Consider the following 72,089-nt stretch of genomic DNA (forward strand, 5'->3'; position numbering starts at 1 on the left):
CACTGATCATGTTACATGGTTAAAATTGTGTCCTAAGTTGTACAAAATCTATAAAAATGTTATTAACTTATAATATTACATAATCTAGCTCTCTGGAATTTTTATAATCTTGTACTACTTAGAACCTTATTTTGATTCATATTACATAGGGAAAATGGTTTCTGTGGGAGAGCGTGGCCCTGTGCCCAAAAATTGAGGGGGCAAAATGATTGCTCCGGCCCCCATGAAAGGTGGAAATGCCTACCTTGATGATGCTTTTGTGCACTCATATTGGTCCTCATACAGGGCCCATGCTCTCCCACAGAGAACTCTTCCCCAATTATTTATTTGTATCAGGCTGAAAGTCCGAAAATTGACCAAGTCAGATTTGGGATACTCTATATGTGATTATCAAATGGAAAATTTTCTTTTTAACATGGAAAGAGAACTCGGTCGAAACCATCGAGATATCTCGATTTCGTAGGTTGTCAAGACGAGTTGGCCATGTACTTGAAAAAATGCATGGTTGTGACCAGTTTTGATTGATTTCGATCTAGATGTTGGTAATTTCGCAACTTTCAACCCTTATGCCCATCTAAACTTGGGAAAACCTGGCTCAAAACTAGTACAGATATTTATGTATGCTAGTAAGCATGTCAGAAACCAGGACAGACACTTATTTTTGCCAAATATCATTTAAGTAAATGTTTTTGTATTTATATTTCAATTATTTTGATAGAATATTTGTATTTCGTTTACTTAAGATATTATTCATAAATAAGTAAATAATCGCCTATTTTAATCCAATAAAAATAATTAAAAATCGAAAGAAAAAAAAAATCAACCCCCTAGTTCAAGAAAAAAAATTGAATTTTCGACGGTAAGTGCAATTTTTTAACTTTTTAATGCTAGGATTTTTTCTCAAATCTAAAAATTCTATAAATCATGTAACCGACTTTTTTTTGCCCCTCTATAATGACGTGGCATTGTAATAGGAAGTCTAATAATGTAATTTTACAACACAATCCAAATCTCACCATGGGAACCTCAACAACCATGGTCGAACCGGAGAGTTCATGGCTATTCCCACCGTCTGTAGGTCGTCATCTCCGATGCCGGCTCCACTGTTTTTTTTTTTTTTTTAAGGTCGGCTGTGTGAAATCAGTTAAAGGGGCTCCTTTGGTTCTTCCTCTTCCCAAATCCCCAAGCTTTTCTTTAATTGTGTCTTCTCCAGCTATGGCGACATCGGAAGGACTTTTGCAAGGTTTACGATCAGGGATGGCCCTTTAATGGGAAATCTGGAGAGCCGATATGTGCAGGTTTCTGCTTTCTATAATTATTGGTTAGGGTTTTTATACAGTGCTTGATTTTCATTCTTGCTTGTTCGAATCAAAAGTCGATTGAGGCTAATGGAAGAGCAGACCAGGTGGGATCCCTATTGTGACCCATGCGTGGGAAGGGAGGGTGAGGACGTGGGAGGGAGGTTCATACAGAGTCCTAAAAGAAATATGAAAAAAATTATAAGTACACAACTCAGGTTCTGGACCAAGCATGGACCAAAGCATATATGTAGGCTGAATTGGACATGGGTAAAGTAAGCATAATCAGTCCACAAGGTTGCTTGTTCGATTAGAGAATGAATTTATTTGCCCCTCTCAAAATGTCTTTATGTTATGTGTCGGTTCTTAATCATGGAAAATACAAAAGGTGGGATCCAACCAACTGCTAAGCTATACAATTCAACTTCACAATCTGGAACTTAAATTTCAGAAACTGGTTCTTCTCCTTCACTCACTTTCTCAGTGGGAGGAGCGATGTAAGGAGCAAGGTGGACTGATTGTGTTTTGGTGTTATCTAGCTTGTCGAGGGAGAGGGAGAAGGAGAGGGGAAGGGCGAACTCAAGGCGGCAAGGAGGAAGAGGGAGGGGCGACGAAGGAGACCCGGTGACGGAGAAGAAGGGTGGAAGGAGAGGGAGCGGAAAGGGTAATTACAAAGAGAAACAAATTAAATTAAAAGAACGAGAAATATAATCAGGGCAAAAAAGAAAATAAAAATATGGTTCCAACAATCAGTTACAAACAGATTAATCTAAAACAAAAAGTGTGGTAAAATATTCATTTGTTTTGATATCCAAAAAAACGTTTTTGACAATATTCGTACACATCAAATTAAGTTTGACCGGTACATAACTCCTTCAATATAAATCAAATTCAAGCCATCTTGGACATATTGGAAAGCTATCAAAACAATGCTTTCTAACAAATCCAAGATTGCTTAAATTTGATTTATATTGAAGGAGTTATGTTCCGATCGAAGTTAATATGGTGTGCACGAATACTGTCAAAATGGCTCTAAATAAAAATAATTTTTTAAACATCAAAACAAATGAATATTTTATCGCACTTTTAGTTTTTAGTAATGTTTTACCATATTAAGATTTATGGAATTTTTAGATTTGAGAAAAACTTCAGTATTAGAAAGTTGAAAATTTCACTTACTGTCGAAAATCTAGTTTTTTTTTTTGAACTGGGGGTTGACTTTTTATTATTTTGGAATTTAATTTTTTAACTATTTTTATTGGATTAAAATAGAGGGTGTTTGCTTATTTATGAATAATATCTTAATTAATTGTTTCATTTACCTAAATGATATTTGACATAAGTACTCCTTTGAATTTTTATTTTTTTTGTGAAAATAGTTCATGCACTGTGTTTAGAATGTCAAAAATAAATTGTATACAAAAAATCAAATTAAAAAAACATTTTTGGGCCTCAAAACCACCAATTCGAATTGACTGAAAAAAAATCATTAGTTTCGACTATATCTCGGTTTTTGACTGATCGAAACCCAAGATCCTGAACCTTGTTTTTAATTTGGGGGGGGGGGGAGGGAGGGGGGAGGGGTTTCCATTTTGAGTATCTTATTATTATTCAACATTTGTGGACGTTTTGTATGAATATTATCTTAGTAATAAGCTGACTTGCTTTAAAGACTTCACCATTTTTTGTAAATTAGATTTTCCATTAGTCAAAACTACCAAACCATGTTATGTAGATTTTGAAGAACAGCATCTTAGAATTTTTATTTTTTTTTAAAGAGGACATTAAAGCTTGAAAAGGATGTTCAACATGTTTGGCAGAAAAGTGTACTATCAGAAAATGAAACTGAAAGAGTGCGTGGTTCAATGTGATTATGTGTTACACTATGTTTTAAAAGAGAGCGAGGGTATTTTGGGTTGGAGACTTTAGTAGGACCTTCTGGATTTTATAGGGTTTCTCAACGGTTACAAAAGCACAAAATAAAGCTCCTTTCTCTTTTTTTGAGGCTTTTATGTCGAGGGGTGCTTTATAGGATGGGAAATGCTTAAGCCGGTGAATACGTGTCATGATGGCGCACTTTACAGTGAACCTATGAGCAATGCCACGTACTATTTAATTATTTCTTTTTGGAATTGGAAGTTTTATATATATATATTTTCTAGTATATATCAATCAAGATATTCGACCGCAAGACCTCCTGGAGAGCATGAACATGAAGCACACCACGGCTCACTAATTACGCGAAACAGAACCATAGGTCAAAAACTTGAATTTTTGTTAGGCCGAAATGACCAAATTTTCTACCAAAAATAACACAATTTCAACTGAAGAATTCTTTTTTTTTTCCTGTGCGCGGGGGAGAAATGGCCGAAATTTTCAACTGACATTATCGAAATTTTAACGAAACAACAAATTTTTTTTAAAAAAAATCGATCAAAATTATGCTACTTCTAGGTTTCGCCTCCTGTTTCGTCTCGTGGATGTTAATAACACAATTTTGAACAATGGGGACAACTAGACTAAGGAGACCGCTAACACTATATGCATAGTTGTGGCTCCTCATAAAGTGTCTTGAATCAGGAGTTTGGAGAGGGAGGTCCAGTGAGATCAGGGTTTGAATAGAACCCTAGAAATAAAAAAGATCCGTTTTTGAAAAAAAAAAAGAGGATCCTGATTCCAGCCGATCCGGATCAGATTGATCATATACAGAAACTAGGGTTTAGGGTTTTTTTTCCAATGTCCCTGAACCTGGTTTTTTACACTGAGTGAGATGAATAAGGAGCAGGAATCATCCAGTAGAACCTCACCCTCACATCCCCCTCTCCTCTCTCACTCAATTCTGAGGGGAGAGGATACTGAGATGCTTTTTGCCCAACAAGTTTTGCCCTAACAGCCTCAGTTACAGCCCCATCTCTTTGTAGTTTGTGCTCACGAACCATTCAAGGCTTTAGTCTTCACGCAATCAGTACCATCCAAGCAAAATTTGTCCCTTGCACTTAAAATTGTCATCTCCTCTCCGAATGCATCTCATCACCTTTTGCCTGACTCTTCATTATATATATCTGGTTGTACAAAGTATAATCCGCATCAAGTTTAGTTTGAGCCTTACCTGAAAAGGTTTCAAAACAGGTAAGAGTACATTTGTAGAAAAATATAGTGAAAAATAGTTCATTGATATTCCAAATGGGTCCAGGCTCTATTTCTGTGAGAAATGGATTTCTATATTACCATGAAAGTATCATAGAAAATAAAAATAAAGTCCCACTTGACCACTTCGGCTGTACTGCCCCAACATTGTTCCCTGTTCATGTATTAATGGTTGACATACCAACAAACCACATAAGGGAGCTGCAACTAGACAACAAAAATGAACCTAAACCACCAGAACTTCCAAGTCATGAACCTTGGTTGTTTAAAATTTTCAGGAAGATTAGGTGTAAGTGGTTTTTACCTGGAAACAGGCACCAAATGATAAAAAGATTCCACCATTGACAAAGTTTCTTTCACAACAGCTAGTTCTCAAACATATAGGCTGACTAGGTTAATTGGTAGTTGGCTAGACAGGTATCTTCTAGGCTGTGGAAGGGCCTTTAGCCAAATTTGGCGCCCATCTCACCCTATAGGCTAGCATGAAACAAACTTCTCTTGCATTTTTGGCGGTCCAGGTCTCCACAATTTACTCTATCCAAAAGGACCCTTTCAATTAAGAACAACTTCTCAACATTCTTCAAACCCTTGCTAAGGCACATGGCTAAATCGAATCGAGGAGGAAGTTGACACAGGAAAGCATAGACTTGTCCACAAAGTTTGAGTCAACTGCCAGACATTGCAAGCCCTGGAGGAAACCCAGCTGTTGTTTGCTCAAATCTAATCTGCATACCCACATGATATCAAACCATCAGCTGTTTGCTCAAATCTTGGATGGGAAAAGGATACAAAAACTGGTATACATCCATTGGTTTAGTTAACAAACCATTAAGATGAGGGCACATTAGAATATTAAACGGCAAGTCAAAGCGAATTGAGACTTCAATTATAGAAGATCATGTCCCCGAACAGTTCATCAGGTTGGCAGTGAGTACGGCATAGTAAGAACATAATTGATAAATTACCTCATATTTTCCAGATTATTAACAATTTGTCAAGATTAGTTTCGGTCAAACAATGGATACTTGCAGGGAATCTGCATGATGTAAGCATCTATGTGCAAAATACAAATGCATGGAGAAACTGAACCATACACACACAAACACATGTTAAACTTCAGTGGATCGGTTAAAAAATTATGCTGCAAATGTAATTTGAGCCTCAGTGCAAAGTTTTAATTAGTATTGGGATAAGATGAAATCCTAATGAATATATATACATACAAAACTATCTAATATATACAACTCAAACAACTCTCACTGTAGAGAATATAGAATAACACAGAAAGGATTGGAAAAGGGGTTGATTAATCAATTACCATAGGGAGATTAGAGCCAACAATGGTACTATGCCCGTCTCTGCCTCTTTATCCTCTCAAGTGCACCAAGTTTATCAGGTTCCTCCCCACTCGGCTCCTTATTACGTACCAAATCCCCAAAAACCTCATCTGGAACAGGTTTTTGGGCAATTTCAACTCCATCATCGTTCTCTGTGTCATTGTCCTCTGGCAATTCTATTTCCTCATTATTTGCTGTTACCTTCCTCCCTCCATCTGGAGTTCGGATCACGCCAGGTTGTGACTCCACACCGGCACTGACAAAGCCCACTTTTCTGCCACTATCCTTGGCAGATGCATTAGTTGCTGCAGGGGCCAACTGTCTTTCTAGAGCAGCCATTTCATCTTCAGGGACCCCAGCACGCTTCAGCGTGTCCACAGTTTCCTCAAGGTTCAACTTCTGATCTTTTTGCATTGAATATTCTGGGAGGATAAAGTGCATCTGCAAGTGGAAGAAGATTAGATGAGAAATATTTATCAAAAAAGACTAGAGGAGAAATAAGACATACAGAAACAGTTAATCTACCATCTAAACACTATGGGAAAAAATCTCTCTAAACAATATAACAGTACTAATGGCATGTAGGGATCAGAACAAAACCCATTGTTCTGACCCACCTAAGAGATCTTTCATGCTAAAATCAACAAGATGGAATGACTCTAAATGCCAGATCTATTTTTTGGGAGGAGAAAGAAAAATATAGCATTACGCTGCACGAAACATCTATGCATAAAATGGTATTCAATTGCATTAATTATTGATAAAGATGATTTTTATATTCTTTCCAAGTGATGGGTGTTCATTTCCTCAACTTACCTTTGTTAAGGGTTGGTCATTTCCTATCAAAATACAGGACCATTACTAAAAACCATATTCCTTTTAAAAGTGAAAGTGTGAAACTCACCTGGCTATAGCTGGCAGCAACACTGCGCTTGATGCGTAGCATTTCTCTGAAGGTGTCTTCATTTCCATGTTGAACCTCAAAGTCATGCCATCTTTTCCAGAAATCAGCATCAGATCGTGGATCTGCAAACTGGGATGAGAATTGGTATATTGCACGAGCACGATCAATTTCTCCTAGGCTCTTCTCTAATTCAGCGTACTTCATGCACATGGTCTTAACATCTTTGTCTGGGAGACCAGATTCTATGGCTTGCTGCATCAACAGAAGATCAGTGGATTAAACTAAACATAAGCATGTACAAATACATGCATAAAAAAAATACATCAAGAAGTAAAAGAGACAGAAAATAGAAGTTCCTCCATCTACTCCAGGTGAAGGAAAGGCTTCCAAAACAAATCTTGTTTTAAATTAGTCATACCAATATCATCCAAAAAAAAATTCAGCAAGATGTTAAAGGTTAATAAGAAACTTCATCATTTTTTGGTCTTTAAAAGAAAATTCTTGGGAAGGAGGAAGAGGAAAAACAAAAGGTACTCAGTAAAATATAAAAACCTAAAGTGGGCTTAGGGATTTGGCTACATGGCAACCCAATCTAACATTGCAAGGAATAATAATAAGGCTTTGAAAATTGGTTGAAATAGTCTATGTTTGAAAAATAGGGACCACTGAAAAGCCAAGGGAGGGAGAACCGCATACATGTGAGGCCATACCATTGAGATAGGCCACCAAAATTTAACATGTGATTAATCAAGATCCCCCATCAATCCAACTGTCAATATGACCAAATGAAGTTTGTTTTAATTTACTAGAGAAAATATGAGCATATAAAATCCAAGCAAGAAAATTAACAAAACATCTCTGATAAGGTACAAGAGAATTGAACTAACCTCATATATTTCCCTTGTTTGCGGAACACCAAAAATCTCGGCTGCACGAGCAATGTAAATTTCATACATGCCCATTTTCTCATTATCTGGCACAGCCTTCGCAGCTTGATCATAAACCCTCATTGCACGCTTTGCTAGACCATATTGCTCTTCCAATTTTGAATATTGTAGATACAGAGGCTTGACATATTCGGCAGGTGCCTGATGGGAGTTTTAATTAGAATGCAAAACATGATATCTAAAAACCATTTCAAATGAAGAGAAGGTAAGTGAAAAATTGACAATTAATATGAAAAACGGAGAGATTGCAAGAGAAATGCATCTTAACAAAAGAATCAAGCATAAAAGTGTAGTATTAAAGACAACAGAATAAAAGTTTGAACCCCTTCACTCACAACCCCCCCCCCCCCCAAAAAAAAATATTTGGTGATCATGTTTTAAACAGAAAAGGCCATTATATTTGTATTATATCTGCATAGCCACACAGGCATTAATCCATCTTCCAAATCACCCAAGTAGCTTCTATGCAGGCAAATTGTCAAGGTCCAAGCAGAGGTAAGCAAACAGTAAAAGACGAGCCTTTTTTAACCCTGACTGGAAAATCATGACCCATGGGGGAACAGGTTGCCCATCCTTTTATGGCTTGAAAACAACATATGGCACACAGGAAATGAGGAACCTGGGTGTCTTTTTACAGATTTTATTACACTCCCTGAACTCACTCAAAAAGGGAGGGCGTACAAGCGAATAAGAGAACATTTACACTACCCCAATTTAGGGTCCATGTTCAAGACAAAATCGAAGAGCAAAGATTGGAGTTACTCCATAAAATTGGATATGGTCCTGTGTACATATCCTGTGTATTTTACCCCATATTTGCGTAGGGAATCTGCAAAAGAGTAAGCCAATCTAAGTCACCAAGAAAATGTTACCTTGTTGAACTGATAAAACAGGTTTATCTGGCTCCCAAAATACATCTCATTATTTGACAAGTGGGAAGGTGAAATATAATTTGCCTTAACTTCCTGGCAAGTACCAAAAAATTAAAAAAATCCCAACCCACATGATCATAGTAAAACGGAAAATAAAGTTACTTGATTTGGTCAGCACATGAAGGTATTTCATTGGCATTTAATAATATGGAGAAGATTTCTCACACTTCCACGTTGCCAGGAACGCCAACTCCTTAACATTGCCCAAGCTCTGATGGAGGCCAATGTCAAGTTGATACCAGGTATAAAAATCTTATCAAATCTTTCCACATGGATTCTGGGTGTAATGTCACAATTATAGCTTTTTATGTCAAAACAATAGACCTTGAGCAGTTCATGCATTAACTGGGTGTTCTTAAACTCTGCCTATTGTTGGCCCCTTCCAACTCCTTTCCCATAACTTGGAAGCCAGATCTTGTATGCTCTTCCACCAACAATGAACTCTATAACTGAGTGTTTATAACCATTGGTTATCTGAGTGTTGCTGCAGGTAGTTAGTAAGCTGGTTGACTGCCATAGCTGTGTCCTACTGGGAGGGGTGTGTCACCACTGATGCTCAAGGATTGACTTTAGAGGTGATGTCTGTCTATCGTTACCCCTGTTTTCTTAAGAGGCAGATGGTTATGCAAGATACTTCAAAACAACAAAGGGGGCAATTATTTTTGGACTAGGAGTTCATGCAGAACATAATAAAACATTGGATAATGGCAATCATGGATTTACCAATTGGTGATAGTAAAACAATTCCTCAATAAAAGAACAAAAGCAATCCAAAAATGGCTTTGAGCTGATGCTAAACTTTAACAAGCAACCATTAAAGTGAGTGGTTACAACTTGCAACAAACAAGAAAAAAACACAAGACAATGAGGACTGTCAAATACCTTTTCAATAGCATGTTCAAACAACTCTCTTGCCCGTTCCAACTTCTTTTCTTTATACCGGCTGACAAATTTAGTGAGATACGTGACCCAAATATCCTTGACATGCGGATACTTAAAGATCTGAACGCCTCTTTCATATACCTTGAATGCATCCTCAAAGTATTTATGCTCCTGCAGAAGTGAAAATGTATAATGAGTAACCCATCTGGAAAAATGAAACAAAGAGGTACGTACAAGGTACAACACCAGCCAAACACAGTAAAAAGGACCAACCTCCAAAAGCAAAGCGTAATTTATTATAATCTGTGGAGTGGCTATCCTCAGATCAAGTATCCGCTCATATATAGCACGAGTGGACTCCAAAGTTCCAAGGCTCTCCTCCAAATCAACATAAAAGGCCCATAACCTCAAGGATTTGTGAAGCTTCATCTGCACTGGTTCATTCCCATCAGCAGCGACTGTACATAATAAAACATATAAAAAAATTTACAACATTGGTAACAGCTCCAGTAACATTCTACAATGATTATGAGAGAAACCTATAGCTGTGCCAATGTCTTATTGGGTACTCGGCGCAATAAGAAAAGTGGTGCAGCCTTTTGACAAACAACACAAAGACATTCACATTGCAGGTTACCCTTTTCAATCAACTTTGCTGTGGCCCATAAATTGCAACTTTTCTTTGTTAGATTGACTTCTTTAATTTACAGAATTGCCATTCCCTCACTGTTTGAATTGTTTAGTATTCGGGTGGCCTCATAAGCGATCCGAACCGGGTTATTGGAACACCGGATTGCATTATAGTTTAGCCTTGAGCTTGTGAGTTCTGTGAGAGACGATTAATGGTTTGTGGGCTTTAAAATTGCTCTACTATGGAATGCAGTAGGGAAACCTTAGTGGATGCCTTCTCTACAGTAGGTGAGATACCTACATATCTTTCTCCCTCAACTGGGTTTCTATTTTCTTAACATAGATTCTGCAGGTTTCCAAATTCAGTTTCTGATTTGGGAAATTTCTAAATTGGCTTCTATTTCTGCAATCTGTTCCTATTTTCGGTTTAGTTTCTAATTTCATCAGTTGCTATTTTCTGTCAAGCTTTAGTTTCTAATTCCAGCATGAGTTTCTATTCTTTGAAAGTTTCTATTTGTTTAGTATCTGATTTCTGAGATCTATTGCTAATTTCAACTGCTTTCTAAATCTGATTTTTGGAAACTTTCTATTTTCAGTAGTCTCCTGCTTTCTATTTCTGGAACTTCCAAATCTGGTTTCTAATTTCAGCAACTGCTAAATCTGAATTACGATTTTGAAAGTTCCAATTTCTGTTAGTTGTAAATTCTGGTTTCTATTTTAGTGCCTAATCTCTGCGATCCTGGATTTACATGAGGTTTCCAACCCTAATCCCTTAGGTGATTAGAATACCACATTAAATTGAATTCGAAAACTATAATTCAATGGGGAAAATAGGAATTTTTTTGGGTTTTTGAATTTAGACTGAAATAGAAAAGATATGTTTTAGAATCACCAATTGATCTGCAGGGCTGGAATCACTACCAGTACCCCAGCCTAGGAATTATCACCAAGGGTTTCCAGAATCATTACAGCAGAGAGCATTCTGAATCACCAAAGAACCAAAGGCGACAAGCAAAATTCATGTACAAGTTTGTAGCCCTTTACAAACTTATATAGAAGATTTAAAAACAGATGCAAACTCAAAAGAGGAAAGACCTAAACCAAACCTGAACTGATAAGGTAACTTGCACTAACTAGAAAACTGATATAATAAAGGACAGAGATTAAAATAAGGCTGGACTCTTAGAGACTTATTCCAGCCTAACTAAAACATTAAACACTTAATTACAAATAAAATACAGAAATAGGACTGTAACTAGACTGACTAAAATGTAAATCCAGTATTCAATCCTCCTATTCATATTTTAGGTCCATTAAAGTGGCTTATTATAATAAAAATCCATTGGACCAAAGGCCTAACATGTATAGAACCCAACTCAAGGCTTATTTCCACTAAAATAAGTCCACTCTTGCTGATTTATCTGCATCAGGAAGTCTCTTACAGTAATGTAGAAGAAGTTCAACTAAGAACCAATTTACAGTAGGATCGTTATAGAACCATATCAGTCGATTATGGCAGTGATTCCAGCAACAAATACCGACTATATAAGGGAGAAAATTGACCAGAAAAAAAAAAGTCACTAAATTAGTAACTCAAGTTCTCAGATGGGGACAATATTTGGGTCGAGGGTAGGTAGTATGGGAATGAAGCAGCCTTCAAAATCTCAGCCAAAGTTACTGGCTAGATGCTGATATGTGAAGATGTCTCAGAAATAGAAAGTAAACTCCAAAAATAGTAACTCACAGTTGTAGCAGCATCAGACCATTGGATGAACATGAAATTACCATCATAGGAAAGCTATATGGAGTATATTATACTGTCAAAACTTGGGCTCAGGTTGATGGACAGATCTGGGAATCCAGGGGGTTGAAGGTTGCTGCAATAGGGCACCACCTAGAAGAATTGCCAGGTTGTGTTTTGAATCTGCAGTCTGAAGTCTGATCTCATGGAATAACCTTCAATGGTTCAAACAGTAGCTTCAGCAGTATAGAACAGTACTTTGGATCTCCTCAGAAACGAGATGTTGCAGAACAATAAAAATAGTAACAAAGGATTGTAGGGGGAGAAGAAGAGGAAGAATAGATAGAAGGAGGAGGGGGGGTTAGCTCTCTCAGCCTTGGGTCTCTCACCCACAGCCATCCCAGCTGTTGAATAATCTTTCTCAGATTCAGGGGTTGCAAGCAAGCTTCAAATTTCATTGATTAAAACTCTAGAACACTACAACTGATGGCCCCTTTATATAGCTTGGCCAGGCTTCTCAAAATAGAAAGTTGAAAATTAGAAAGGTGAAAATTAAAAACTTACAACCAAAAAGGAAAGAATACAGAATTATAAGGTGCTCAAAATCATGGTTCAAAATCTCACGATATTTCGGCGAAATATCGCTTAATTTCGTATATCTCGAGCTTACCGAGATGCGAAATCAGGTCGAAATGAAAAAATACCATATTTCGTCCATATCTCGTGAGATATCGACGATATCTCGATATCTCATGAGATATCGACGAAATATGGTATTTTGGCTTAAAGTGTCACGTGAAGGGGGGTTTTAATACAATATTTCGCAGATTTCGGTCCATATTTCGACCGAGAGCTACATTTGCTAAGGAATTTCAGTCTTTTGCCTATTCTTCCACTCTTCCAAGCTCTCATCCAACACTCTAGCCATTGTTCAAGCACATTGTTGTCGGATTTTCGCCGGTAAACTCATCGGAGGGTCATCTAAGCTCATCATCCAAGCCTTTTTCCACTATTTAAGGTAAATTCTATTCCTCTAAAACTATTTTTTTGAAAAGACTATGTACAAATTTTGTTGGATGGTGATGATATTAATATATGTTAGACACCGGAGGCCGATCTATAGCCTCACGGTGTCGAAATTTTTTTCCATATGTATTTTTTTTTTTTTTTAATTTTTTGGTTTTAAAAATTCATTTTCCTACAATTAAAATAGGAAATAATTAGGGGTAATATGACTTAGATGGTAATGAATTAAATATATGTTAGACACCAATGGCCGATCTACGGCTTCACGGTGTCGGATTTATTTTTCTGCTCTTAAATAATTATTTTAATTTTCGCACATACCACTCCATTGGCATCGGATTATGGTGCATCACAACCTTACGGTGGATATGGATATGGATCATCATCATATGGGCAGTTTAGTGGGGTAGGGGACTATGACTACCAGTCCCAGTCCCAAGGACATACTGGATCATCTTTTGTAGATAACATCTTTGCATACCCTAGCGGACCTAGCTACCAACCTCACCAGCCATACATGCAGCCAATGCCATCGCCTCTTGCGCTGGCGCCAACATCATATCACAGTGGATCATCTTCTTCACGGACTGGATCGATTGGTAACCCTAGTTTATATCCTAGGATAGGTTACCTACAGTATGTTGATGATTCCATTTACGTGACACTAGTGGATGACTACACTCGTTTCTTCTCCGATTCTATATCGTGGTCCACATATGTCCTTCAAACAGAGAGCAATGGACGTCGACTCCAGCGAGGCATGAGTGGGATTGATCCAGGGAGGCACAGCAACTACTATTAGCAGTTTAGCACTTGAAATTTGTAACTTAAGTTGTGATTTCATTGATCTATGAACTTGTGAGTTGTGACCTGCGAGTTGCGAGTCTTGTGACTTACTAACTTTGACACTTAGTGTATTGCCTTTAAGGCTTTAAGCGAGTTATTGAATATTATGGAGTTTATGAGAATCATGGCACTCATCAATGTGTATTGGCTTTAACTTGATATGTGATGAAGTTAAATACTATTATTAAATATTAACTGCCTAATCTATGTGTATTTAACTATTTATACATTAGGGTCGGCGACCGTATGTCAATCAAGGGTGCAAGCCCAAAACACCAATTTGAATTCACATTTTTACAATTTTATGGTTTAAATGTGTTTATTAAGCTTAAATAAGGCTGTCCATGAAGTTTCAGGCCTAGATATGGCCAAATACCCCCTGAAATATTGCAGAAAAAATGCAATATTTCGGTCATATTTCGCGATATCTCGGTAGGCCCGAGATACCGATATATCGCGAGATATAGTACTATGCTCAAAATAGGAAACTAATTGTCTAATAAGGACTTACTAAAACTAACTTGCTTGCTTGCTAAGCAAATAACGTAGGAAATAAAAATAGAAACAAATCAGTCTTGTAGAAGCTTTCCCACAGAAGACAGTATGGCTGTGACACTGTTCACGTGAACAGTAACTTTGTTTTGAATTCTATTGTACTTCTGTTCTTCATGCTTTTATCTACATCATAAAGGACCAACCACAAGATCCTAGGATCACTAAAATGTACTCTGTGCAGAATACCCACGATGCGATCTGAAAATCTAGATTAAGGATCTCAGATGCAACCAAAAAATAAGAAGCCTAAAGTCTATAGAACACAACCATGGGGCAAAATAAAGTCTTCTGAGGCCCAATTGACCCAATTGGACAATCTTAATTGCATCAATTCTCCCGGTGTTGAGAAAACTTGACCTCGAGTTTTGTAAAACAAGAGAATCAGCACCACTCGATCGGCATCCACAAACATTGACTTTGATGGAGCGATGGTCCAACACACCTCAAGATCAACCATCACGATCTTTTGATAGTCGTTAGCAAACGACATCTCTTCGATGGGAATCTGACCGTGGGTTTTTACAACTGAAATCGGACCATCGATTAATTCTTCAACCGCAATTTTGATTGGACCATGTACTTCCGTTTGATCGCCACTTTCCTTGTCAACATTTTCTATCACCATTGATCCGTCCTCTAAGGCTTCTAGCACGTAGCATACTTTATCACAGCAGCGTTTGGTACTTTCAGTAAGCTCTCGAAAATCCGATTTGATATCCAACAACCCATCATGAAGTTTTTTCGTGAACCTTTTCAGAAGAATAATAAATTCAGAATCATTTATCATCGAGGATTTCGTTTCTGATACCAACTGATGTGAACTGAAAAACTAGATTAAGGATCTCAGATGCAAGCATGCCCAATAATCAAATCTGTGATCAGATCTGACATAAAGGAAGAAATTGTGTTGTTAAGGGAAGAAATCAGATTGATGGAAGGGAAGGGAAGAGAGATGAGATCGATCTTCTTGGGAGGAAGAAGAGAGAAGAAGAAAACAGGAGAGAAGAAAAGAAATCAGATTTGGGATACCAATCCCGTATGCACTGCTCAACAACACCAAAACTCTAAGAAAAAAACTCACATTCTTTACTCAAATAAACTCTAATTGATGGGGGAATGTGTGTGTGTATATATATGTATACCTTCTAAAATTCCTAATTTGACTCATAAAAGGATTCCTAATCACTCTAATACCCTCAATAAAGTAAATAAACTCAAAACAGAGTTCTATCTAGCTCTAACCGATTGTCCCTTGAATCTGATTGGACTACTCCGCCACACCATCGCCATGTTGCTCTCTGAGGAGAACTGAAATATGACATAGCCTTTCCCAATGGAGATCATATGTACCTGATCTTTAAGATTCCAAGACTCCTTCACAGTTTTTTTGAGACCATTGAGGCAAAACGGAAATTAATACGACCGGTTAGAGCAAACCAGAATTTCTCTAGATTTTCCTTGTATGCTTTCTGAGGAATGACAATTCTCATATGACCCTGAAACCAAATATAATAGGCCGCCAAGGGACTTTGGGCCGCCTAGATCTGATCAAATACTAAGCATAAACGGATGAGAACCGTGTGGTAGGGCTAGCTACTGGCCAGCCATTGCACCATATCCCTACTACCCTGAGGTCTCCCAATAATTTCATCAAGATGATGCCAAACCATCAAACATCATACTCCTAATCTAACACAAACACTCAATTTAACTACTAATCCCGTGTACTAACATTATTCCCACTTTATAGGCTTATAAATTAGGCTCATTACATCAATAAACCCAAACATAAGAAACCTACAGTCTATAGAACCTAATCATGGGCCAAAATAAAGTCTTTTGAAGCCTAATTGACCCAAGTGGACAATCTTAACTGCATCAACCCATGACTCATATAAATTAAGTTTTCCAGCATCCATTGGTCAGAAAACAACCCTATAAGGTTATACATGATAACTCACATCATGGTACATTAATACCAAATCGAATTCCAGGTCAGCTTACTTTGCAGGTCAAGCCTGTAGGAACAGGGAAGAACACACGAGAAGACCTTAACTAGATGGATTGGTAACACAAGTGGCCCTCGAGAATCGAGTCCGGACAGTGCTCTCACTTAAATGAGGGGCGGCCACAAACTAATTCATCTGGAGTCAATATGGGAAAAGGAACGCTAACTGGTGATGTGCCTGGGCGCAGGTAGACGCCCAGGCACAGCACCGGTTAGTGTTCTTTCTCCCTCCATATATGTATCTGGAATTTCATTCAAGTTGCCTTGCCTATAAAGTATATATTGAGTTTATCATTATACTGCCTTTTTACGAAGGTACAATAAGCCAATATCATCACGGTACAAGAACAGCACATTTGGTTATGAAATATTGCAAGTCTCATTCTCTCCTATAATAATCAGGAAACCAATCACTGGAAACTAGGTAGAGAACTTCAGTATCACCAAGATCAATGGATATGTAGACAGATGCAGCTATGAATCTGCCTTAACAACACAAACCAAATCACATTGCTTCTGAAAATTAATCATCATTTAAAATTTGGTTTTGAATTTTGTAAATTAAATATTAGCATAATTTCATAAAATTATTCACAAAAACAAACAAATGGTATCAAGCATGTCAACAAAGCAGAACTACTGTTTTTTCAGATAGATGCTAGTTTTCCGTACATTTTATCCAAAATTAATCTAGTTTTCAGTGTTTTTATTTTTAAGTTTTGGCAGATGAAAGCATCAAAACAATAAATATAAACATATTACAAACCCTTTGAATGGGCGTACCCAGTGCACGAGGCTCCCGCCACAGCAGGGGCTGGGGAGGGTCATAATGTACGCAGCCTTACCCCTGTTTTCGCAAAGAGGCTGTTTCCATACTCGAACCCGCAACCACTTGGTCACAATGGAGCAACCTTACCGTTGCGCCAAGGCCCGCCCTCTGAAAGCATCAAAACAATGAAATTTTTTTATAAAAAAAATGTCTTATTTGAATTTTAGGAGACCGTTCTCTGTGGGGGAGCATGGCCCATGTGCGCACACGGGGCCAATGAGAGGGGGAGCAAAAGCATCTTGGGTGCGGGACATCAGCCTTTCACAGGGGGTGGGGCAGTCATTTCGCCCCCTACTGTGTCTGGCCGTGGGCGGCACACTCCCCACCATAGTTGTCAAGGCGACGCCTAGGCGTCCAGGCGCCTTGGACGCCTACATGGTGTCGCCTTGCTTTTTGACCCTCTCCAGCGCCTTGGGTCGCCTAGACACCGTGACAACTATGCTCCCCACAGAGAACTTTTCTCCTTGATTTTTTAACCCATCAAAACTTCTCCATATATGTAAGGAGAATTTGTTGTATTCTAAATTATAGTAATGCAGAACGGGGAGGAGATTTGGAAGAAAGCAAATTCAATAGCAGGTGGATTTTCCTGTACAGAGAAGCCAACATAGACGGTGTGGCAGGGTGCAGCTCCCTACTCATCTCTTGTCTTCTGGCTGGGTTTGAGGAATTCAAGGAAACAGTGGAACTTTTTACCACTTTGCCTGGCGAACACAAGTTAAGTGACAGAATCTGATATATACATATACAATGTGTTTTAAAGAAAAATAAACTGTTATACGTTTTAATAATTTATTAGATACTATTTCAATAAAATTTAGAACTCCATATTCATCACAAGAGATCGATGCAAAATTGATGACTTGTAAGATATGACAAGGATGGAAGAATTCCAACTGAAATTACTAATATCACCAAATTTGGAAATTTTAATAATGAAAAGGCCAAAATATATTTACAATTTGCAAAGTAGCAAAATTTCAGATATCTATTGGAACTTAAAACCTCCTTGGTATTTCACATCCCCACCCAAAAAAAAAACAAAAGAATTTCTGCCTTGCCTAGTAAATCCCTCACATATGTGTATGTCAGTGAGTGTGTAGTGGGATCCTGGTTCAGTCCTTCAACAGAATCAAGATCCACAATAGAAAGGATCGCAGGGAGGTGAGAACTGCAAAACTGAAGTCTGTTTAAGCATTGTTTGTCCCTTATGATCAGCAACAAAATACCTTCAGGAATCCACCAAATCAACAGCAAACTACCAGCACAACTTAAGAACAAATAGGTGGATAAATTCAGGAAAAAAAAATCGTAGGAACAAAGGAATAAAGAGATAAGAGGTAATGACCAAGAATTCTCACCAAGGGCTAGGTTAACATCTCACCAACCAAAACAAGGCATCTCCCCCATGGAAAAACATCTCGGTCAAAATTGCCGAAATATCTCGGTTTCGCAAGAAACCGAGATTCTAAAAAGTCCCATGTTTCGACCAAACTCTACATCTTTTGACCGAAACAGTTCATATTTCACAAGTTTCGACCTGAACACCTATATATATTCACTTATCCCCTCGAAACTTGAGGCACGTGGCTCGCAACCAAGACAGGCACTTATTTATGCCAAATATCATTTAAGTAAATGATTTCTTATTTCATTTACTTAAGACATTTTCATAAATAAGCAAATACCCCCTTATTTGAATCCAATAAAAATATTTAAAAAATAAAATTCCGAAAGGATAAAAAGTCAACCCCCGAACAAATCCATTATTGCTTAAATCTGATTTATATTGAAGGACTTATGTACCGGTCAAACTTAATTTGGCGTGCGAGAGTTGTCAAAATCACTCTGAATGAAAATAAATTTTTAAATATCAAAACAAATGAATATTTAACAGCACTTTTGGTTTTTAAAAATGTTTTACCATATTAAGATTTATAGAATTTTTAGATTTGAAAAAAACCCCAGCTTATAAAAGTTGAAAATTGCACCTACCGCCTAAAATATAGTTTTTGTTCTTGAACTAGGAGGTTGATTTATTATCCTTTTCAAACTTTATTTTTTAACTATTTTTATTGGATTCAAATAGGGGGTATTTGCTTATTTATGCCAAATATCATTTAAGTAAATGAAATAATATTTAGTGTCGCCCTTGACAACTATGATTCTTAGTACATTGTGCGTAAACTAGTAAACTTGGGTCAATAACTACAAGTACCAATTTTGAGTATTTTTTTTGTGAAAATAGTTCGTGCATTGTGTTTAGAATGTCAAAAATAGGCTATATAGAAAAAACTGGAGCCAAAAAAAAACATTTTTGGGCCTCGAAACCACCAACTCGAGTTGGCTGGGAGAAAATCCCTGGTTTCGACCCAGTTCGACCATATCTCGGTTTCTAGCTGGTCGAAACCAGTGTTGAAACCGAGTTTTAGAACCTTGATCTCCCCAAGCAATCCAGCATCTCACAGCTATTGGCATAAAACCAGAAATTTCTTTCAACTTTTTTAACTTGTTCAAAATGCTTACAGACAGCCCTTTTATAGAGTGCCTGAGAGGTTTCTAGACTCTCATTGGGACTTTCTCCTAGACTCGTTGACCATTTAATGAACTGCACATTATTAAGGATTTACATAACCATCAATGAACTGACTTATTGACTTGAAGTAATATCTATTAAGACTTTAGATAATAGTTGTAACTAACAAGATAATGCTTCTCAAATTCTGTATACGTGCATTAATTACTTTTGACCCTTCTTTGACTAAGACCTGGACCGAATTAATTACGACTGGTTTTGAGGGAACCAGAAAACATCTAGAACTAGTTGGTCTAGCCTGAAACAACTGAATCTGGTTCAGTTGAACCAGAACAGATTCATTCAAGGAACCACAGGCTAAGGTATAGACCTGGTTCCTCACTTCTTGCGATATTACTGCTTGGAGTAACTTATTTACATCAGTGTATCCATGTGCAAGTGTGTTTTTGTTATAATCCAACAATTTAGCTATAACAGTTTATTGTGGGGTGTACTGCTTGGAGTATAACTTATTTACATCAGTGTGTCCATGTGCAAGTGCGCTCTTGTTATACTCCAAAAATTTAGCTACACAAGTTTATTGCGGGGTGTTAAAGAGACAGCTTCTGCTCTACAAACAACCAAGAAAGGTTTCAAACATAGTTTCGTGTCCATCAAAGAAAATAACACATGAAACAGTCAAAAGAAAAATTACTCAAACGAGTATGAACAAAAAATGAAGTTTCTTGTCCCACAGATATGAGCTACATATTTGCTAAATGACTAAATGATCATTAATTTTGGCAGCCAAAGAAAATTCAACAAGATGTTCAGTAAAAAACCTAGGGCCACTAACAGCAGTAAAAAAACAGTGCCAATTACATCAGTATGTAGAAGTTTGAATTAGTGTCAACAAAAAGTACAGGATTCATGAAAGAGCAAAGTCCATTAGGCACAAAAAGTTACCTCTCCGCTTCACCTCAACTGAGGGTTCTGCAGTGGCACGCTTCATTAGCTCCAGTGCCCCTTTGAAATTCTTGTGTCTCAATTCCATCTCTGCCCATTCACACCAAACACTTGCAAGATTATCCACGGTTTTGTAGTTGACTTGGACTGCTTTATCAAAAATAACCCTTGCATTAGCAACATCCTTGTGGTCCTCATACAGCTTTGCAAAAGCAACCCATAAGGTATGAGGCTTCCCAACAGCCTTCATGGGGTCTACAGTCCTCACAGCTTCAGTGTAGGTCAGTATCTGTTTTGTCGGATTGCCCTCAAAAAGCTTGACCCTCCGATGCCACTGCTCGACGTTATGGGGATTTTGCCTGAGGAGAACACTATTAGCAAGTTCAGGCCTTCTATCCATAAGATGCTCCAATCGAGCCAATCTCAAATCCACATCATACACATCCTTTAACCAAAAACCACGGAAAATCTTCGTCTTAAATTTCGACTCTGAAAGCTTGAAATCCAAGCGTGGATCTCCCTCCACTTCAACCGCATTGTCCTCCATACTCCCATCCTCAATATCGCCATCCTCCTCTAAATCTAATTGTTCCATTACGTAAGCAAGCGTACTCTCTTCGAATTGGGAGTAAGTGTCGAAAATCACACTGAAATCCCTAACAGTGACCACAGTCATCATTCCTTCCTCGTAAATGTCTCTTGCCTTCTCAGGGAGACCCCTTCGGATGTAGTAGTCTGCCAGGGAAGTCCATAGCCGTCCAACTTCATCTGTAAATTTCCTGATACCACCCCGGATTATTGCATCCACCTTCATCCCAGACACCTCAGTGGCGTGATTAATGAGCAGATCACATAGCTCAAGCCACAATTGATGCTTCGTCTTGCCCTTGATTGAATAGAACTGAGGATCATTCAATACCCCAGCCAGCCGCTCTGCTGCCTCCTGCCAGAGACTCGAATTTAGAAGGAACTCAATGAAATCCTCAATGTGTGTTGGATCAAATTTCAAGTATCTGCGATAAACCCTAAGGGAAGTCTCGACAGGTACGCCCTTTTGGCTAACAAAAACAAGGTAGGGCTCCCAAATCCGCTCATGCTGGGTGACGGGGAGAGCACAGAGAGCTCGATCGAAGGTCCGACGCGTACGAGTGACCAGTTTCTGCTCCGTCAAACTCAGAAGATACATAACCCAGATCCGAGGCATCTTGTGCATAGTGACGAGCGCTCGTTCGAAAGTATTATTGAGGCTCTCGTACTGATAATGCGTGATGGGAAGATTCCGAACGATTTCGAGGCGTTCTCGAAGATAAGCGTACCAGAGCTTGTAACTTCCAGGGAGAGCTTTGAGAGCTCTTTCGTAAATCACAGCTCGTTTTTTGAATGGTGCTTCGTTCCGAGCGATGAGGTACCTCCACCATAGCTTCAAGCTGAAAGGATTCCTTAGTATCTCTTCTTCGTAGAGCAGATCGTCCTGACTAGGGTAGAGCTCCTTAGGAATGGACATGGACAGCGAATTTGCAGGTTTTCAGACACCGGTAAGAACTACAACACGAAACTCTGGGTTCTACAGGGGCCAAAGGGATAGAGAAAGAGAGAGATGTAACACAAAGGATTCTTTCTCGCACCCTAAACGGAGAATCATATCACTTGAGCAAACAGTCTATTTAAGACCTAAGGCTATGTTTGGATGTCAGGAAAAACTATTTGACGATCCAAACATAGCGTAACCCTTAAGGGCATATTTAACCAAACTTATCCAGCTTTGAGGTTTTGCTTCTAAAGCATCAGAAACAAGTTTTCAGTCTGTTCATTTGGTTGATCTTGGTTAAAAATTTTCAGCAAATTTTTAAGTTGCATAGGTTAGCTTCCCGGGTGGGGTTTTTTTTTTTTTTTGTTTTTTTCTTGGAAAATGAATGCTAACGGGTGTGGTATGTGGGCGTGTACCTGAGCCCTGACACAACCTGGCATGAAAAGATCGCCACACCCCTAGAAAGGTGGAAAGATCTAGGGGTGCGGTGGTCTTTCCGTACACGCCCACACATAGCACCAGTTGGTGTTATTTCTCCCAAAAAAAATAAAAAAAGGTTTATTCTATTGTCGATTTGATCATTTAGAATATTTAAGCATTTTCAGTTACGATATTTATGTTAATTATTATAATTTTTTTGAAATTAATCACCCCATTGAATTTAAATCAGTTCACCGATACGTTGATGTTATTGCCATGGTTCAAGGATTTGGGAGCACATCGCCCGAGCTTGATCCTGGTTCTAGCTGACTCTCGGGTACTTTTCTAGGGTTGAAACGAATTTCAACCAAATAGAAAATGGAATCAGTTGGAACTAATCCAAACCCCAATCTTATACCATGGCCATTAATCAACGTTTGATTTCTTTTTCAATTAATTCAGCTATAAAAAGGTGTTTATGAAACTTGAGTTGCGTTTGGTATGCATTGTCAAAACAGATTCTAGTTCTATAATCCATTATGAAACTTGGTTATTCTATATATTCTTATTTCAAAATGCATTCTAGACACATAATGTATTCCAACAATACATACCAAACATAGCCTTGATGTTTCAAAAGTCGATTAACCTTTTGGGATCGGGATCGGTGTGTGATTTGTGTGATAGCTTTACCAAAAAATGATAGTCTTTCTTAGATGAGTTGGCATTTCCTTCTAACACTCTTTTTCAAGGTAAATGAGTTGATGCATGATGGGAATTGGAATTGTAATCATACTTACTATACTCTTTAAATGTTATGGATGTCATCCTTAAAATTTTTCTTAGTAGAACACCACACCAAGATTTTTGGACTTGCCTTTTTTTTTTTTGTTTTTCCTGAAAAGAAAGTTCATTGAGAAGAAAGATGTGTTACAGCCGGGACATCCAAGTTACATAGATCTTGAAGCCAAAAAGTAGAATATGGCCAAATTGTCTTGCACGTATAAGATAAGGCCTTCCGGGGTTAAGGAGTCAGCAATGTTGCTAGAGTCCTTAAATACATGATAGATAGAGCATTGCTCAAAACAAGGAATGAGGTGGTGGATATCTTGTACAATAAGGGTCACCTCGAGGGTGCAAGGTCTGGTCGGGTTTGAGACCAGATTCATCAGTTCTAAGCTGTCCACCTCGACCAGAACTTTGTCCAGAAATTCACTTAAGGCATGAACAAGGGCAGTTCTCATAGCCAAGGGCTTCACCGATAAGGCTGGAATGGACCTGAGCAGGCTGGATTGCCCAATTGACTACAACAGGACATTTTACAACCAAAGTGGCAACATCTTTTTTATCCTGGTCACACGGGAATTTTGGAATTATGGTGACAAAGAAAAAAGTACCATGCTGGTTGTTGCAGGACCATTGGGATTGCCAATTGAATCATTACAGTTTGCATCCATTGTAATCAATTTGGATCGGAATGTGGCCTATGACAACATTCCCATGAGTCTGTCTCCATCCCATATGAAAAGACACCTCTACTCCCGTTTTGCGAAGAGAGATAGACACATGGGAGTGCTAGCATATAGAAAACTACTCCCCTACTCGTTATTTCTTTAGCTAGCTCGTAAAGAATGTGCTTTCATTCACAGTTCCCGTATCCCTCTATCCACCATACATAATATTTCTAGGTGGATTAATGATTTAAAAGTCATAAATCCTGTAGAATCCATGCTTTTGGCCCAAGATCAAAACTCTTTGTTTCTTGTAGACAGCCAAAGATCACCTTCTCAAGATCATCTTATTCATGGAAGTTTGATATATGGACTTTAGAAATCAGTATCAAACTATCCATAATCAACAACTGCAAGCATCAAAGTCAGTTTGGTCAAGGAGAACAGAACAGAAAAAATTGAAAAACATTTGACTCTACATGTAACACTTGAGGTAACAGCATCATAGAGAAATCTCTGTTGGAGTTCAAACAATTCAAAGATCACTAATTTCACTCTTCCATGGGGCGATTCTCCTCTGCCTGTTGATAGGAAACTTTGACTTTGATCTTCGGAAGGGTGAGAGATGGCTCTTCTTGAAGGGCAGCAGGAGCCTTGACCATGTGGATGCCCTGCTCCAACTCCTTTGCCGCCTCCCTCTGCTCCTTGGCATTCTTTCCCTTCATCCTGCAAACAATTTGGGACATCATTTACACCAGTAATTGACAAATGCTTTAACATGCATATAAAACTGCCTAGCAATGGCAACAAAACATACCTCAATGCATGGTGTCTGGCTTCCCTATCCACTCTAACTTTATCTATCTTCTTAATGGCCTTCAGTGTGTTCTCTGTAACATTCCTGTCATATCTCTCTGGTCTATTTCGTTTCCTCTCAAACTCAAACGTTGAATCCTTTATAATTCATAATAGACAATAACTAATTAAAAAGGGGGAAAAATCATATAAAGAGAAGAGAGACCAAATCTAGCACCGCATTTTAAGAACCTAGAAGGAATTAATGAACAAATCTTATTACCTGAGTCATATCCTTTCCATGCAACCGTCTGTATGCTTTTGTCCATTTTACTTTGCGAGGATTCCGCTTCATCTTGAAGTTCTTGTGACATTTGGATCTACAAAAACGAAAAATCTGCAGAGAATACACTACTCAGGACTGGTAGCACCACCAAAAGTAAGACAGGTCCATGCTTGCATATATAGTTGACCAACCAGGCTGTTCAAATTCTTGTCTAATTTTTAAGTGTGGAACTGACTACATCTTTGCTGCCGATCAGACATTAGAACCATCTGAATGATGTCTTGCCAAAATCACATATTATGTTACTCATTTTACTGAAATTTGGGGAAACTTTAGTTTGCTCCAAGGACAAACCAAAATTTACCTGCCACCGCAATTTTTGGACATTCAGATTCCTTCATATTTTGTTCTTTATTTTTAAGTGGGAGCGGGGTCATACTTTTTGGAGCGTTTTTAGTTCTTGGGTTGCTTTCCCAGCTTATTAGGTATTCTTCGATCCCTAGCTGCATTTCGGTATTGCCATAAGTTAGAATGTGAAGGGAGAATCCACCACTTCAAATAAAGGGCTTACTGGTCCAATGATCGACTCTTTGATTCTTAAAATAATGACTAGCAACGTACTCATTCAAGTGAGGGGAGTGACTAATAGGAGACTATAAACCCACAAGACTATAAGATACTCAAGGAGATGGAGGTTTAGGGTCTCCAGACATGTTCCCAATGTTCACGGAGGATATCAGGAACATGCCCCCAAAACAATCTCAAAGAGAATGTAAACATCCAGCAACAGTGCTACTGTGTTCTTATTGTATTGTAGTTTTCATTCATTGATACCCAAATATGAATTATTTAATCTTTTGCTGTTACTCCTCTCTGTACTTAATGACTGATTGGCTGTCAGCATAAATATATGCTTTTCTACAAGCAATAAAAGCAAATACAGCCATATCTGTAATTATAACTGGTCTTTCAAATCACAATAGGGTAACTTTGTAAATTGATGTGCTTTGTTTTTTTTTTTTTGGGTGAATGTTGATATGTTTTGTTATGTAAGGCAATGTTATCAATTTCTGAATACCTTTTCATTCTTCTATTACCACGGTTGATGTGTTACATTCTGTAAGGCAATGTTATCAATTGCACTAGCTAGAAAAAAATATTACTCAAGTTTTTAACTTCTTACTAAGCTTAGACAACAAACTGCACCTTATCATGTAGGTGAGAACTTGGCAAAGAAAATATAACAAAAGGGACTAAAAGATAATAATTGTACCTGTGCATCGTTGCGTACAAACTGAATACCATGCCCAGGATAAATGGTGGAAGAACAGAACCAACATTTCTCTAATCTCATTTTATGCCAGGTGCTGGATCAACCCGCTTCTCTGCAGTGGAAATGAATGTCAGTCAAAGGAAGAACATTAAATGTAGTTGTTTTTTTTCTAATTTCTGCTCAAAAAGCTCTGTTATATTCAACTATCCAGCTGTAAGTACTCTCAGTTAGGACTAGGTATTTAAACTTCAAGTTGGGTTAGGACTTGACATCTTAATTCGGAAGGTAATAAATCAAGAATCTGAGATTCGATTTATCAATAGAGCTCTGACCCATGAAGAAATTTTGGGCACTAGAGTTGCATGGAGAGAGAAAGATAAGGGATGTTTCAAACAGAACTGGCACCATCATAGTTGTTTCCGGTACTGTATATTCTCCAGTACAATCATGGTTCTGTCAATTACCTCCCAGAAAATCCAACCGATGTTTATCCAGTATAAGTGCTCCCCTTTTATCAATCCGCCAGCATTGACAAAAAGTTTCAAGACCTCATGAGTGTTGGTTTCCAAAGGAAGCAAATTCCTTCTCAACATCCAACAAAAGGCTCAACAACAGGGATTGTATTTTATCTTTTCAGAAGTATAGCATGTATTCTTTTATTTTTATTGTCCCTTTCAGCTAAAATATTCATGTCTTTCAATTAAGTTCAACCATGGGTGTTGCGAACTTCCTTCTATATATTAGAAAGTAGTGAGCGACTTTTGACTTTTATAATCTTTCAAAGTACGGTTTCCAAAATCCTATTCAAGGAAGAGAGTGTGTGTTCACCAAAATATCCCTAAGAGAGTGAAAGTGTTTAACACACTAAAACATGAAAATAAACTAAGTATAGAGCTAATTCCGTATGCAACCTTTGTACCTCTACTTTAGGTCCATAAAAGTAACTTATTACCTAGGTACCCCTACTTTAGGTCCACCACCACCATCACCGCCACTACATGAGGCTGGATGATATAAAGATGGAGTGGACAAAATAACAAGGTTGCATGTTATTGATTTTTATGGGGACCACAATCTAGAGCAATATTTTGATTGGGTTTATAGCTTGGAAATTTTCTTCAGATGGTACAACTTGACAGAGGCCAGGAAATTGATATTTGCAGAGGGTAAGTTGAAAGGCATGGCACGGGTCTGGTGGATCAAACACCAACAACAGAACCGTACTCGAGGCCTTGGGCAAGTTACTAATTGGCTAAGATGCGAAATGCAATGGACCGGAGATTCCAACCGACTGATTACAAGCAGTGTATACACCTCGAATTTGTGCAGTTGAGACAGGACAGTATGTCAGTTGAGTACGTGGCCAAGTTCTATTACTTAGCCACTCGTTCTGAGTTTGAGTGAGATGAGGTTGTCTTATTAGCACAATTTTACAATGGCTTGCATCCACAGATCAGTGTCACACTTGCCTCCAGTAGACTGCCTACTATCGAGGAAGCAGTTCAGGTGGCATATCAGGTTGAGGAAAATTTGAGGAAACTTTATAATCGAAGGACTTTTACTGACACATATTCTAGAGGTGATAGCTTTTGCCCACAACAGTCTTCTTCTCAGGAGAAGTCAATTTTGGTTAGCAAACCACATGCTAGTGGTTCTTCTATGGCACCTACAAGACCGGTTCGTCCTTACTCCCACCTCGGTGAGGTTCAGATAGACCTTATTCTCCATCTCGACGTGGGTATGACAGAAATTCGGTGGTGCCGAAAGCAACTATTCAGTGCTTCACGTGCAAGGGGTACAGGCATATAACTGCTCAGTGCCCTAACTGTTTGGTAGCTTACATTGACAAGGACAACTTCATACCATTTGAACCAACGGAGCAATGGACAACAAGGACAGTCCATCTGGTGGCTGAACGTGAGCGTGAGCCTCATGAGGTCCATGATGATGATGATAGTGATGGTGAGCGACAGTATTGTTATGTTATTTGCCCCCTCTTGGCTACACAAAAGGTTTCCAATGAGGAATATAAAGATTGGTGTCGTAACGGTATTTTCCAGATCAGGTGCGATGCAATGACAACCTGTGTGATATGATGATTGACCCAGGCAGTTGCACCAATGTTGTCGTTGAAGATGCTGTTCGCAAGTTGGGTTTGAAGACGGAACCTCATTTGAATCCCTATAAGGTTGCGTGGGTGAACAACACAAATCTCAAGGTTAATGAAAGGTGTTTGCTCACGTTTTCCATTGGTGGACTGATTGATCCGGTGCAGTGTGACGTCCTCCCTCTGAAAGTCTGCCACATCCTTTTGGGACGCCCATGGTTGTATGACTAGAAAGCCAAGCACTGTGGTTATGAGAATACATATTCCTTTCAACATGGTGGACTTGAGATGAAATTCCTCTCTGCGAAAGACCTTCACTCTATCAAACTCAAGAAGACAGCTGGTACATTACTCCTATGACGAGATGACTCAAATGACATGTATGGACCTCATCCAAACTTGACCGAGTCGAGTTCTTTTCAGAGAAGGAGAGCTGATGCAGTTGCCTTAGCCTGGCTGGACCGATATGACCTACTTTGGAAGCCTAAGCCAAGAGCCGGTCCTAAATCAGTTTTCTGGTCTGGCAAGGGCTGGTAGATGCAATCCTTAGTTTCGTTTATTTTATTTCATTAGTAGATTACGTAGGAATTTCTTGGGTAGTTTCCTTTTCTTAGATATGGCTTATTTTGGTAGTTTCCTCTTTGGGTTGTTTCCATTTTAGTTAAGTTTTTATTCCTATGCAAGGCATTTTCTATTTATTCAATGTAATTGTAGAAGAGTAACAGATTTGAAGATTTGAGAATTGAATATTGAAGCTGAACTTGCTGGTTTATGCAAGAAGTGATTGTGCATGTGTGTTCCCTCTTCTCTCTTCCCCCCCTGCATTTCTGATTTCTTCCAGGCTTCCCCCTTCTCCTAACCGGTCCTCCACCAAACTTTCTCTCAACTTAATCATGAATCGGAGCTGCTCCCAAATTACCTCTAAGGCATTTATTCCTTCTTTTATCTTTTCTAGTTTTCCACTTATCCATCTCAACATCATCATCTCAGCTACAATAAGTTTGTTTATATGTTGTCCAACATTCAGCTCCTAGTCACTGGTGGTCTTGTCCACTCTTCTTTGATATTAAAATATTTTTTACACTCACCTCTGTTGAGACGAACTCACAACCACAGCAAGCTTAATTAATTTCACTTAACCACTAGACTACAATCTGCTACTTCACTTATGATAATGAACACAACTAATGTTCATAATGTGAGACCTTTTTCTTTCTCATAAGAAGATTGTTAAACCAGAAACTGCTTAACTACGAACCAGACTCATAAATGGTTCAATATCTGTTTCTGTCTTCAAAACTATCTATACAACTACATCATGCCTGAGAAGTTATCTGTGAACACCATAATTTTAACAGGGGAAAAGGCTCTCTGAGCCTAAGGTGTACACTACGCCTCTTCACATTCATTATTATATAAATTGTTTAAAGGAGAGAGAAACAAGATTTAAAAAAATAATGTGAGAGGGTGTAGTGTACCCTGCTTACTCAGAGAACCCTCTCCCTTTTAACAGTGTTCCTGTTTTTAATCTTTGGCTTGATTGTTTTTTATTTCAGAGAATCATAAACAGAGGACGTTTTTCCTCTATACAAAATTGTGCCTCCACTACAATCACAAATTTTCATCAACTCAAAGCATGCTTATCGTACATAAAATGGAGAACAGCATACAAATATTCTCCTTAATGACTTGACATCTGATTAATGGAATTTGTATTTTGTAGAGATTGCTGATAGTTCCTCCAAAGCTAGCTTATGGAAGTAAAGGGGTCCAGGAGATTCCTCCAAATGCCACAATTGAGGTAACATATCTTTTTTATTCATTATCTTCTATTAAATTTCAGTTTTTTCAGGCCAAGCGATTGTTGGTAGTTTATTGTTTTGTTACCGTGAAATTGTTGTTATTTTCATTGGTTCATTGGAAACGAATAAAATCCATTTGCCTGTTGTATTTGTGTCCAACTTTGAATCAAGCTTGCTCTTCTTCATCTTATTTCTCTTCCACCCCCCCCCCCCCCCCCCCAAAAAAAAAAAAAAAACCCACTGTGTCTTTATCCTGATTTTGGAGGGATATTCTTTTCTTCCTATTAAATTAATTATGTTAGTTTAAAACGGTACATTTCCTACTTTAATTCATTCAGTTTTAAGTTACCAAATTTGACATGTGGTTTTCTGCCTTCGGTGGTTATGGAATTTGAGGAACTTTAGTGGAAGATGCAGTGCGTCGCTCCATGGCCAGGAATGGGAGGGGAGTTTAGTCCCACAGCTTATGACCTTGGAAGGGCCTCTCCACCCTGAAGCTTGGGCTTTTGGGTTGGATGCCATTAAATGGTTTAAGAAATAAAGGAAATCTGGGCAATTAATTTTTTAAAATAAAAATTGGCAACAGTTTTTATAGATCAGCAGGTCTAGAGGGTTTCTTGTGTGGCAATGTCAACCGTACTGATATCAAGAAAATGTTCTGGATTGGTCACATGTTGAATTTCAGACTCAGATTCAATCATAACCCTCCATGTATTACCATATTCCCTTGTCTTTCAGCCACCCATATAGTTTTAGAAAAGCTTCATTTTTTTCACTGGATTTCAGAGCTTCATTATTCCACTTGGCCAACTCTGTTTTAGCTGAAACTTGACATGTGAGTAGGGGACTTTGAGGTCCACCTTTCAACAAAATTTCATCTCTATCCAATCTGCGCGATGTTGCAGCTATTGGTGCCAGGCTAGAGAAATTTTCTGGAGCTGCTGGACTAGAAAAATTTCTTCCAAATTGTTCTCCATTAAATCTCAGGAAAGAACTTTTCCTTAGATGAATCAACATCATATTATAAAGGTGCATAAAAATGATAAACCAAGGTATATAACTCTTGCATCATGTCCTCTATGTCATTGCGACATAAAGGTCCAAGCCCATTTGAAGTCATTCATCTCATTCCTATCATGGGAGGTGTGGGTAGTACTACTGCTCCACATCTATAGTGGAGAGCCCAAGTCAATGTTACAAAGCATGGTGGCATATTGGCATATTCTCTTCCTCACAGTCACATTATCTCTTTTCCTTGTGTCTTAAGATTTGAAGGACATCAAGAGAGCAAGTTTCCAACACAATCCTTGATGTGAGGTGTTTTTCCCAAGAATAAGTTTTTTTTTATTCTGGTCAATCAATCCCTGGGGTGCATCTATCCCTCTGACCGGAAAGTTTTTTCGATTCAGTTTTGACCACCGGGCCCAGGCAAGCCCAATGCTTGACTAAGGTTGGGTTCTTCAGCTACCCCGCCTGCTAGGCCTTGATCAGGCAGGCCCAACCGCAACTCCAGATCAACAATGCTAATGTTACATTATTTTCAAAATTCCAATACCTTATATTTAACCAAAGGTAAGGTATATTTGTATTCCCCTTAATTTCGTACCCATTCTCCACCCCCACCTCTACCCCAGGAGCAAGAGGGTAGGGAATCTTGTCAAAAAATTTGGACCATGTTTTTCAACACGTTTGCTATATTACTTTGTATTTCTAAAACTGAGGTCATGATCAGCTAACCCTATACCTGACGGATTGGCTACAGGTATTTCTAGGGATGTTTATGTGGATTCTAACAACCTGATGAATAAGTTTCAGAAACCAGTAGAAAACCAGAATCGTAGACTAAGGAAAAATTCCAGAATTCAAGAGAAAACCAACAATAACAGATCAGCAACTCAGATATGGTTCAAATTCTGGTCAAAGGCTCAATTAAGAGGGGAGAACATAATATCAAAATCTGAGGTTAATCCAAGGTCGGATTCTGGGAGGTGAGAAAATCCTACTGCGGGTAGGACACTCAAGAAGAGAGTTCCAGAACCACAATTTGATTCCAGAAATTAAGAAACCAGAACAGATATATTTATGATATCAAAATATGCTGGAATTTCAGTCACAGAAACACGAACAAATATCTGGAATCAGGATGTTGAAAGATGTCTTAATTCCAGAAATTGAAGAAGTATGCCAGCACTAGGACTCTTCTAGTGCGATGGAAAATAACAACTTGAAACCACAAATCAGATTTTATCACTGATGTTCAGGACAGAAACTAGAAGAAGAATAGAATAACAGCAATGAACTTAAGAATAAGAACTAGAAAGAACTGAAATAAAAGTGGTGTGCAGGGTAGGGTTTTCAGTACTTACTTGATGATTGATTGAAGAACAAGAATGAAGATTAGAAAATGTTAGAACAAACACCAAACAAAACACGAACAAAAACGAAAACAGAGAAAGCTGATACAAAGATTTAACATGGTTTACACACCAATATGGTGTGCTACGTCCAAGGGCGAAGGCAAAGATGTATCACTATGTAAATCAGAGAAAGTTACAATGGAGATCTCTCAAGAACATCCAAAAACGGTGTTGCTGCTCTCTCCCAGAAACCCTAAATCGAAAACCCCAAATCTCACTCACTCTACAACAAAGTGGGTAAAGAAAAAGTTGCATTCGGGTCGCTACCTGATCCTAGACTGCAATCCCACCAGTCCTTACTACTGAATCACCACAAAAATGAAGGGTAAAGCCAGAATATCATAGTTGTCAAGGCGTCGCCTAGGCGGCCAAGCGGGAATCCATGTGATAAGCGATGGTACGCTTAATGAGAGTCACGAAAGGCAGGAGCCTTGACCAACTAGGTGTCGCCAAGGCGGTTAAAGCGATGCCTTGGTGTGCCATGTGGTCAAGTCGGCCGCCTCTCTTGTATGGTTTTTTTTTTTTCATGCATTATTCCTTTATTCTGTTTCTTTACTTTTTATTTGTTGATATACAAGTATTTCGTGTAATGCTGCTACATGGGATCATATAAAACTAAAATCCCTAAAAAGCCCTAAAACTTCTCAAAAAGTAAAAAACCCTCGACCAATTTTTCTCTCTGCGAAGTCTAAGACTCTGCGACTCTGAGCAAATGAAGGCGGCAAAGCTTCTTCCTAGTTCCTCTTTTCCGGCACTACTATTTCTGGCAACTAGACTCAGACGAAGTCACGAAGGCCGCAAAGCTTCTTCCTAGTTCCTATCTTTCCGTCTCCGGCAAGGTAAGTAGTTTGTAGCCCCTACTCCATAGTCGTCTTCTTCTTCTACTCTGTTTTTTTTTTTTTGGGGTATCGCCTGCTGCTGCTTCTCTTTTTTCTTTTTTGCTTGGATAGCTGCTCTGCTTCTTCTTCTCTTTAACGCACTAACCTGCTGCTGCTTCTCTGGTTTTTTTTTTTTTTTTTTTTTCCGCTTGAATGCTTGGTTAACTGCTCTTCTTCTTCTCTGTAGTTTGTAACGCATGCTGCTGCTGCCTGCTACTTCTCTTTTTCTTTTTTGCTTCGATAGCTGCTCTACTTCTTCTTCTCTTTAACGCATTAACCTGCTGCTGCTTCTCTGTTTTTTTTGCTTGCATGCTTGATTTACTGCTGCCTGCTTCTTCTCTGTTTTTTCTTTTTTTTCTTTTTAAGTTCTTCTTCTTTGCCTGCTGCTGCTGCTGCTGCTGCTTCTGTGTTTTATTTGTAATGGAATAATGGTGAATCGCTGAATGAATCACTGAATTATGATCACTACTGGGCTTATACATCTACATCTGTAATTTTTTTTTTTGGTAATGAAATGCTTTATAGTTTATTAGTTTATGTACAGTATGATGTCTGATTATTCTGAATTTTTATATATTATGTATGACTTTTCATTTTGATGACTTGAGGTGGCTTAAATTTAATTTTTAATGATATAAGGTATGATTCTATGATGCATCATGCCATCATGTATTGAGTTTTTTTTTTTTTTTTGGGGGGGGGGGGGGGAGGGGGAAAACTAACACTAGACCGCCTTTACTGCTTAAGCTCCGCTTAGGTGGCCGCTTTACCGCCTAAGCGCTTAGACAGGCCTCCACCGCCTTGGACCGCCATGCCGACGTGACAACTATGCAGAATATCATTCATCAAATTCGTGGGGCGAGGGTAGGGGGTTTCTGTGGAGTAAAGACTCTAGTTAGACTGAGTCATATCGGCCTTAGAAAATTCTATCAGCCAATAAGATTCAATCCTGAACAAAGCATGAAAACTGGAAACCAAAACAAACTATGAATCTCCTCCAACCGTCCAACCGCAAGTTGCAAAGAAGACTCCCAATCTGACTAGGAAGCTGGAAAAGTGAAGCAAATAGACTCTAGGCAGGACTGCAATTTATACGTCTTGTTTCATCCTGATTGCACCTGTTATACGACTTGTTTCATCCTGATTACACCACTGAATAAGAAATAAAATTATTAAATAACAGACCTAAAAGAAACCCCACGATTGGAGTGAACAGGACTGAACCAGAAAAATTGGTTCAAACTAGAACCACAAGGGGGTTTTTTTTGGTCTGGTTCTCCTCCTGCGTTGGTACTTGATAGAGTACCTCTGATCTGTTAGTTGTTGTTGAAATTATTTATCCACCCGTGTCCCCCTTTGGATAGTTCGTCGTGTTAGAGCTCCTGTTTGATATACATATTATTTCCTCCCTTTCCTACAAGGTCGGTCTTTTAGAGGAAGCGGTTCCAACATGGTATCAGAGCAAGCAGGGGTCACAGTATCGAATCCCCCTGGGAGCGGGCAGGTGTTGAAATTATTTATCCACCCGTGTCCCCCTTTGGATAGTCCGCCGTGTTAGAGCTCCTGTTTGATATACATATTGTTTCCTCCCTTTCCTACAAGGTCGGCCTTTTAGAGGAAGTGGTTCCAACAGTTGTATATTAGGTCCATTTCTAAGTTGGTGTGTTGTTGTTATATGGTAGTTTTCTTCCCTTTTTTTTTCTTCAATAAAACCTGTTAGTTATAAAAAAAAAATTTGAGGTTGGAGTACTCTTGCACAAATACATGCATGCATTTTTCATCCCAAAAAAAAATGTATATAAGCTTTCATTCATTGCAGAAATTCTACTGTCATATTCTAGAACTGATGCAGGATATTTTCAATATCCTACATTTTTTTGGGTCATGGGTCGAAATTGTTGACCTTATTTAATAAAGGACAGGTTTGCTACTTTGATATTATAATCATACCCTTTAAATAGTATGGTTAATCCTGAGTGATAAGAAAGAGTTCCTGAATAAAAAATAAGAATCTTTAAGAGAAAGACAAATAATAAGATTTAGAACAGAGTAGAGCTTCTGGAATAAGGGAATGAGGGGCGGGGTGGGGGGGGAGTGAAAGGAATTTACCAAGAAAAAAATCAAGGATAACAAGAGTTTTAAAGAACTAAAAGTAGCCTGCCAAGAACTTAAATCGAAGCAGAAACAACTATCAAGAATTACAAGAACAGAAAAAGAATGTGATGTAATAGATAAATACAGCATTTATCACTTGACCAGAACAACGAGAAGTATCACTCAGGCACCCAACCCTCAATTTCCTTGTTCCATAACCAAAATCTGGATTTTAACTAGCAATAGGCCGTTTAATGTAGACCTTTTCGTTATTCGACTCCTACTAGGGATAGTTAAACAATTTTAAAACAACACTCGGTTCCTAAATAAACTATGTAACTCATGTTTGTAGCAATTTCCACAATGGCTTTACCCCTTTTCCAAAACCAATACCAATACCCCCTCCCCCCCAAAAAAAAGGCAACTTAAAAATAGTCTATATCAGACTTCCAATCAAACTAAAATTCCTAAAAGTATATGTCATGCTACATCCTGGCATCTGTATGTACCATGTAATTTGGTCATAACTTCCATTAAACAGTTTAGAACTGTAAATTTAAGTCTTGTTTAAAATGTAACTAATAATCTTTCAAACATCACTAAAATAGATACAAAAGGACAAGTTTTGGTCTTCCAAAATATCTTCAAAGTGATGGAAATATTACAATTGTACTCAACCTATCAAAGAAACACATTTAGTGAACTCAAAATTCAAAGAAAATTGTTCATGCAAGCTCACACATGAATGACCTCCCTTGAGTTGAAGAGAGACTTTCTACAGAAAAAACACCGTTTTTAAAAGCTGGAGATGGCTCCGCATCAGCAAGTGTGTGACATATCTGTTGAGTTATGTAACCCGATAAGGGTACTTTGGGCATTTCCTTTGTTATTTTATTTCTTTATTACTCTTTTTAGCTATCATAGTCAGCTATAGAGGGTATACTTGTAATTCTGCCATAATTAATGAAATCAATATAGAGGGACTGAGGAGAGTCACAACTCACTCAAGACATTCTCTCATTCTCTCATTCTCAGTTTAGCTAACATGGTATCAGAGCTAACCCTATTCTGATCCAATCTCCTAAACCCTCCATCTCTTCCCTTTCTTCTACCTTCGATCCCTTCTCTCCTTCTTGTCTTGGTTTCCATCCTTCATCTTAGGGCAGCACTAATGAGGTGATCTTACGATCTAGTTGCTGCTCTCAACCCTACCTCCTTTTTTCTCTTATGTTTTGACACCTTTCTCTATTCGATAGATGCTTCCTCCTTCCCTGCGGTACTGAAGAGTTCTAAATCCTTGAAGATTTAGCCTACTTTCTCTTATAGGCCCTTCTTCCCTCTATTGGATCTTCACCTGCAACACATTTGCAGCATCTATCCATCCTTCAAACCCTTCTGATCAGCCCCTTATTCCAATCGATCACTTTTTTTCAGGTTTTTTCAAAACCCTGAGATTTATCGACTTTTGAGTTTGGGATTTTTTTTTTCTGCTGCTGGTTGCTTTGGAGGAGATCCCTTTGCATTCGAGATCCTTTCCCTTCAATCCTAATCAGCAGCCATCACTTATTTCCATTCTCCCTTGAAGATCCTACCCTAATCGATCTTCTTTTTCAGTTTTTTTTTTTTTTTCGAAACCTTAACTCTAATCGACTTTTCTTGATTAGAGCAGCTGAACTCCTTGTTGGTGCTGATTCTTTCGGAGCTGCTTACTACCATCAAGGGCAATCTTCGACCTTAATTTCAGCCTCAAATTCTGTGTTTTTTCAAGAGTGCCTACCTGGTGTTTGATGAATTGCCTCTTGAGATCGATTATCTCCCATCTCTTGGTTGAGTGCATAGGGTCTTCCTTCCTTGTTGGGCTGCTTCAATGACAGGCTCAAATGCCTCTTCTGCAACCTCTGGGCTAGATGGGCAGCCCCGGACAAACCTCCTTCCTTTTTCAGCTCCAATCAAGCTTGATGGTTCCAACTATCTCAAGTGGTCTCGGACCACCTATTTGACCATTGTTTGTCGAGGGCTGACTGGCCATATCCATGGGACCAACCCTATGCCTTCAGCTGGGTCTCCGCAAGAGAAGTGGCTGTCCAATGATGCCATGGTGATGTCTTACCTACTGCAATCTATACAACCAGATCTGTCCGACAATTTCATGCTTCTGGAGACAGCTTATCAGATCTGGAGTGCTTCCAAGGAGACTTATGGGCATGCTGGGAATGCTGCCCAAGTGTATGAGAGTCACAAGAAGGCTAATGAGCTCACTCAGAAGGAGTTGTCTGTCTCTACATACTATGCTACATTCAAGATTACTCCGCTTATCAACCCTCTACACCTACTGATGTTGCTGCCTACCGTAAACACGTTGATAGTATCCGCCGTGTGTACAACTTCTTGGCTGTTCTGAATGTGGAGTATGACCCTATTAGTATGCAAGTGCTGAACCAGTCTCCTTTTCCTACACTGGAGCAGTCCTTTGCCATGATTCATACAGAGGAGACTTGTTGGGCTGCGATGTTACAAGCTCCTACTGTTTCTAGGTCTGCCCTACAGACTCCTGCAGGCCCTGCTCCTATTGCCACTATTGACAGTAGTAATGTTGCCTCCAAAGAGCCTGTCAAGTGCGAGCATTGTCACAGGCCCTATCACACCAAGGCTCAGTGTTGGAAGTTACATTGGAAGCCTGCTGATTTCGAGGCAAAACAAGGCTAGGGGAAGCTCAAACCGAAGGCCAATCTAATTGAAGTTCCTACTCCTACTGCTACAGTCCCCTCTGCTGACACTGGTTTTACTCAAGATGAGCTACTTGCCCTCGGTCGCTTGCTCCAGCCATCTTCCACTGCACCTTCCACGACACCTGCATCATCTGCCTCTTCTGGTTCTTACTTTGCCTCAGGTATTCCGGTTGGTAGTCATTGTGCATCGGCAGTCTCCAGTCCTTGGATCATAGACTCCGGTGCCACTGACCACATGACTAGCTCCTCTCATGTATTTCATCATTATTCTCCTTGTTCTAGTAGAAATACTATTCGAGCGGCAAATGGTTCCCTTTCTCCCATTCATGGAAAGGGTTCCATTCACTGCTCTCCTACCATTACCCTAAATTCTGTTTTGCATGTACCTTCCTGTCCTACTAATCTTCTCTCCGTTAGTAGTCTAACCAAAGATTTGAACTGCAAAATAACCTTCTTTCCTTCTCATTGTGTCATGCAGGATCTGGAGAAAGGCCACACGATTGGGGTTGGTAAGGTACATGGTGGTCTCTACATACTCGACACGGGTCAGACTTATCCACCATCAGTTTCTTCTTCGGCTCATCAGTTACATTCCGCAACTTCTTCGGATCTCCATCTATGACATTATCGGCTTGGTCACCCTCCTCTGAGAACTTTAGCTTTTATGTTTCCTCAGTTAGTTAAAGATTGTAACAAGGATGAGTTTTTATGTGAAGCCTATGTCTTGGCTAAGCAGACTCGTTCTACTTACTCTCCAATCAATAAAAGAAGTACTTCTCCTTTTGCTTTAGTTCATACTAATGTGTGGGGTCCTGTCCGTTGTGTTTCCATTTCTGGCTATAGATGGTTTGTTTCCTTCATTGATTACTTTACTTGGACCACTTGGGTGTATATGACGCAGCACAAAAGTGAGGTTTTTCGATGTTTCCAGCTATTCCATTGTATGATTCGTACCCAATTCAATATCAAATTAAAAATTTTGTGGAGTGATAATGGCAAAGAATACATGGAAGGTCAATTCTAAACCTATTTGGCTGAGAATAGCATCATCCATCAGACCAGCTGTGTAGACACCCCAGCCCAGAATGGAGTCGCCGAAAGGAAAAATCGACACCTTTTGGAAGTGGCTCGGGCCATTATGTTTGCACGGCAGGTTCCTCCTCAAAATTGGACTGATGCTATATTCACTGTTGCTTACCTCATTAACCATATGCCTACTCTTGTCCTTGATGGGCGTACTCCTATTGACCTCATTCAAGGTTCTTCCTCCTTTGTGGTCCCCCCCAAAAATCTTTGGTTGCGTTTGCTATGCTCGCAATCATCACCTTCATGGTAAACTTAATCCTCGAAGCATCCGGTGTATTTTTTTGGGCTACTCCTCCACCCAGAAAGGATACAAATGTTATCATCCCCCTTCTCGGCGTACATTTGTTACCATGGACATTGTCTTCCATGAATCTTTGGCATACTATCCTCAGCCACCTCTTCAGGGAGAGCATGATCCAGTGTTTGAAGATGTGCCTGATCTTCTACCAGCTCCTACTCAGGGGGAGCCTCCTTCTTATCCAGATCTAGCTTCTACGTAGGGGGAGCTTCCTCCTCTAGAAGCTCCAGTCCCTAGTGTGCCTCTTATTCAGGGGAAACGAAGACCTGTGAGTCAAATTCCTGTGGATCCAAGTCTTCAGCTAGAAACACAAAAAGCATGTTGAGATCACCACTACTATACCCACTTCTCCAACCGTTAGAACTTGATCCAAATCCAGATTCCCCTGCGTTGCCTGGTAAGGACCCCTCTCTTGATTTACCTATTGCTACCTGTAAGGGCGTTAGATTTTGCACCCAACATCCTATCACCAATTTTGTTTCCTATGATGCTTTGTCCCCTTCCTATTATGCATTTGTGTCCTCTCTTTCCTTTGTTTCTATTCCTCAAAAATGGCAGGAGGTAATAGCAGATCCAAAGTGGAAGACAACCATGTTGGAAGAGATGATGGCCTTAACAAAAAATGAGACATGGGAGTTGGTGGCTCTTCCTTCGGGCAAGAAAATAGTAGGTTGCAAATGGGTGTTTGTTGTGAAGCAGAAGCCTGATGGAACAGTGGATAGATATAAGGCCAGGCTGGTGGCCAAGGGCTTTACCCAGACCTATGGCATTGATTATCAGGAGACATTTGCCCCAGTGGCAAAGTTGAACACCGTTCGAGTTTTGCTATCATATGTTGTCAATCTTGGCTGGGATTTGCAGCAATTGGATGTGAAAAATGCATTCCTTCATGGAGAATTGGAGGAGGAAGTCTATATAGAGGTCCCTCTAAGTTTTTCTTGTGACAAGACTCATGGGAAGGGTTGCAGACTGAAGAGGACATTATATGGGCTGAAACAATCTCCTCAGGCTTGGTTTGGCAGGTTCCATAAAGCAATGATCTCTGTAGGATACAAACAGAGCAATGCTGATTACACCTTGTTCATCAAGCGGAATGGAGATAAGGTTACTCTTCTCATAGTCTATGTCGATGACATAGTGGTCATTGGCAATGATGCAGAGGAAGTCTCTCACCTAAAGACATTCTTGGGCCGAGAATTTGAAATGAAGGACCTAGGACAGTTCAAGTACTTTCTTGGGATTGAAGTTGCCCGTTCTCCCAAAGGCATCTTCCTCTCCCAAAGGAAATATGTCCTAGACTTACTTTTAGAGACTGGCTTGTTAGGATGTCACCCATGTGACACCCCTTTGGAGGCTACTACTCAACTACAAGAGAAGGATGGTGATCCAGTTGATAAGGGGCGCTATCAAAGGTTGGTGGGAAAACTGATCTATCTCTCCCACACGAGATCAGACATTGCATTTGCTATTAGTTTGGTCAATCAGTTCATGCATGATCCCTACTCCACCCATATGGCTGTTGTTTTTCGTATTCTCCACTACTTGAAGTCAGCTCCAGGGAAGGGGATTCTCTTATCTCCACATGATCATCTCCTCATTGAGGCTTACAGAGATGCTGATTGGGGTGGTAACCTTGACAGAAAGTCCACTTCAGGCTATTGTACCCTTGTCGGAGGTAACCTTGTCACATGGCGAAATAAAAAGCAAAATGTGGCGGCTAGGTCCAGTGTTGAAGCTGAATTCCGCGCCATGGCCCAGGGCATATGTGAACTATAATGGCTTCAGGGTTTGCTCCAGAATATTGGTGGTTCTGTTCATCATCCAATGATGTTGTACTGTGACAACAAAGCGGCAATCAGCATTGCTCACAATCCAGTGCAACATGATCGTACTAAGCATGTGGAGGTCGACAAACACTTCATCAAGGAAAAGTTAGAAAGTGGGCAGATCTGTATACCCCTTGTGAAGTCAGGAGATCAACTTGCAGATGTCTTCACCAAAGGGCTAAGTGGAAAGTTGTTTCATCCTAGTTTAGTCAAGTTGGGCATGCATGATATATATGCACCAACTTGAGGGGAAGTGGTGAGTTATGTAACCCAATAAGGGTACTTTGGGAATTTCCTTTGTTATTTTATTTCTTTATTACTCTTCTTAGCTATCATAGTCAGCTATGGAGGGATACTTTTAATTCTGTCCTAATTAATGAAATCTATATAGAGGGACTGAGGAGAGTCACAACTCACTCAAGTCATTCTCTCATTCTCAGTTTAGCTAACATCGAATGGTTATGACCTACTATATAAGGTTTACATAGTTTTTTTTTTCTTCTTCCTGCTGTTCTTTTGGTTTATTGCTTTTTAGAATTATTTCGGAATTCTAAAATCGTGAGCATAAGAAAATATTCTCGAGTTTAAATATCAAAATGTCCTTGGATAAATGCTGCATTTCCTTTGCCTCCTAGTCTGTTCACAAAATATCTCCTTGGCATGAAATATATATGAAATATGGAGTTCGCAGGATTTAGAAAACTCAGTGGAACCTGAATTTTTCTTACAGGGATGGGGTGCATTGGGGGTGCGGATGTCTTTTATTATCTGAAGTTTCATGATTTGAAAAGTCCTCTCTTAGTTTAGGTTGTCTATGAGAATATATATGCATAATAGAATTTACAATGATCCCCACCAAAGAATTTATAAATTTGGGCTTCAAAATCTATCGGGTGATGTGTCATGCCATTTTGGACTTGGGCATTCACTCTTAGCATTTGTTTCATCCAAACCCAATTTCCAAGAAAGAATAATTGGAATTTAAAACAGTACAGCAGAATATCGTGGGCAATCCATGGAAGGGCAGGATGAAATGATTGATATCCATCCAAGGAGACAAAATTCTAGGAAAAAAGTGGTCAATAAAGAAGATGTAAAGCATATTTCCAAGATTTTGGTATAGGATAAGGTGACGGTTTGATTATGAGGAGTTCTAGATGTGTCGATGGTGTCACATTAATAGTTAGGAATTTTTTTTTATATGAAGGAATCTTTGAATTTTTGAATGCCTCCTTGCTTTCATAGTCTTGGGCATTGGCTGACCATTGACCAATTTAAGCACTTCTCTGAAATATTCTCTCTTTTGAGAAGTAACCAGATCTATTGCCTTACCTAATTCATGCAAATCGTTTAAGTGAGCCTGCATTATGTCAATCAATGCCTGGTTATTGCACAAACAGTTCAATGCCTCAAAAGTCTGGACGGTGAAGTTATGTAGCTTTAAATGATGTTTTCATGTTACAGTTCACCTGGTGAAGTGGATGCAGAACCTGTATTTAGGATAATGTAAATATCAGTTCTTAGAAATTTTGTGGAAGTCAGCCCCCTTTTGAAGTGTGCACAACATATATGATGACTATCATAGACTAAACATTTCAATCCGAGCAGCATTTCTGTTGGTATACAATTTTCACTGCCAATCATTTGTTCATCTAGTTCCCTTACCATATATATTGTCTGGGACACAGGATAATATTTAATGCTTCTCATTATTAGTCCTTGTGAAATTCTTGCCAAATCTCCCGGTGGAAAGTTTTCTGTCAGATTAATTAGGACATGACACCATAGGGAGACTAATGATGACGTAATTAATTGGCACAAACCGTAACTACCACAGGGCCATTAGGTGAAGGGGAGAAATATAATGCCAATAAGCAGACAGGAAATAAAATACACCTACAGTATCTCTTGCAGTCCATATAGGGCCATGCGAATATGTGATTGTCTTTATTCAGTCCCTACTTTAGTTGGTAGAATCTTTGCCATTAAAAGTGAACCAGTCAAAGAAAACAACTATCTCTAGACTCCACAAGTATCCCTTTCTGCATTCCAGGTCAAAAGTTACTCTTCCCAATTGCACAAGTAGACAGAGCAGTTCCAGCTCCGAATCCCCATTAATGACAGGGAAGTTTTCTGCCTTTTCCAGTTGTTAATGTCCATTTCTTCTTCTTAATTTCTCTCTTTTGTCCTACTGATATGAACATATCCTAGCTATATAGCTACTCTTTAGCACTCATTTATGAAAATTAAATTTTTTGTCACTCCAGTTCGGTTTTGTGCCTTTATCATTACCATCATTGTCATCACCACCTATTTTCAATTGTGAACTTATCATTGCTACCTTCTCCTTTCATCTGCAGTTGGATGTGGAGCTACTAGCAATCAAACAAAGCCCATTTGGGTATGTAATGAGAACTGAGAAAGATGCTAAAGCATTTTCCTTTGTATGTTTGTGTGTCCACTATCTTCTTCTGCCTCTCTTGACACCTTACAATTGTTGCTTTATTGTACAGATCTGCTGTAAAGATTGTTGAAGGATGATTAGAGTTAATGTTCTCTCACTGCTTGTTTATCCCAGTCACAGCCGCTTTTGACCTTTGTACATATTTATTCATTGAAGTGATGAGAGTAAAAGCTCGATTGCTCGCAAATTCTGGGGGGCGTTGATTGGTGCCCTTGTTCATTTCTCGTTGTGGGCCATGGGCATCCTCCTCATTTAATTTCTGAAACTGTGAAAAAATGTTTAAGTCAGAATTAATGGGTATTATATTATAACAATTGTAGGAAACAAGTTTCAAAAAAAAATTTTAAAATTTTTTTCTTGTTTCTTTATTTTAGTTTATTCTTTCCAAGCTCTCTCCTATTTCTGTGTATTTCACTTATTACATGCATTTGTTGTTGTGAACATGGCAGATTGCGTCTCCTTGTGCGTTGCATGTCCCTTTTCATAGTGTCTCTCCGGAATGTCCATGCAGTATGTTAGATCATGAAAATGGACTCACTGTAATTTTGAAGATGAGCAGTAGTAAATCATTGTAGAAGAGCTATATGAAGTTAAATTTATGGATTCTTTTTTCTTTCTTTCTGGAGGTTCATGTGGATTTTAGTTTAGACATAGGTGTGTTGGTGTTACTTTCTTATTGATTGCTCTTTGGTCATCTCTTTTAACAAATATTTGTTCATGACATAGTAACCAGAAGACCTCTGTGCACCCCTGGTTGAGAAAGTGCTTACATAAATGGAAGGGAGTCCATTTACATAAAAGAGGGAATCCAACAGCCCTATAAACGTCAAAAGTTTCAATTTTGAAGATTCTTGAAGTTCCTTTCCAAATTTTAATGAGACCCACTTTATTCTCTTTCCACAAGTATTTATTTGCCCTCTGTTTTTCTCCTTGTACCATAATCTGTCCACTCTTCCCTCATAGGCTCTTGATGATGAAAGGTAGACCAAACTCAATATCTCTTCTGTGTGTTTGTCTTTCTTTGCTTCTTTTCCTTTCTCGTTTCTCTTTTTCCCAAAGGACTTGCCCAAATTGTGGCTCCATGGAAGTCCCATATCCTCTAAGCACCAACCCCAGCTGTGGCAACCCTGATTACAGGCTTCGTTGTGACGGAGCGACTCACAAGCTTTACTTTGACACCCTGAATGGAAGTTCTTATCTTGTACTCAGCATCCAAGCCACTCTGCATCATATGGTGGTGCAACCGTCACCTTGGGTGTCTGGAACATGCATCACAGAGGACATGGTGATGAGTCAGGGCCTCCGGCTGAACCAGACACTCCCTTTCAATGTTACATCATCCAACACAATTTTCTTGTTCAACTGTTCTCCTCGCCTCTTGCTTTCCCCTCTCAATTGCACATCCTCCAGTCTTTGCCATCACTACCTAGAGAATTCGGGAGGTATCGACCCAAGGCGTGCTCTCCAATGCACAAGCGGGCTTGAACCATGCTGCACATTTGTTGCAGGTGGAATGCCTTCAGCTTACAAGATACGGCTTCATAGGTCAGGTTGTCAAGCATTTAGAAGTATTCTTAATCTGGACCCATCAAAACCTGCAAATCAATGGGTCGAAGGATTGGAGATTCAATGGGTTCCCCCACTCGAGCCTGTTTGTCGAACGCAACTCGATTGCTCCAAAGGATCCACATGTTCAAGCACTGCCAAAACTGGCATCTTCCGTTGTCTTTGCAATAGAGGATACCACTGGGACCATACTCGTGGAACTTGTTCGAGAAAGGCCGAACGATCCATACTCAGCCTCAGTCTAAAGGTTGCAGTTGGGGTATTTTTCTTTCTGGCACTTGCAACTGCAATGATTATCATCATGGTAAGCAAATCAGGCAGGTTATCCAAACGATCGAAGCTCGAGAAGGAGATGGAGGACATACTGAAAGCAAGCAATGGGGGGAAGCCAACAAGGTTGTTCAGTCTGAAGGAGCTGAAGAAGGCAACTGCTGGGTTTTCTAAGGACAGGCTTTTAGGGAGTGGAGGCTTTGGAGAGGTCTACAAAGGGGAGCTTCAAGATGGTACCAGTGTGGCCATTAAAGCTGCCAAGGTGGGCAATATCAAGAGCACCCAACAAGTGCTTAATGAAGTTGGGATACTATCTCAAGTCAACCACAAGAACCTTGTCAGACTCTTGGGGGTTTGTGTGGAAGCAGAGCAACCTCTGATGATCTATGACTACGTATCAAACGGCACCCTTCATGGTCATCTGCAAGGTAAGGATGGCACATTTTTGGATTGGAAAAGAAGATTACAGATAGCACTACAAACAGCAGAGGCCTTGACTTATCTTCACTCCTCAGCATACACTCCCATCTACCATAGGGATATCAAGTCAACCAACATTCTATTGGATGGAGAATTTAATGCAAAGGTGGCTGATTTTGGTCTCTCTAGATTGGCTAAGCCAGGATTAAGCCATGTTTCTACTTGTGCTCAGGGCACATTAGGGTACCTAGACCCCGAATACTATCGAAACTACCGACTCACAGAGAAGAGTGATGTCTATAGTTATGGTGTGGTTTTGCTTGAACTACTGACTTCCCAGAATGCAATTGACTTCTCAAGAGATCAGGATGATGTTAATCTTGCCATATACGTGACTGACCGCGCCAACCATGGTGCAGTAATGGAAATCGTTGACCGTAGGTTTCTAGGCGATGAACCATCAGCTGAGATGATGATGAGCATCAAACTCTTTTCGGATCTTGCACTTGCTTGTCTAAGGGAGAAGAAGGTAGAAAGGCCCAATATGAAGGATGTAGTTCAAGAACTTCAGTGTATTATAGGAATGCTTGATCAGAAAGAGGTTTCTACTGATGTAGGTCTTGGGGTCATTTAAGACTAATGTCATAGCTTTTGTTAAAAGACTTGTAAGTACTATTGCTGGGGTTATTATTAGTAAGAAGGCTTTTGAATATTCATGTTTGTAACTTTTTGGGTATGGTGGTGTCTGAATGATGTGAATGACGACCCCAGATTTTCAGTGTAGAGTAGTACATATTGGCTTAAATTGAAACTAAAGGTTGGGATCAGATACTCTCTCTTTGTGTAGAAAGTAAGGAATGACCCAAAAGCAAGGATGGGGAGCTGATTGAGACCTCTAAGAAGATATCATGGATGGGCTCCCTTAATGGGAAGAAAGAAGAATAAGGAAAGCAAAGTAGCTTTATATGTGGGTTTTGGCTTATTTCTTGAGAACTAAATTATTGTATTTGAGTGGTTTTTTTAGTATTCCTTTTGCTTCTTTGGGTTCAAGGATAAGCCTTCCCAGGTCCTGAAGTTCCTGGGTTTAAAAAATCATAATATTCACAATATTGAGGGACAAATAAGCAAAGCTTCGAAGATATTACAAGTTAGATATTTTTATCCAGATTTGATTCCGCAAATTACTCTAAAGCATATTTTTGCTAGGGAAGATAAAAAGCAAAGCTCATATTCTGCCTCCTTCAAAACTGTAACTACATAGAAGCTCAACTCTGGTTACCTAAAGGCTTGAAATCTGTATTTGCACCCAGAAGGTTAAAAAGTTACTTTCTGGATGGATGGATCATGGATAGAATTGGTCAAAATATACAGTTAAAAAATATATATATTTTAATTACTAGTGTCTTTCTTTCTAGAATTACGCCCTTATTAGTGCCCAAAGTGATCATCAATTAAGCATGAGAAGCTTAAAGTGGGTTCGTTCCTACAAGTCAAGAAGTAAATCATGAGGTTGGATATTATCATATTAATGGGTAAGGAAAGTGTAAGAAAATCTTAATTACCATTGTAAGAAGGTTCCTGTATCAAGTAAGACTAAAGCAGCATTTGGTATGCATCCTATGTTGATTTCGCATTCTCGGATGATAAAAACATAGTTGTTTTTTGTTATGTGTGCTTATCTTGGTGGAGAGAAAATAGAAAAGTAAGAAAAAAGATATGAGAGAAAATAGAGATTTGATTTTATGGATGAAGTCGGGTGTCGTGGCGCAATTGGGAGGCCACCAATCCTCTTTTAAGATAAACTCAAGAATTAAATTAAGAATTTTTCCGTTCTCTTTCTACTTCTTCATTCATCAATAAATACATGGATTACCCTAATTACCCACGTCTCATTCCTACAATTTCTCCCTATAACTCATCCCACTTTTAATAACTACATATAGTAACAGAACTGGCACATAACATCTCATCCCTCTAAAATTTAGTCTTGTTCTCAAGAACACTAAATTACAAAAAAAAATTAAGAATAATTCTACCCAGATCCCAAATCTTGTTGGGGTAATTCCCCAGTTGCTTCCCTCGATTGCCAATGTTTGAAGAACCTGATAAAAATCTTGTACCGACCTAGGACGGATAATCTCCGCCGAACAAATCTCTTCTAACCACTCTTGTTTTAAACCGTTGAATAGAGGAGGATATTCCCGTCTAGACCTGGGATGGTTAATTTCCTACGTCGTGCCTGACTCTGATACCATTTGTTACGTGCGCGGATCTTGGTGGAGAGAAAATAGAAAACAAATAGAAAAATAAGAGAAAATATAGAGATTTGGCTTTACGGACGAAGTCGGGCGTCCTGGTGCAATTGGGAGGCCGCCAATCTTCTCTCGAAATAAACTCAAGAATTAAATTATGATTTTTTCCGTTCTCTTTCTACTTCTTCATTCATCAATAAATATTCCCAACTCCTACAATTTCTCCCTACAACTCATCCCACTTTTAATAACTACATATAATAACTAACCACAATCCCGTACATACATATAATTAATAATAACTAATCACAATCACAAATAACCACACCTAAGCAAGAATTGACGCATAACATTTTTATCATCAGAGAATGCGAAATCGACATAGATTGCATTCCAAGAATGCATACCAAGCACAGCCTAAGTGAAAAAGATCCTGTCAATCCGGGCAGCATGTAGCCATGTGCAGCGCCTGAGATGAGGCGGGTGCATTGACCGCCTTACCCCTGCTCGGGCAAGGTGTTTGGGCAGGGGTAAGGCAGTAAATGCACACTGCCTCATCTCAGGTGCTGCACATGCGTTTTTGATATCCCAGTAACATGTCATACATGTCAAAACTATCACAAGAAGAAAATACAAAGCTCTCTCTCTCTCTCTCATGGGAATCTATAACCCACCTCCAACTCCAAGCAACACCACAAATCGTTCTAAAGGACACTCCCTTTAGAATGGATAGATACTGCCTAGATAATGTCTGAGAATCAAACAAGAACATGACTAGAGTAGGAATATTATTATGTCCATCATCTAAAGGAGCTTATTTTGTAGATAATGCATCAAACCCATCCTAAATATCACTTTTTTGATTCTACATCTTCATCATTTTGAACCGGCCGGAAGAAAAAACTTTGGTCAAATATTCACATTATGTATAATATCCTGACCTTCAATAGTTACAAACAGATCTATATAACATAGAAAGGCAGGATATGATGTGTATGTATGGAATGAACTAAAGCCTCATTGAATTTTATTTTCCATTAGCAAGAGCTCATACGTGTTCTACAGTCCCACTTGTAAATTCTCCGCTGGTATGAAAAATTCTTAATGTTAATTGAGTCCTGAGTTCCCCAAACTCACGATATATATAACAGTAAAAGTAAGACGTGTAAACAGATAGACTGATCAAGTTCCCATTGAAATAGAATCTACACAAGTAAAAACACTTAATCATTCGTTGGTTATTCACAATTAAATGGTTGTAAAATCTTTGCCATAGTGGAAACATGTGTCCACTACAACCAATTTTAGATCAAGTCTAATTCTTATTATTTATTTGGAAAAGGGTTTTCTGAGCAAGCGGCATAGAGGAGCACACCAATGAAATGCGATGAAATGGTATCGTACATTAGAGGGCAGCAAGATCATTTCATGTGACGAGAAGTGAAATAGACACAAAGGTGCTACTGTACTCTACCCCCAGTGGCTCAGAGAATTGAATCTTTTCTCTATTTTTTTAATTAAATCAAATCACAAAAATTGATTCTATGAAAAATAGGAGTTTTGTTTTTTCGGTGGGCTCTTCTTTCCTTCATGGTCCCAATATTTGCCATGCACCAGATCAGATTGGGAAAGGCATGGCTCAGATTTCCCTACTCACATTTCAAGTTTCAGCCAAGAAAGAGTTGGCCTACATGGTGAAATAAAGCCTTGAAGATATTTAAGCAAATGTTTGAAAATATAAGTCTTTTGAAAAAGAGTGTTAAAAAAATTAGCTTATCTATTTTACGTACTCACCTATAAACATAATCTTTTTTATTTATAAAAAGATACCTTTGCTTAGTGTGGCTGGATTCTAAGGTTTAACTCAGCTCAAAATTGAAGGAACAAGCTTGGCTTGAGCTTGGGCCAAGCGAAGCTTATAGAATATCCTCACCCACTTGTCCATGATCATGGATTAATAATTTAAGGCCCATGATCATGTGTCTGTGTTGATGGGTTGGGGGTTGCAAAACCTTTCCTTATTATTTCTCATTAACACTAGCACCGAGTTTTCCTTAAGCCATGGTGGATGAGGAATTTCTTCACTGATGACCATCATATTGTTTAGATGGATGTTAGGAACAGTGTAGGGCATTTTGAACCTTCAATGTATAAAGGAGAGTAATGATGACCTTAGATTTGTGGGTGCATCCTTTACCATGGGTGAAGGAAAACTTTTCCCTTAACATTATCAGAACTTTCTTCAACAAAAAATGCGAAACATAAAAGAAATAAGAAATATGATATAAACAATAGAATATCGGGAGAGATTCTCTAGTTGGCGGGTTAAAAAAGTCAGAATCATAATGATTCTTGGATGGGAATCAAGGAAATTTGGCAAATTCGTTCTACAAGGGGATTATTATCGTCTTCTCTATAGTGGATGGCTCCAGATCACAGAGGTAGACCATAAATTTTTTTACAAGGAATGCGAAGCTACGTTGTCTCTTTATAACTATAAAGAGTAGATAAATCTTATTTCTCCCATGAAATTCCTAGGACTTGGGGAATTTTAGAAAGGGTATTTTGGGATTTCTATAAGGAACTCATCTCCTATTTATTTTGTCTCTCCAATACTCTTACGCAAAGTTAGATATTCCTCTACTCTTTAAAATGGTCTGTGCATGATATTTCTTATTTATATTTTATGGGAGAGGGTTCTTTAAGCAAGTGACATAAGAGGGTGCTCACTAATCAGGTGCTATGAAATGGTATCGTACATAGGAGGGCAACAATGTCATTTCATGTGAGGAGAGAGATAGACACATATATGCTAGTGTATCCTCCCCCGGCAATTCAAAGAACCTTTTAGATAAAAGTTTGTTGGTCGGTGGTGCAAAATAGAATCTTTTTGGACTAGAGGGATACATTATGTAAATGAAATCATTATTCACCACCTTGTATATTAAGTGCCCAAAATACCCTTAGACTCATGATTTTGTCTCCAAAATGCTCCTTTCATTATGATCTGCCCGACTAGCGATCCCTTATAAATATATTATGTATACATATATTAAAACAAAAAAACCAAAGGTTTTTTGCTCTGCCAACTAGTTAAGGTGTGATTTAGAGCAATACACCATGTAAATGGAATAATTACTCTTTGTATACGAAGTGTTCAAAATTCCCTTTGACTCATGATTGTATCCCATTTATGTCCCAAAAAGGTGGTCGCCTTGCAAATCAATGAGCACTTGCCCTACTAAAATTTCTAAATGCATTGATCCATGGTCTAGACAATAATACACCACGTAAATGTAATAATTACTCCTTTTATACCAAGGGTAAAAATTCCTTCTGACTCATGATTGTGTCCTAGATGAAGATAGAAGTTTCCCTTTTTCTTGTGGTTCTCCTTATCATACCTACAGATAGATCAACCTTCACACTGGGGAGAAGGAGAAGATATAGACAACTGGTGGGATCGGAGATTTCTACTGTTGGTTTCTTCATATGCATAGTTTCTTGTTGATTAAAATAAATGCAATAAAGAAAGTATTTGCAAATTCTTTATGTTAAAACTAATAATAATTTACCAAATCTCTCCTTGGGGCCCAACTATCCACAAAAAAAATACCAAATCGATCAATATATTTATAAAATGTTAGATACAAAGGAAATTCAAAATATGAAATTATAACATTCAATAAGATTTTCACAATCTTAAACTATAAAAGGGTATTCAATTGTAGGTGAGCCAAAAAAAAAAATTCCATATAATAAAGCACTTTATTATTGATAAATCACTTTTCTTTCAATACAATTATTTTTTGCTTAAACTCATGAACACTAAAGTAAAATGTGGGAGGGGGGGAGGAGGAATGGGAGAAGTAATTAAATTCAAAAATTTATCATGCAAATATAAAATACTATAAAACTAATATAATTATGAATGCAAAAGGATAACAAATGGGGAAAAAAATATTTAAAATTACATTCTTTTATTCTAGATGCAATATGGTTAGTTTCTCTAGTTAAAAGGAAAATAGAAGGATGGAAGAGTGAGGAGAGAATGTAGGACAACATGCAAAGTTAGGTTTCATTTTTCCCCCTATTCCATCAATTTGGAATAGGACAATCCTTGGGAACACATTAAACCTTCACAATCTTTGAATATGCTAAATCAAAAACATATTATGATTGGAGATGTGTGTGTGTGTGTGTGTGTGTGTGTGTGTGTGAGAGAGAGAGAGAGAGAGAGAGAATTTATTTTTTTTTTGTTGTTACCCCGAATATTATCTAGGACCCGGGGAGGCCCCTAGGATTTTATTAAAATAAGAGCAAATAGAAGAGTTACACAAGGGGGACATAGCCCGCCTTACCCCAGACCCAAGGTACAATGAAAGCACTCTCATGCCACTCCAATAGGAAACCTTACCCAGCCCAAGAAACCTGAAAAACCAACACATCACAAACCTAGAAACAAAAAATTGGGAGGCCCGCCTTGTCCTCTCTAAAGATGCGAGGGAGGGCAGGGGGAACCTCCCCTATCGACTGAAAATAGTAGTTGCATTTAGTCTCACATGCCCTTTTGGCAAGAAAATCTGCCGCCCTGTTACTCTCTCTGTAGGAAAACATCACATTCGCATTCAATTTATCCACCAAGCGAATCGCCTCATAGTACCAGTACCAGCACTTCCACATCATGCAGTTTCTTGAAGTAACGACCTGCACAATGGATAGAGAATCCGAGTTGACATGGCAACTAGTATACCCCATGGCCTCACATAACCGAAGACCATCTACTAACGCCCTCATCTCAGCTTCGGTGTTGGAACAGTGGCCATAAAAATTACCAAAGGCCGAAATCAGGTCACCAGCTTGACCACGGATAACCCCACCCTTACCACTTAACCCCAGGTTTCCACTACTGGCGCCATCCACATTTATTTTCACCCCGTTGAAGGGAGGGCAGCAATAAATGGGACGGGGAAACCTGGGTTTGAGGGGGGGAGGCTTGAGATTGAGAACTTGCAAAGCCAAATCCTCTCTCATGCTAGTGACAAAATCAGAGAAAATTGGAAGACACCTCTTGAAGCCATTGATAGACCTTCCAAATGATCATATTCGTAGAACGCCCCCCATTGCCGTGTCTTCTGTTGTTCCTCTCCTTCCACAGCTCCCATATGATGGAGGCGGTAATTCCGACGACGAACCTAAATGCATTTTTCAAGGAGCCTAAAGACTGCCAAAAGGTCATTCTCGCTCTCACCCCTTGAGTGTGCATGAGCTGAATGTCAAGCAGCTTGGCGAAATAATTCCACACCTTGGCAGCCAAGACCCAACTCACCAGGACATGGCTAGTCGATTCTTGCTGTGGGTGCTGACAGCAGCAACATTTGGACGCCAATGGCACCCCTGTGCTCATCACCGAAACATCAGTGGCAATACGCCCCATGAGAACCTGCCAAGTGAAGAAAGTGACCTTGGGGGGCATAGACTCATTCCAGATCCACCTTGCAAACGGGACCATGGGCTGTGCACTTCGAATAGTATTCCACGCAGACTTGAGGGAGAACCTTCCGTCACACGTAGGGGTCCAAATGAGGCGATCCTCTCTTGAGGAGAGCTGAGAATTGCTGTTGGATATTTTATCGCGAACCATAGAATTATCTAAGAAGTTCGTCACCCCCTGGTCCCATCCACCTCCTTCCATAACGGCATCTTTAACTCTCAAATCAAGGTTCACATGCAATGCCCCGCCCGCGTAGTCAACCAAAGGGCCCTCACCACTCCAATTATCCAGCCAGAACAAGACATCCCCTTGACCCAAGAGCCAGACGGACTTCTCAATCAAGACATCCCTCAGAGCCATAGTAGATTTCCACGTTCTTGAGCCCTGCACTGGAGGATGCACTAGGGCAATATGCTCGCCTTTTAGAAACTTGGCTCTGAAGAAGCGACTCCATAGTGAGGATTCAGTAAGGGCACGCCACAGGCCCTTGAGCCTCATTGCCACACCCACCTCCTCGACATGCCGAATTCCCAGACCCCCCTCTTTAAGCGGCCTGCAGACATTGCGTCAACTCACCCAGTGTCTTCTATTCCCAAACTCCGTCTCTCCCCACAGAAAATTAGCACAAATAGAGTTAAATCGCCGCATAATAGTGAGGGGGACATCCAAGCACGCAAAAATATGAACAGGGATAGATGCTAACACGTGCTTTAGAAGGGTCAATCTGCCACCTGCAGTAAGAAGTTTCCCTTTCCACCCTGTAACCTTTCTCCTAACTCTGGCCAAAATGTCCTCAAAATAGGCTATCTTAAGTCTCCCAGTGACCAGAGGTGCCCCCAAATAGGTCGGAGGCAAAGTCTTTCTGCCAAAGCCAGTTATGTCTTGCACCCTTTTGCTGAGACAAACGGGGGCTTTATGGCTCACAACAAAACAGCTCTTGCTACGATTTACTAGTGACCGAACACACCTCATAGCGAAACAGTCCATGGTCGCCGAATGGAGGACCCGCTTCCCTTTGAAAAATAATTGTATCATCTACGAAAAGATTATGAGAAATACCGGGCATCCACGGGAGAGATGGAAAAACTGGCTTGCCCATCCGCAAAAAGATTAGTAAGGCCCCTGCTCAGGACTTCCTCAGCCAGAATAAATAAGAGGGGCGAGAGGGGGTCTCCTTGCCTCAACCCCCTTGTTGACTTAAAGAAGCCCATTGGCCCTGATTCAAGAATAATAGAGAACCAACAGTTGTTAAGCGTCTTCTCGATCAAGCAAATCCATGCTGAGTTAAAGCCGAACCTGCTTAACACCTCAACCAAAAATCCCCACTCCAATCAGTCATACGCCTTAGCCATATCTAACTTCATAATCACCTTCCCCCCGAGTATTTCTCTGTCCCGAACCACCTCCCCCACTAAGGCAATGTTATCGTGAATACATCGTCCTTTCACAAACGCCCCCTGCTCCTCAGAGATAATTCTAGGAAGAAGCACCGCCAATCTGGAAGAGATCACCTTCGCAAGAATTTTGTAAGCGAAGTTACAGAGGCTGATGGGTCTGAAGTCGACATCACCTCAAGCACCTCCTTCTTAGGGATAAGAACAAGATGGGAAGAAGTGAAACCCCTAGGGATGCAGCCCCTGAAAAAATCCCGACCGCCTTCCACACATCGGCACCTACTATGTCCAAGCGGTGAAGAAGTGCCCTGTGAAACCATCCGGTCCAGCGGAGAGAGAGAGAGAGAATTAAAATGCCTGACGTTCTCCTTATGTGAAAAAAATCTATAAATCATAAAATCTTACCAATGTCTTCATTCTATGAAAGTACATATCATAAATCAAATATGTTTCTTTGTAATGTTATATAGCAACTTCAAATGCTCACATGATAAGTTTGAAGCCCAACAAAATCATCTAGATGGTAAAAAACAGAAGGAAAAAAAAAAAACCCTCTAAAAGCCTATTAAAAATTTGAATTTTTAAGAAATTGTTGAAAAAGAAAAACAAACATATGGTTGAAAATATGTACAAGGAACAATATCACCCACATGGGGTTATATGCATAGTTGGAAAGCTGGGTTTTGACTGGGGTGAGTCATCCGAGTCGAGTCAAAATTTTGGAAAACCTGATCAAGAGTTGTGTAGACTAGATCAAGGTAAAAAATGACGAGACTAGGTTATAAATCGTCTGAGTCAAATAAGACTCGGTATTTTTATCCGAATCATGACAAACTCGATGAGTTTAATCATTTTTTAAAAAACCATAAAGTCGGTTCACTTAAAATTGAGTTGAGTAAAATAGTAAATTTGTATTCTAAAATAGTAAGAAACCGTCAACTCTTCAACTCCCTTCTCTTGTTCAATGGTATAAACTCAAAATACATTAATATGTGATTCATTATTTTATTTGATTTTTCTCATATTTTTTTTTACTAATTTATACATATTTATTATATTAAAAAATTTGTGACTAGCCTTGACTGGGTTTGACAAGGCCGAGTGACCAGGTTTTTCTGAAAAACTAGTCGAGTCAGAAAACCTGATTTTCCAACTATAGTTAATTATATACTTAAATGGTCGAATTACAGTAAAAAATTTAACATGTGGCTAGATATAATACCTTATGTTGGCAGTGGTTGGAATTACCACTTCATTCTTCCATGTGGTACATATGAATCCGTCATAGATGGAATAAAAATAAATAAAAAATTTGCCTAACGATATTATTTTAGAAGGTGAAAGGTTTTCTAGATGACTCAACCATGAGGCCTCTATTCAGCCACTTAATCGTGCCGATTTGATAATTTTAACTTTTAACTATTGGATAGATAGAACTGGTTGCATGTCCATCTCGTATTTCATATCAAAACTAAATAAACACTATCATGTTAAGGAAGATTATGCAATTTAGATCCCCTACTGCGGAGCTTCCTGGCAGCTGCTCAGACACAGTAATTAAGGCATATGATGATCGCCTTATTCTTGTCTGAGCGCCTTGTCCGAGTGGGGGTAAGATGGTCATTGCGTGTCTCACCGTGTCTGTGCAGTACAGTCCTGTCGGGGAATGTGGGTGCCAATTGGCAAGCTCTGTTTGGCCTTGACATGTGAGTAGAGGGCCTAGGGATCTACCTGGCCACGAATTTTGGGTCCCATCTGACATGCCATGTGGCCAATTTTTGGGCCAATCAAATATGCTTTGCTCAATTTATTCTTTTGAAGAACGTTTATTGCTTTGACATTAGATGGAGCTGATTAGTGAAACAGGATACGTGTAGCCGACCCCATTGTTATTGGTGAAGTCTAATTTCGATCCAGAAAATGCAATTGAGATCTTCGGAGGGCCTTTTCGACCTCGGATAGCCTAAAAAGGGCGTACCCCTTGTGTTGGGCTCGTCGAGACCTTCAAGGCATCCTCTCCGGCTGAGGCCATTGGAGATGAGAAGGAACAACAGCTGTGTCGTGCATGAATCATGCACCAGAACTCCAAGTGACCAGGGTTAGGGTTAGGATGGGTTAATAGTTAAACCCGGGTTAGCCTAATGGTTGGTGTAACCGTGGTTTAGTTGAAAGTCAAAACCAACTTTTTAAATTCTGGCCGTTGGATTCGTCTCCTCTACGTGTCACTCACCCAAGGGTATTACCAGGAAACTTGCAGATCTCCAATTTTAATGGAGGGAAATTCCTCTTTTTGAAGGGTGTTTAGTGTTTACACCAAAAAAAAAACAAAAAAAAGTTTGACCATAAGTTCTCAATATTTTCTTATGGTCGGGAGAGTGTTCAGTAGTCTCAGTATAGCAGGAGAGGGTTGCGGATCTTATTGTAAATATCACCTTTCTCTAGAGGTGGAAGGTATGGGAGGAAAGAAAAAGGCCTTCGTTGTCCCACCTCTCTTGTTATGTTAAAATGTTTTGTTTTGTTTTGTTTTGTTTTGTTTCCTCGTAAAAGAACAAATAATTACAGACAAATTACAACCAAAATATAAAAGCTGAATCGAGCAAAAAAGCAACACTTTTATTTTTGGTGAAAAAAAAAAAAAAAAAAAGATGTTAATATTACCTATGATAATAAGGAATCCAACAAGAACACATGAATTAAAGGAGCTCTAGTCTAAACTAAAACAGATCTGTTTAAAGGCAACTAAGTTTTTTTGGAACAAGGGTATAAATGCATCAATGCTTCCATCCCTTATGAATGAAGGGATAAGAAACATCATCCCTTCTGTTGGGAAATAAGATGGCATGAAAATGAAAGGGCTTCCCCAACCCAAATCAAGCTCATAGAATGGAAACCTCAACCAGCTATCTACCTCCAAATTAGGGCACAATGCCGATTTGTTCATGTCGGCGGTCGGCACTAACCCTTCTTCTTCAACCTTGTAGCTTGCAAAATCAATGAATGATTTGAAATAGTTATCATTCACCTTGGCTATGGCATCATGTATGAGCTTAGTAGCAAAGGGCAATGGTTCACCCAAGAGGTCCTCCACCTTTGCACAAGGGAATGCCCATAGAACCAAATTTCCAAAATACTCATTAGGGACACATGGGCTTAGCTTAGCTCTCCCATTCACAGAAATCCTAACTTGGGTCATCTCAAATCCATTAAGCCCACGAGCCCTAGTGACAGTTCTCCAAAGATGTGCTGCCAAGCTCTCAAATGTACTATAAAGCTTATTAGTACCATGGCTTAAAGAAGCCCTAGCTTTAAGATTGGCTAGGAACTCTAATGTGAAATGAACCTTGTGTACCACTATGTCTTCTTCTTCAACTATTGGAAATACTTTGTTGAGCTTCTTGTGAAATTCCACTCCTCCATGTTCGAATTCGAAGATCGGCGGTTCTCGAGGGATGAAAATCGAGCGATTGTGGAAGGGAAGTGGGTTCATATCAATGCCTCTACATACTTGACTCCATGAAACCAAGAAGTTGCTAGTTGAGTGCCCATCTGCAACTAGATGGTGTGCTGTGAACCCAATCACTAATGACCCACAAGTAAATCGAGTGAGTTGGACTTGCACCAGCTCTTCCACACCTTTAAGGTTGGGGTGAAGGTTTAGTAAAATGGGTGATGGCTTGAAGGGCATGATGGACTGATCAAGAGTGCAATCAACTATGGCTTCAACAAATTTGATACCTTCATCATTGAGTAGAATGATAGGGTGACCCTTCTCATCCCTACCCAACCTGCCTGCCCACTCCCTATATTCAGATAAAACCTTACCAAGGCCTTGATGGATTGCCTCGTTAGGAGGTGTGGGTGGCCTATATCCATAGATGATGGCTATATGAGTGTTATATGTGACCTTATCAAAGACTGTTAGAGGAATGTGAGTAGTGGTTGGTGGGGGATTACCTTCATAAATTGGCTTCACAATCCTTGAGCTCTCCTTCTTGATCTTCATGGCTTTCTCTAAGGAAATAAAGTATTTAGTAAGTAATATTGAAGAGAGTTGAAGATAAGTTAGAGACATTGAAGGGTTTTAGGTGTTTAAATAGTAGTTAGTGTATTACACCAACCTACCAAAACATTCTTCATGAAAAGGAATTTGCTTAGGTGGGTTGTTCTTCTGGAGGTTACAAGGGGATGTACCATGCATAGCCACAACAGTACACTCTGTGAGTGGAAGAAAATTGTGATTTAAGAATGGTTGAATGGTCAAATTCTAAGTGTTGGAGGGTACGATGTCTTGTATTCCGTCGCTTGTATAAGTGGATTGATTCCGAAGGACTAGTAAGAGAGGCCAAAAGCCTCAAGGTCTGGAGGAATCGGCCTACCTTGTACGTTAATCTTGATTAGTATTATATGAGTATTTTAGTAAATTACCTATATAAGGTTTCGCTATAAATTTGTAATGAGGGTTCTTTCTTTGTAAGCAATCTAAGAGATGTGTAAGGACGAACCACTGGAACCCAATTTTTCATTGATAGTGAAACAAATCTCGTCTCACCGTGGACTTAGACAATCTTACTGAACCACGTGAATTCTTGTGTTCGATGTGTGATTGTTGGTTTGCAATTTTCATTCTTTTTTGTATCATTTTAGATTCACTTTTTCAAAACTAAGACCTGTACATATTAGGCATCCAAATATGAGTGTATGACATGAACATGTATAGATATCTAATCTAAGAATATTATGAGATCTATGTTTATGTGGTAATTAAAATATTTTATTGTGTGATCAATGTGACAAGTCTCTTGTTGATTAGGATTAGATAAACAAAGTTTGAATAAGAGTGATCTTTACGTGCCAATGGTTCTTGTTGATTAGAATTAGATAAACAAAGTTTGACTAAAGAGTGATCTATCTCACTTTAATCTCTTTTGTTTATAGGTGGTTGAGGAACGACGCGAATGAGAAAGGTAGAATCCGAAAGCAGAGGAGCTATAAGCGTAGAATTCAAACGTAACCTATAAAAAAGTTTAGAGGTAGCAGGTAGGCATAACGTTATGCTGACATGAGCTTTGAAGGGCTACGTGGGCATTTTGGCTCTCCCTTATATTTGGCCCATGGGCTCACTCAGAGCCCACCAATGAGGGCACACTGTGGTTCATAAATAATGGGACAGGGAGGAGAGAGAGAGAGAGGGGAGATGCTGATGTAGCCTCCGCTACCTAAGGTTGTAAATTGGTTCGGTTCCAATTATTCGGTTTGGTCCGAGAAAGTGTTGGTTGTGAACCAAAACTGAATCGGTCTAAAAATCGATATTTAAATCGAACTTACTTGGTTAGTATAAAAAAGTATCAATATTATTATACTATAGACATAGTTTATACAATATAGTAGTATTATACGATCTAATATTAATATAGTGATCTACACGATAGTTCCTGTTTAGGTACATCACAAGGAATAGAAAGAGGCTTAACATGTTCATGAAGAACCTTGTTCCTAGTATACCAGATAAAATAACAAGTAATGATGAACACAGAAAAAACTATTTCAAGGGGAGTTTGTTAAGACGCCTATCAAAAAGAAAGGCGATGCAAAGATGTTCCAGTGAAGTGTGGGTAAGAACTTCAGTTCTCAATCCCAGAAGACCTACAGCCCAAATGTGCTTAGGCCAGTCACATGAAAGAAAAAGGTGTCTGATCGATTCCACATTATATTCACATAATACACAGTGGGTTCGATCGGTATCCATTTCGATAGAGTAGCTTTGACTGGGATTCTAGCATGTAAGACACACCACACAAAAAAATAATAATAATAATATTTAAATTTAGGATGAATAGACAGCTTCCAAAAGAAACGCAACAAAAAAGAATACTTATTTAGTATAACGTGAAACTTAGAGTTGCGTAAATAATCTAGTGTTATCTAGTAGAAAATTTACCATCCTTTGAAATTAAACATCTCCAACTGTCCTCATCCAAAGTGATAGGAACATTAGAAATAACGTGAGCAAAAACAGGAGGATGCGACAAAGGGAGAGAGTCCAAACACCAATTTTTTTTCATTTTAAAAATGGTATCATAGATTGGATGACAGAAAAATCATTTCAAGTAAGAGAGAGATAGGCACAGAAATGCTGGCATAGGGCACACTCCCGGACAGAAATCTTTTTCTCATAATTAAACTCAAAAGAAAAGGGGTGGGGTGGGGTGGGGTGGGGTGGGGTGGGGGAAGGGAAGGAACCAGACTAGTTAGATTATATTTCTCAGTTAATAACCTCTAATATTTATTGAAAAATACTTGAAACGAATATCTAAGCTGTGGATGACTTTACTCACTGGCCAGTACTCTTCCTGTTCATGAAATGACAATTGTCCAATAAACCCCACATTTGAGATGGGTCCATATGGTCATCTTAATCCTTTATGAGCTCCACTTCCAAGTTCCAACCGTCTAGAATTATTAAATAATTGGAGAATTAATAAAATCTCAATTTTGAATTTTGGGCCTGAAATTATCCAAAACTGGATCTAGAGAATTAAGTCAAACAAAACATGTCCTATGTGGCAATTTTTAATTCTTAGATATTTAAGTTTTTTTTTTTGTATGAACTGATAATTGAGAATTAGAATTCTATTCAGATGGTCTTAAGCCCTTTTTGGTAGTTTATATTTCTATTTTGGCTAATGTTTGGTATGCATGATTTCTGATCCTTATTTCTCATAAATTTAAATTAAAAAAATCACATTCATAAACAGTTAGGAGCTTTTTTGTTTTGTGACCGAAAACCATTTATCTCAATTATTTATGTTATACATGTCAATCAATATGTGGAGAGTTGGATTTAAAATATTCCACGTGTCATCCAACCCCTTATTGCACCTCACTGCAGATGAGGGCGCTGGAGAGAATTTAAATCCAATAAGAGCGAATATTCATACTAGCCGTTGCGGTGCAAGACCAGATTTCAAGCTCTTTTTCCCTCTGCCCCTCTCCCTCATCTTTCTCTTCTTATAGTCATTAATAAATCCAAAATACAAATAAAAATTGGGAAAATGTTCTCTTCAGGGGAGGCATAGGCCACGTCCAGACATAGTAGGGGATCGAAATGATCACCCCACCCCCTAGATGCTAGCACGTGTTCTTACTGGCTATCATGCCCATGTGGCCCCTGCACTCTCCCATAGAAATTGCTCCCCATAAAAATTATACCAAAGAGAGATTTAGTCCTTTCATATTTTCCTCTGATCCACTTCTAGATAATGTAATGAGGCCTACCGATTTTTTCAAACTAAAAAGGAGAGGTTTTGTGTACGATCGTGCATGGTGTACGACTATGCATGCAGCCGTCAGATTGGGTGAAAAGAATGCACCGTAAACCCTAATCCCCCTATCCAACGGTTGTGTACATGATCGTATATCATGTATGGTCGTGCACAAAACCTTTTACCAGATAAAAAATTGTCCCAAACAACAAATACAAGAACCACGACCAATAATGGTCAAATGAAAGAATATCCCAAACCTAATGGGCCTTGGCTGAAATCCAATGAGCAATATCCACTGTTATAATGCCGAATTTTCATTTAAAGCCCAACTTTTGAGTTTTATGGTCTAATCTGTGTGGACATAAATTCATAAAGAATAATACAACTTATGTAGGTCATCTCTATAAATTGAGATCTTCATACTTCTATATGCAATCTAGGATTTGTTTGCTTTCGATATGAATGCAACAGTACTTTGAGGAATATAAATTTTTTGAAAAAAGAATGATAATCGGTTGTATGGTACCTGCGTCTAGACACAGGGTCACGCGAAATTACTGCTCAATCCTAATGAACAAAAAAATTGTATTCAATCAAAAGCTCCTGCACACAGTCTAATTGGCCCCCGCACTTGTGTAGGCATTACATGACCAGACATCGATCTCTTGCCCTAAAATTTTAATTACAGATGTTATTTCACAAGAAGTAAAAAAGAAGAGCTGCAAAGGAAGGGTGTCAAGCCTTCTATTCCAGTTAATCCGTTTGGTTTTCTATTCAGTTCAAGTTATAAAAAATATAAATCAGAATCGAACCAATTATTAAACGGTTTCAATATCCCAAATCAAAACCAATTACTAATCAATTTCAGTTAATCGGTTTTGTCGGTTTTAGTTTCGCTTTTGTTGTTGATTCGAGTTAACAATTTTGCCCCAATTGAAAATAAGTCTACTTTTGCTAGGTTTGAATCACAACATCTAGGCTTATACCTATCCAAAAACATCTCAAAAAAAAAAAAAAAACCATCTAGGCTCAAATTATGACTTAGAACTAAAAATAAAATAGTTCCCAATCGTCCAGTCAACGATGCCAATGAAGCTAAATTCTTGAGTTTGATATTTCCAACGTGTGCATTACCATTATCTGGTCATTGCCGACTATGAGACTTACCTAATAAATCAATCCAAAAACCCAAAGGGGCATGATGGAGGCAACTAATAGAGTTGCAATCCATTACAACCTTTATCCTAGTGGCATGGAGGAGTCTACCTCCATTCTTAGCTATAAACCACCCTAATCTCCTTAGGATCAAAGAGATCTCTAAGAGTTTAGATGATGGAACAGTACCTAAGGCATGGATAACACCCTAGGCTATAAAGAAAAGGTCCCAAGACGTTGAGACCCTTTCACAAAGAATAATTTAAGTCCTAAAATAGATAAAGTGAGAGAGAGAGAGAGAGAACCCCTTTGTTTGCAACTCTCTCTCGCAGTAGTGTAGACTTAAGCTTCTCTAAACTTGATCCTAGCCTACTCCAACGTCTCTGTACTCTTCATGAGTTTTGAATTTAAGTGAGTCTTCTTTATTTTTCTTTCATTTCATTTGATTTTATCAACTGTACTTTGAGATATCTTTCAAACATTGTAGGTACATTGCTGCTAACAACGATGGAAGTAATGATGACATACCATAAATTGAGGGATGTTTAGATAGTTCCCAACAGGGATTTTTGTACATTAAGTTTGTAGGTTTCATTAGGTTTTGTTTGTATTTTTTGGAAATTTTCCTTGAATTTTTATGTTCTGTGTATTGTTTTTTTGACTTTATTACTCTTTTGTTTAAGGTTTTGGTTTATCATTTTATAGTTATTTCTAAAGCTTTTGATGATGATTGAGTATGGTTTTATAGTGTTTGATATCGTATTTAATAGCATTTTTCATCGAATGTTTTTAGTGGTATTTATTTTCTTACTTATTTTATATTTCTTTACATAATAAGCTAGTTTTGTTGCTATGAGTATTTTAGTAATTTTGCATATGCACAAATTTTCATCATCCGTTATTTTATATTGTTCTCGATTTATATTTGATATCATCAAAATATGGTCATGACTTAATATTTTCATAATTCTACGGCATGTTTACTAACTTCTTTTGTGCATTATTTAGGGTATAAACACTTGTTAATCCTAAGTTTTTCATTTGTTTATTCATTTACTTTCAAGTATACTAACCAAACCATTGCGTTGTAGCCAACTATATAGAGATGAGTACTCCTCTCTCTCTCTCTCTCTCTCTCTCTCTCTCTCTTGCTAAAGATCAGCAGCTTTGAATATATGTAAAGAAGTAGTGTTATGTACAATGGAAGACTGAAAATAAAAAAAACGAGAAACTAACCAGCAATCCATTGGATGCTGGTAGTCATACAGAAAAAAGATTATCTAAATCTGTAGTTTGGTCTTCCTGTCGCTTCCCAGCTTACTGCGTTGGCAATTAGGTTTGGGGCAGAAGCCGAAGTCGCTGAAATTTTCCTCTTTGCTGCGAAGTTTGCAAGCTTATCTGCTGAGGAGTTTGCCTCTCTATAACATTGTGTGACCCTCCATTGGATGGAGTCTAAAAACGGCTTTATTGCCCACCAATCTTGCATGAAATACCATGGAAAATTGCCTGTTAGAATGGTCGCTACTGCTGCCTGAGAGTCGCTTTCTATCCATAGATTCTTCGGCTTTAAAGTGTTAGCTATCCTTATGCCTGTGAGGAAAGCACTCAGTTCAGCCTTATAGTTTGTACCCATCCCAAGGAATGCAGCAAAATAGTGTAAAACCGCTCCATTGTGGTCCCTAATGATGCCTCCAGCTCCAATAGACCCTGGGTTTCCAAGTGAGGAACCATCAATGTTCAATTTCCACCATCCTAAGGGGGGGTGTTTCCATTTTGCCTCAACAATGGTTTTTGGATAAGCCTTTGCAATCACCATTTTTAGCGCTCGACCTAAGGAAAGCTCTTGGACTGAGCGTACAACAGTCCCTTTGGTTTTTGTGCATTCAGCCATTTCAGCGAAGCAAGCCTTTACCACTTGAGATGGGGTTCTCTACCGGTTGTCAAAACGCCTTCTATTCCGCTCCCACCAAATTTGTTTACAGCCTATGATGAGCAATAGACACCAAGTTTCGGTATTGGCGTGCTCTTTGCTTTCCTTCGCCACCACGAGAAAAGTCTTTCAATGGTTGGAAAACCATTCCACGGGTGGTTGAATATGTTCATGATTTCTCTCCACAGCAAAATTGAGAAAGCACATTCCAAGAAAATTTGTTGGTTGGAATCACATTCAGCGTGGCAGAGCTCACAACGAGAGACAATGGGCACTGTTTTACATCTGACATTGGAGTCCGTTGGGAGAGCGTCTTGCATTAGTCGCCAACCGAAGATCGAAGTTCTAGGGAGGAGATCTACGTCCCAAACCAAAGAAACCCATCCTGGTGAAGCTGTTTTAGCTCTCTCTCTCTCTCTCTCTCTCTCTCTCTCTCTCTCTCTCTCTCTCTCTCTCTCTCTCTCTCTCTCTCTCTATATATATATATATATATATATATATATATATATATATATATTTCTTGTATTTTATTGTTTTGCTTAGTATTATGATGTTTACCATACTTTTGGCTGAAGTCCGGTTTAACCAAGTAGACCGATGTGCGTAATACCTTTCTCGAACCGCAACATCATACAAACCCAATCTTTGGTCATTAGGAATAGAGCCAATAGTTTTGTTTATGAGTCCTACACCCTAATCTTGGTGGCAACTGTGTCATTGAGACCAAACCTCTTCGGTTATTGTTCTGATACTTATTACAAAGTAATATAGTGACAAAAATAAAAGATTTTATAAAAATAAATTCAAATAAAAATAAAATAGATACTTTTCTTATCAACATTCTTAAGACCAAAGAGTTGTGCAAGAAAAGGGGAAAGCTCACTTGTCTTAGGTCATATAATTTGAATTTAAATAAAAATAAAATATATATTTTGTATTGAATACCAAAATTATGACACATTTGAATTAAATTATTTAGATTTGAATAAAAAATGTAAGGTGAAAGTTCTATATGAATAAAAATATGGGTAAAAGATTTGCACAACATCAGCTTAATTTCAGAATTGCATGTTGGCAGCCCTCATAAGACTCAGATTACTGTAGCACCCCCCATAAAATCTCTCATATGCCCTCCTTATTTTCAATGTTTTTCCATAATGCCCCTCTTCCAAGGCATGAAACTGCACAATGTCCATGTAGCAAACCCCATTAGAGTGCTTCTGTAGATAATGATATCACACCCCATTACAGTGCAAGGACGCCCCACACCGATGCCGACGAAGAGATCGTAAACAGGATCAACTAGATCAATTCCTTCACGCACCACAAAAAACTTCGACTTCGAGGAAATCTTAGGTTGTGTTTGTTATGCATTCTTGGAATGTATTCTAGTTCGATTTTACATTTTCTGACTATTAGAATAGTTATTCTGATCGATTCACATTCTAGGACGATAAAAACAATTATTTTTTATCATTCGAGAATGCAAAATCGACCTAGAATGATTTCCAAAAATGCATATCAAATGCTGCTTTAGATTCAGAGCAGTTAGAAATTCTGATTTCGAACTTATTTCCGACAAATGGAGGTGAAAAGAAAATTAGGGTCGAGGTCTTATATTTCAAGACCAACTACAGTCTCTGCTTCAGTCCAGTCTCAATTGTCCAATTTGTAAATTATTTAAGTACTTTCATCTCCACGAGTTGAAGCGAAGCAAGAAGCAAGAATGAGAACCCAGAACGGGCTCTCCATGAGGTCCATTCCCAATCGTATTCTAAGATTTTAGAATAGGAATGCATACCAAACAGTATTTTTAATTTTCCATAATACATTCTAGACCTAGAATGAGTATTAAGAATGCATACCAAACACAATCCTAGAATCCGAAAGTACAGCCATAAGCAGGATTCAAACGGAACCTAAAATAAATTCTCAATTCTGTTATTTTGAATGACTCTGAGAATTCTCAATGTGGATTTTGTTGATCATGGAATGGTAACTATTGAAATGAAACCCATGGTTCCATATGGCCATCCTAATATGGAACTTTTCTATAGAACTAGTTCATGAGATTTGAGACAAACATAAATGTTACATGTGGCAATTTTTAATTCTCAATGGTAATTAAGTTTTTTTTTTTTTTGTTAATTTTGGTGTATGAACAGGTAATTGAGAATTAAAATTGTATTCAATTGTGGTCTTATTAGTCCTTTCATTTTTTTTTTTTCCCATCCAACTTCCAAACAAGGAAATGAGACCTACTCAAAAAAAATGAATTTTTCTGGAATTAGAATGTGTTTCAAATAATAAAATACAGTTACCACAACCAATAAAGGGCTAAAATTAAAGAATATCCCAAACCACATGGGCTTTGGCTAAAGTCCAATGCCCAATATCTATAATTATAGTTCCGTATATGCAATTTGGCTGTGTTTTTGTGTGCATTCTCGGAATAGAATCAATAGATTATGGGTGTTAATGCATTCTGAAATTCAGTTTTTCTCAATTTTATCGCTTCAAAATGCATTTTACACTCAAAATCTATTCTGAGAATGCATAACAAACACAGCCTTAAAGTCCAACCTTTGCTTTTTATGGTCCAATATTTGCAATTTGTGTAGATTTATATCCAAGAAGAACAATATAACTCATATAGTCCATCTCTGCAGATTGAGATCTTCATACTTCTATATGCAATCTAAGCATTGTTTGCTTTCGACATAAATTGCAAAATTACAAAAGGACTGTAAAATTTGTAAGGGAAGGGGTTTGCTGCCAGGCTGTGTGGCCATTCACCAGTGCGGGAGCCAATAGGAACGCGGGCACCAGCATCCAAGGGGAGGGGCGGAGTGGTTATTTCACTGCCCCATGTGAGATAGGGGCATGACGCTGGGCAGTGTTCCTCTTCCCATTTTTTTAATTATAATTTATAAAGCTTATTCAATTGGGGGAAAAAAAAAGAACAGAAATAATATAGTCAAAGAAAGAAAATTTTCACTAATTTAAAAATTGAAATGCAAACAAGGGAAAAAGTTCTCTGGCCACCGGGGCAAGGTACGCTAACACCTCTATGCTTATCTCTCCCTTCGTCATATGAAATGATCGTACTATCCTCCTATATGTGATACCATTTTATCACACTTCATTGATGCACTCCTATGGCGCTTCTTCAAAATACCCTCTCCATTCAAACAACAAAATAAAACGGAACACTTTTTACTCATTACCAATAATCTCTCTCTCTCTCTCTCTCTCTCTCTCTCATAATGGATATATTTTTAGGAGGACCATTCTCTGTGGGGGAGCACAGGGGCCACACACGTGACAGCCAATGAGAGTGCACGCTGGCATTTCGGGGGTGGGATTTTCACCTTTCATGTTGGGCGGGGCAGACATTTTGCCACCCACTGTGTCTGAGCGGGATTTATATCGTCTGCAGTTCCTTGACTGGTGCAGTTCCCTAGTGCCTCTCACAAGAAGGGGCTGCCCCGAGTGGGTCCCACCCCCCTCTTGTGAGAGGCACTAGGGAACTGCAAACGATAAAAATTTGTCTGAGCGTGGCCTGTGCCCCCACCACTGAGGACATTTTCTCATATGTTTACGATTCTTGTTTCCTCTCGCCGTGTCTTTGAATGCTACCAAAGTTAATGACTGAATGAAGACTTTCCGGGCTTGGGCTTGCCATTTTTTATTATGGGCTGAGTATTGTGGCTAACAATGTCAAGATGTTTCTTAACGTGTGGAGTAGATGGTAGGCAACAAGGCAACTGACCAATTCAGGTTGTAATTAAGTTTTTTAGGGGAAAAAAACGTTGCCAGAGTGCCAGGCTGTGTACCCTCATTAGCACTTCCCTCTGTCGAATTGGCTATCTCTCCCCTTTCTTGTGAAATGATATAGGGAAAAAGATCTCTACTTGGTGGTGTTTCCTACACCCTTTCACAGGGCACTGTAAGATGACACCTCTAACCCTTGGGTAGATACCTAAGCATGCTCACCCATTGGCTCAAACGCTTGTGTAGAGACCATATGACCAAATACTCCTTTTTGGGAGGAGAGAGATAAACATAGGGAAACGCTAACGTACATTACGCACCTGAACAAAGTACTCAATCCCAACTTATTATTAATAAGGAAAACAGTTTTTTGTCCAGGAGTGTGGCCTATGCCAGCAGTCCCATGTGTCTATCTCTCTCCTCCTCAAAACAAGGGGGTAAAGGTGTCTTTTCATATGGGGAGGAGAGAGATAGACTCATGAGAGTGTTGGTGTAGGCCACACTCCTGGACAGAAATCTTTTTCCCTATTAATAATATGGGCAAGAGATCCTTGCCTGGTTGCAAGCCCTTGCACCAGTGCGAGGGCCAATGAGAGCGTGTGCAGGGGCATCAATATGGATGGGATTTTTTGTTTGACGGGGGTAGGGGCGGTCGGTAATTTCATGCGCTCATGTATCTGGCGCTGGAGCCACATGGCTAGGTAGCGTTCTTCTCCCTAATAATATTGTGGCCCTCTCTAGGGTTGTTTTTGTTTTTTTGATTTCGGTGCTATCTTCTTATCTCGTGGTGTAACCCATATTTTGGAATCATCATTCAACCCTAACCCATCAATGGTCAGGGTTTTAGAAATTGAAGCGAAATTGGGGCGAGCCATGAGTCCTAAAAAGAATAGAGGGGAGTTGGGACAGCAAAGCAAAGGGAGTGGGATAATAAATACATACATGGATGGTTAAGACTAGAGGGGTGTAAATGAATAGCCGAAATTCGTTTCCGTATCCGTGTCCATATCCGTTTAGCATTATCTGAATCCATCCGAAAGCTAAACGGATGCAAATACAGATAGGCTATAGCTATCCGAAAAACTATATTTACATGTAAACGGATAAAATATCCGATCCGTATCCGCTTAGCACTATCTGAATCCGTCCGAAAGCTAATCGGATGCAGATGCGGATATAGCACTATCCAAGCCAAATCCGATTCATTTACGTCCTTAGTTAAGACCCCGATAGATACAAGAAAGCCTTATGATAGGAATGACTCAACTCAACTCAACCTTATGAGGAAGGCTAGCTAGCTTGATTGATTTTTTCAAGTTAGAGATCGAGATTCAGAAAGCAATGCCCTTAATGAGAGCATTGATTCAGTTGTGATCATCTAGTGTGATGTATCTATGAAATATTGAAATTGTCCATCCTGTGAAGAGGCGCACTCCGATTTCTATACCACTGATGTCAAATGGAGAGATCTAGCACGTTTTGGTTCAAAACGGGCCTAACAAAAAAATGAAAGAGCCGTGTAATCTCTTATTTGACTACTAGAAGACCCAACCACGCCCTTTGCTTTAAGCTTGATACTTTGCAGCGAACTCTTACGACCTATTTTGGATTGACCTCAAATGCTCAATTTTTTACTCCAAAAAAAATTAACTGATTTTGTAGAGTATCTTTGTTGTAACATAGGGTTTAGGTCATGCTCAATGTAACCAAGCATTGGTTGTCAATCCGAGCAGCGTGCAGTAGTGTGTAGCGTCTGGGATTGAATAGGCATTTTTACCGCCTTACCTTTTGCCCAATGTCCTATCCAAGCAGGGATAAGGCGGTCAAAGCACCTGCTCAATCCCAGGCGCTGCACAAGTGCTGCACGCTACCCGGATTGATAGGATCTATTTTCGGAGTTAAAACCGAATAATCGGGAGGTAAACCTTCAATTTGACTTTCGTACGATAAAGATATTTTGAGTAATCGAAAATTTTCATCATAATGAGGTTTTGTCTTTTCTAAGATGGTATTTTGTTTGTTTTTTTTTTGTTTTTTTATGTTATGATAACTCCTTCTAACTAAAGGTGATGACACCGTGATTAACCCTTAAAAAAAATGTCATGAATAAAAGCTTTGGATTACCTATTAAATCCTACTTAGATACAACTCTTAAATCATATCATGTTCACAACTCATAGGGAGAACAAGAGCAGCTTTGCAGTAAGGAGTAAGACCCATTGTCTCTTTTCTCCCATCCTCCCCTTCCTGCCCTTATTAGTCAAGAGGTAGGATCTCATTTGTAACGTACTCTACTTTCCTATAGACTTATACTTGTAAAAAAAGATAATTAAACATACTGCTACCTAGTAGCATATATGATTTCTAAGGGGGGAGGGGGAGAATTTTATGTCCGCGAGCACGGCCCATGCGCCAATGCAAAGACCTATGGGAGCGCATAGAGAAGCATCAATAGGGGCAAAGCAGTCATTTCATGGGGGCTTGTATCTGGGCGCAAGAGCCATGCTCCTTTTTTCCATTTCTTAAATAAAGGGTTTCTGAGCAAGCGGCAT

At 39.0% G+C, this 72,089-nt stretch overlaps 4 protein-coding genes and 1 long non-coding RNA gene across 6 annotated transcripts; 2 read left to right on the forward strand and 3 right to left on the reverse strand.

Moving 5' to 3' along the window:
• Positions 1 to 5,445: 5,445 nt before the first annotated feature.
• LOC122650161 (pre-mRNA-splicing factor SYF1) lies at positions 5,446 to 22,099 on the reverse strand. Of its 2 annotated transcripts, XM_043843484.1 has the most exons (7): positions 20,564 to 22,099; positions 9,721 to 9,905; positions 9,448 to 9,618; positions 7,574 to 7,774; positions 6,687 to 6,938; positions 5,764 to 6,223; positions 5,446 to 5,528 (listed from the first exon to the last, which is right to left on the reverse strand). In XM_043843484.1, exons 1-6 carry the CDS (start codon positions 22,065 to 22,067, stop codon positions 5,792 to 5,794), a joined length of 2,745 nt encoding a protein of 914 aa, XP_043699419.1. In that variant the 5' UTR covers positions 22,068 to 22,099; the 3' UTR covers positions 5,446 to 5,528; positions 5,764 to 5,791. The 2 variants fall into 2 exon arrangements, with proteins under 2 accessions (XP_043699419.1, XP_043699418.1); XM_043843483.1 differs by lacking the exon at positions 5,446 to 5,528 and having other exon boundaries at positions 5,553 to 6,223.
• Positions 22,100 to 24,454: 2,355 nt separating this feature from the next.
• On the reverse strand, positions 24,455 to 26,456 carry LOC122650162 (probable ribosome biogenesis protein RLP24). The gene is made up of 4 exons (XM_043843485.1): positions 26,317 to 26,456; positions 25,041 to 25,154; positions 24,780 to 24,916; positions 24,455 to 24,688 (listed from the first exon to the last, which is right to left on the reverse strand). The coding sequence occupies exons 1-4, from the start codon at positions 26,395 to 26,397 to the stop codon at positions 24,514 to 24,516; spliced, it is 507 nt and encodes a 168-aa protein (XP_043699420.1). The 5' UTR covers positions 26,398 to 26,456; the 3' UTR covers positions 24,455 to 24,513.
• Positions 26,457 to 30,082: 3,626 nt separating this feature from the next.
• Positions 30,083 to 44,199, forward strand: LOC122649491. Its single transcript, XR_006331295.1, has 3 exons — positions 30,083 to 30,224; positions 43,914 to 43,954; positions 44,067 to 44,199. It is a non-coding gene; the product is annotated as an uncharacterized LOC122649491 (long non-coding RNA).
• A 378-nt stretch (positions 44,200 to 44,577) lies between these two features.
• LOC122653168 (wall-associated receptor kinase-like 20) lies at positions 44,578 to 47,310 on the forward strand. Its single transcript, XM_043847108.1, has one exon. The coding sequence runs from the start codon at positions 44,892 to 44,894 to the stop codon at positions 46,905 to 46,907; it is 2,016 nt and encodes a 671-aa protein (XP_043703043.1). The 5' UTR covers positions 44,578 to 44,891; the 3' UTR covers positions 46,908 to 47,310.
• A 10,807-nt stretch (positions 47,311 to 58,117) lies between these two features.
• On the reverse strand, positions 58,118 to 59,416 carry LOC122649679 (agmatine coumaroyltransferase-2-like). Its single transcript, XM_043842917.1, has one exon. It carries the CDS (start codon positions 59,414 to 59,416, stop codon positions 58,118 to 58,120), a length of 1,299 nt encoding a protein of 432 aa, XP_043698852.1.
• Between the last annotated feature and the right edge of the window lie 12,673 nt (positions 59,417 to 72,089).

Source organism: Telopea speciosissima, chromosome 2 (genome assembly GCF_018873765.1).
Source record: "Telopea speciosissima isolate NSW1024214 ecotype Mountain lineage chromosome 2, Tspe_v1, whole genome shotgun sequence".
Lineage (NCBI taxonomy): Eukaryota > Viridiplantae > Streptophyta > Magnoliopsida > Proteales > Proteaceae > Telopea > Telopea speciosissima.

Excerpts from the sequence above, each read along its gene's own strand:
- LOC122650162 (XM_043843485.1), bottom strand. The coding sequence starts at position 26,397 with ATGAGATTAGAGAAATGTTGGTTCTGTTCTTCCACCATTTATCCTGGG. Across the intron at positions 24,917-25,040 it reads ATGGAAAGGATATGACTCAG|GATTCAACGTTTGAGTTTGA; the intron begins GTAATAAGATTT and ends TGAATTATAAAG. Across the intron at positions 24,689-24,779 it reads GCCAGACACCATGCATTGAG|GATGAAGGGAAAGAATGCCA; the intron begins GTATGTTTTGTT and ends AATTGTTTGCAG.
- LOC122650161 (XM_043843484.1), bottom strand. The coding sequence starts at position 22,067 with ATGTCCATTCCTAAGGAGCTCTACCCTAGTCAGGACGATCTGCTCTAC. Across the intron at positions 9,906-20,563 it reads AGTTGAGGTGAAGCGGAGAG|TCGCTGCTGATGGGAATGAA; the intron begins GTAACTTTTTGT and ends TATTATGTACAG. Across the intron at positions 6,224-6,686 it reads TTGCTGCCAGCTATAGCCAG|ATGCACTTTATCCTCCCAGA; the intron begins GTGAGTTTCACA and ends TTCCACTTGCAG.
- LOC122649679 (XM_043842917.1), bottom strand. The coding sequence starts at position 59,416 with ATGAAGATCAAGAAGGAGAGCTCAAGGATTGTGAAGCCAATTTATGAA.
- LOC122653168 (XM_043847108.1), top strand. The coding sequence starts at position 44,892 with ATGAGACCCACTTTATTCTCTTTCCACAAGTATTTATTTGCCCTCTGT.